Genomic DNA, 71822 nt, shown 5'->3' with positions numbered 1-71822 from the left:
GGCTACGGTGCCATGGTCCTGTGGGATTACAAACAGAACTAGAATTAGGAGCGGTGGTCAACGCTCAGCGCCAGAGAGGGTGTTTTGTTTTGGAGTCCTCCGCCTCCTCCTCCTCAACCACCTCCTCCTCCACCTCCTTCTCCTCCTCCACCTTCTACTCCTTCTCTTTTGTTTTTTGTTTTTTTTTGGCCTCCTCCTCCACCACCTCCTAGTCCTCCTCCACCTCCTCCTTTTTGTTTTTCTTTTTTGCTGCCACTTCCTTCTCTCACATTCTACTATTTCTCCTCCACCTTCTCTCCTCTTCCACCTCCATTGTGTCCCTCTGCCTAGCCCTTGCTCACCTCCTCTTTTGTCACCGCTTCCTACTCATCCGTCTCCTTTTCCAGAAATGCCGCCACCTCCTCAATCTTCTCCGCCACCTCCTCAATCTTCTCCGCCACCACCTCCTCCTCCGCCACCTCCTCCACTGCCCCCTTCCCCTCTTACCCCCCCCCTTTTCCACCTATGCCTCTTCCTCATCCTCCTCCTTTTCTGTTTCCATCTTCTCCCATCTCCCCTCTCCAGCACTCTGGCTCCCACTGCCCCCCTTTGGCCCTTTTATAGGGAGGAGCAGCCACACCCCTGACTGATGACAAGCCATTTGCATAATAGCTAACAATCGCTACCCAGGCAACAAGCAACGCATCACAGAGCGTCATCAAGATGATAGGAGCCGCCAGCTGCTACCTTACAGGGCCACGGTGCCACGGTCCTGTGGGGTGACAAATGGAACTAGAATTAGGAGCGGTGGGCAGCGCTCACAACCAGAGCCTCCCAGAGAAGCCGCCTTGGCACACCTGGTTCGTGGCAACTTTTCCTGACATCTCTGGGCTCACCATCATTGCTACCAGCATGCCTTAGCAAGGAGCATGCAGAGGAAGTTGGCCAGGAAGTTTCTGCCGAGGTGGAGGAGGCTGTGGAGGAGGAATAGTCCGTAGGGCTGGAGAAGGAGAAGGAGGAAGAGGCAGTGGAGGTGGAGGAGGTGTTGGAGGTGCAAGAGGCAGGGAAGGAGGAGAAGGAGGAGGAAAATGAGAAATAGGATTAGCAGGCGGGGGACGAGGAGGATGCGGTAGACAAGGAGGAGGCAGCGAATGAGGAGGAGGCAGTGGACAAGAAAAAGGCCGTGGATGATGAGGAGGAAGTGGTGGAGGAGGACGTGCTGGAGGTATCATAGAATCACAATTGTTAGAGGAGACCTTCACATTTGTCCGGTCTAGTCATCACTGTACTACCAATGTCACCCAATAAACCATGTTCCTAAGCACCAGCTCCAACCTGTCCTTGAACACCCTGCTCCTCTGGGGCGTCCTCCACAGGTCGCAGCCTCCTCTAGGGCAGATCCACCTGCTCCACCGGGGGCTCCTCCAGCCACAGGGGGGCTGCAGCGTGGAGATCTGCTCCACGGGGGACCCATGGGCTGCAGGGGGACAGCCTGCTCCACCAGGGGCCTCTCCCTGCACAGGCCGCAGGGGAACTGCTGCTGGGAGCCTGGAGCACCTCCTGCCTCCTGCTGCACGGACCTTGGGGGCTGCACAGAGCTTTCTCACTCCTCCCTGAGCCAGACGCTGCTGGGCAGCAGCTTTTGTTCCCTTTCTTAGATGGGCTCTCCCCCAGGCGCAAACATCATCCTTTTGCTCTGCGTTCTGGGCAGCAGCGGGTGGGTTCCTCCTGGAAGGAGCCTCCTGGAAGCGGCCCTGAGCTCCCATGGGGCAGCTGCTGCATTCTCCTCACAGAGGACACCCCTGCAGCCCCCCGCTCCCACAGCCTGGCCACGCAAACCCAAGCCAAGACACCGAGCGAGCCTCCCTGATTGCCAGCCAGCAGCTGGCTCAGCCTGGGACCCCAGGCCAGTGCCCACAAGACTCTCCTGGGCCTTGAAAAGCAAGCCTTGTGGGGACGGAGCACCCACAAAGAATGGACTCACACAACAGGACTCCTTGCCAACACCGCCTCACAGACACCTGGGCCTTGAGCGGGTAGCTCACCTTGAGCGAGCTCATTTCCTTCCCAGTAGCTGAAATGTGCCATTTCGAGGGCATTTGGGGGCTACAGCGTGCTGCTGAGAGGGATGTTGGAGCTCCTGCAGGGCAGTGCTTCCACTAAGGCAAGGCCTTTTCTGCATCTTCTACTGCCCTGCAAGCGAGGATGCTTGGGGCACACAAGAAGCTGGCAGGGGACACAGCTGCAGGGATTGCAGGGATTCCTAAAGTCATAGCCAAATACAAGAAAGACAGGAGGACGTGATGCTTCCGAGAGAAAGGAGCTTGCTTTGGGGTCCAAATCCGTCCCTTTTTCAGGGAAGGAAGAGATGTTGTGCATTTCTCTCGTCCCCCTGAGACAGCCACTGGGTGACGATGGTGCCAAGTGTCTGGAAAGAGACCTTGCTTTCTCAGGCCCAGGTGTCCAGCTGCACACCAAGGCCGTCCCTGGCTTCCAGGCGCAGTTGCCAGGCCCAAGGCTGAGCTCCCCTGTGAACCCCCAGCCCAGCAGACCTTGCTCCTGGCATTGTGGAGCAGCCATTTCACGGCAGCCTTTTCTCCTGGCAGTCAGCTTAGCGCCGAAAGCTCTGTCACCGGGACACCCGAGAGCCGTGGCAGCTCAGCAGAGAGTCACTGTCAGCCTTGGAGCTCACAAAGGTGGGTGGCCGCAAGTGCCCTGAGCGTCCAGCTCGCAATGAGGACTGCTGTGGCACTCAAATTGTCACCTGTTTGCTGCGATGCTGGGATACCTGCTCTGGTAGCCTGGCATCAGAGGCCAGGGAAGCCAAGCAGCTGGGATCCTTCTCTGAGGCAGGGGACACTGAGAGTGGAAATGGAAATGGGGCACAAGCCCTCCGCCTCTCAAAGGAACCCCTCAGATGTTTAGGTATAGTAAACTTATGTATATCTGTGTGACTCTAGACCACAACATGTTAGTGTTCTGGTTTGTCCACTGCTTTGTTGTGGGGGCTTTGAGTTGGCCTCTACTCTTTAGGTGAATGCTGACTTCATATCTATGGTGCACTTTATTCTTGAAATGGGAAGTTTCTACCAATTTCCTGTCCAAAGTTCCTCATAAGCCAACTGCAATCATCATTTCAGATGTATCTCCCAACTTACACATTTCCTAATTCTCCTTGATATTTACTCAAGAAATGCATTTTCACAGAGACATCATATTTTTCTCTCAACTGGCATCTGGCTGAGCAGAATGATGTCCTTTAATTCCCTTCCACACAATAGGCCACTTGTTCCTTCTGTCTTCTGAACACTTCCTCCTAAGTTCTATGTGAATACAAGTGGCAGAATTTTGCCTCATGTCTTAAATGTGTGGCAGGGCTGCCCTGTCAGGTGTATTTATACTGGAGAAAAAAAAAAAAAAAAAAAGAATAGCCATACACACCATATAACCACTTAACTTTTTCAGTTCTTCTGTTAACAGTGTATGAACATGGGGTTTTGTTGTTTTATTGTTTGTTTTAAACTCCTGACTGCCATATAGCAAACATGACAAAAAAAAAAAAAAAAAAGAAAAACAAAAAAAAACACCCTTGGTTGAGAATCTCTAAGCATGGCTCTACTTTGTATTATCAAATGTCACTTCACCTGAACCATTTCAATCACAAGGGATATCCTTCTCTCAGGCTCGGTAGGACTTCCCAACTTTATGTCACCTGGAAATCTCAAAGCTCATATGAAATTTTTAGTCTTCGGCCACCATGTCCATACTGAACATACCTAAATTTGAAGTCATCTCTGCTCTGAATAGGAGGTTGGGTTTTCAGAGCTCCCTTCCAGCCTACATTTCTCCATGAGTCTTTGCCTCCTTAGCAGCTGCAGTTTCAGAACTGTATCTGAGAATCACTACAGGGAACCTCTCCTTTGCCGGTAATTCCCTCTTCGAACAGTGTGAACAATTGCAAACTCCCTTGATTCACTTGCAGCCCCAAAGCCCAAATCCATAGATAATGTATCAGAAGCTCACAGAAAGTGAAATAGATGTAGTTCATCCCCTGTGTAGGGGAGCACTGGTCCTACAAAGGCAAGCTACTAAATTCTCTGGAAACAAATTAGCTTTAATAAATTATCTTGTAAATTCCACATTACCCGCTACTTCCCTAGTCTTATCTCTTCTTGCCACAAAACTTTGCCCAGCGTTGATGTCAAACTAACAGGCCTGCACTTGTCTGGATCACTCTTTACATTCTCCTGGACAGAAGTGTATTTGTTACTCTCCCATTCTGGGGACTATCCCTGATTTGCACAGTTGTGACGTATTTTTCCTACTTGAGTTGTTGTTCTGTGTGCCAATGCTGTTAATAGGCTAGGTAGATATCAGCTTGTCATTTTTCACTTGAATCACTGTAGATTTTTATTTCACCTCAGATGATGTTGTGCCTAGTGCCCTACCCTCATTTGCAATGGGAATCCTGTCACTGCCCTTAATATCACATTGTTGTTGCTGTTAGATGCAGGAAATAAGATTTGCAGCATTTGAGACATCATTAACTTTTGATCTATTTTTGCCTCGAGTATGCAACTGTCCTAATTTGTTCTCTTTGTTCCCCCTGGTTTCTGTGGCTTAAGTATCATTTACTATTATTGTTTAATTTCCTACGTGAAGGAGGTTTTGGGTCATTCGTACTTTATTTTTGCAGTTTTTAACCTCTGAAATGTACCTTTTCTCATTGCTTTTTTCCCATCTGAATTTTGAATTTTAACTCTGCCTTCTCTGCACTCCAGTCCCAGAGATGCTTAGTCAGACTCAATGATTCATTTCCTTAGATTTCAAAGTTTGCATTTGTAAGCCTCAAAACCTTCGTTCTAAGCCTGGTGTTGTCTGTCTTGAAATGTAAAATGAGAAAAGTCAGCTCATGATCAGACTTTATTCAAATCTTACTACATTTAAACCCGTACAGGAGCCAAGTCTAAAATGGTCTTATATTTTTTCACTTTTGTGAAGAAATCCATCACATAGTATATCTGTATGAGAATAAGTGGTAATCATCTTTCAGTCTTTTGCTGGGAAGTTGAAGTCTCCCGTAATTCCCATTATTGTTTATGTGTCTGATAACTGTAGACTGGAGCTAAGAGCAAAGAGCAGGCTAGCAAGGCTGTCTTTCTTTAGCAGCGATTTGCACAAAACCACTCTATTGCTGACCCATAACATTTCCCTAACCTCTGCTTCTTGCTAACACAAAGCACCATCTTATTCCATCCATTTGCCCTGGTTTCCAGACTTCCTGAGATTTATCAGTACTTGTATGGCATTCATGCCTTTATTTCACCCTTCCTGTGTTGACACTTGTCTTAAGAGTTTTAGATCCTGAACATGATCATCTCAAAGTTTGCCTGACAGTTTGGTCTTCCTCACATTGTCGTAGAGTATCAGGTCTCTACCACTTGAAATAGATTGTATTGGATTAGATTATTGGCACTGTCTCTTGTGCTGCTAGTCCATTATCTTCGCGGTCCATACAACTGGCCATCAGCGGACATGAAGTGGCCTTATCCTGCCCATTTACCTGTCTGGAAATCAGCCACTCTCTCTGCCTAGAACAGGGAATGGATTTTCCTCAGCTTTCTTCAAAAGCTCTGAAGTTTTCTGTGACCTTTCCACTTTTATGGTATGATAAGCTTTTGCTTCCACTGAAGGGTAGAAGTCATTACGAATAGTGCCAACAAAACAGAAACATAACAATGAAAATGATATTTGAATTCAGAATAGGTATTTAAAAAGTTCACCTTCTCCAGCACAAATGGGGAAAAGAAAAAATAAAATATATAAATAAATAAATAAAGCAGTCCTAAATCATCAAAACTGGCCAAAGAATTAGAAGAAGCACTATTTTTCCAAGGCTGCAATGTTTTCCATTCATCTCACTGGGCCAGCAGAGCACTAGAGAGCTGGATGCACTGAAGTCCTGGCTCATACCCTAAATGACCTGCAGGAAGATCTTCTTATCTCTGTCCCCCCGTTTCTCCTTTCAATCTCTGTTTTGTCTGTTTGTATCACTAGCTATCAAAGCGCTACTGAGATATGCACGTGCAGCACCCAGCACAACCTTGTTTCAGGCTCCAGTGGGACCTTTAGGCATTACCATCCTATAAACAAGTAACAGTGATAGTGAGTGTAATTACAGTCGTCAAACTATTCCAGCTCCACATCATTAGCCATGCCCTGAGCTAAATAACATTTTAATCAGTCAGATATGTCACCTGTGGCTTTCTTCACTGTCACTTGCAATCCAGCAAACTTCTTCCTTCATGTTTCTAGATTAGACAGAGGGTTCTTAACTGCAGACATCCACTTCCCTGTTCAGGAAGCAGTGAGACCTTTCATCTTCACCCAGAATTAAGATGATATCCAAGCATCATGAGACACAGCGCGTATGTCTCCTAAGCCCATCCCATAAGAGCAGGACATTTACCTCACATGAGAAGAAGACTTAATGCAGAGGCAAAGCAAGATACTCGGTGTCAAAGCCATGTCTGGATGAGCATTAAAGACAGACCAATATTACCCAGTACAGGAGGAAAATCTATCATTTGAAGAAGATTATTGTCTCTGATTATTAGTTTCAAAATTAGTTTTTTCTTTGGATTTCCTCTGAACTTAAACTTAGTTTGGAATGCCTTTGGTTTTGAATAGTTCTGAAATTGTATTACTTCTCCTAAGTAAGTTGATAGTCTGTTCTATTTACGTGAAATTCAAATAATATAGTGAAGGATCTGCCATCACTTTTACTGTGTGCCAGGCTGAGAGCCTTCCTGTACTTAAAGGCAACCTATAGGAAAGCTGGGGAGGGGGTCTTTATCAGGGCCTGGAGTGACAGGACATGGACTAATAGCTTTACACTGAAAAGTTAGATTTCTAATATATTTTAGAAAGAAATTCTTTACTGATAGTACTTCACATCCAGCCCCTCCAGCCCCTGGCATGTTCCCTGCAGCCCCTCCAGCCCCTGGCATGTTCCCTGCAGCCCCTCCAAGCCTGGCACAGGCCCTGAGAGCTGGCTCCGGGGACGACCCCATTGCTGTCTCAGGCGCCAATACACACAAGGGGAAGGAATGCATGCAGAAGTCATCTCGTTTCGGAAGGGCAGAAAGTCCTCCCAAGAAGGGGAAGGAGCAAGAGGAAGGCGAGGCAGCCTACCCCAAGGTAGGGCCATCCCAGGGCACAGGAAGCTGTTGGAAAGGAGAGCAGAGAGAAAAGCAGCAGGAAGCAGGTGATCCCCATCCCTGGGCGAGCTGCGAGCCATGGGACAAGATTGCAGCTGTCCTCCAGGTGAGCACATTGTCAGCTGGCTGCTGCGCTGCTGGGATAGCAGCTGTGGGAGCCTGGCAGCAGAGGGCAGGGAAGCCAAGCAGCTGGGATCCTTCTCTGGGGAAGGGGGCACTGAGAAAGCGCTTGCAAACGGGGCACAAGCCCTCAGCCTCTGGAGGCGTGAAGGAAAGGGATCCCTTCTGGGAAGATGCTGTGGGCTTGCTGAGGCTCGAAGAACAGACGGTGCTGGCTGCTACCAGCGTGCTGCAGCAGCGGCAAGACAGAGCCGTGGTGGTTTTCCTCAGCTGGGCAGCTGAGCTCCAGCACAAGCGCTCTCTCCCTGCCCCTCCTCCAACGCCAAGGGGAGAAAAGAGGCTGGCAAGGGCTCAAGGGCTGCCAGAAGGACAGGGAGATCACTCCACAAGGAGCGTCACGGGCAAAGCAGGCTCAGCACAGCCTGTTCCAGTCCAGCCCGGGGCCTGCTCCTGAGGGGGCTCTCCACAGGCCGCGGCCTCCTCCAGGCCACAGCCACCTGCTCCACCGGGGGCTCCTCCAGCCACAGGGGGGCTGCAGCGTGGAGATCTGCTCCACGGGGGACCCATGGGCTGCAGGGGGACAGCCTGCTCCACCAGGGGCCTCTCCCTGCACAGGCCGCAGGGGAACTGCTGCTGGGAGCCTGGAGCACCTCCTGCCTCCTGCTGCACGGACCTTGGGGGCTGCACAGAGCTTTCTCACTCCTCCCTGAGCCAGACGCTGCTGGGCAGCAGCTTTTGTTCCCTTTCTTAGATGCAAGATCTTCTTAAATTCAGTCCAGCCAAGTAGGAAAAGTAAATGTGGACAGCTGTATCTTGGCAAAGAAGATAGTAGGGAGCAAGGAGGTTCAGCAGTCAAGATGGAAGGTGATGCCATGAGGCTTACAGGCTAGTCATGTTCTAGTGAAACCCAGCCTGAAGAAGAAGAAACCTGCCTGACTACTTGATGTGAATAACAGACTCTGTTCAGCTCTTTCCTAACATAGAAACGGTGCTGACTGCTTCTTCAGAGTAACAGAAGTTCGTGATACTACTGAAATAGTTGTGGTTCAGATGTAGATCTGATTTCTCCTAAGCACACTGAATTCACAACTGTTGATCCTCCAGAGGAGGCTTTGCAATTGAACACCTGGAGAATAGGTAAATTTCCCGCTGTTGTTCTCCTCTCCTCTTGTTTTGTTTTGTTTTGTTTTGTTCCTAGTAGCATAGGCTTAAGACTCTGAAGAAACAGGCTGCTTTTTTTCATTTCCAGCACTGGCTGTTCCTCCTGAGCCCCGCCTTCTATTTTTGCAGTCATAGGATATGTGAATGTAAATTCGTGGAGAGAGGTAGAAAACTCTTTCAACTGGTGTTTTTTCGGCTATGTGGGGAGAACAAATCGAGTGGCTTTGAATATTCTGGCTCTTATTCAGAGCAGCATGTGGAGGGAGACAGATGCGTTTGCTTTTTTAGTGCAATGGCTTCAGAAGCAAGAGGGGCAAAAGCACTTTCTCTGGGAGCTGAAGAAGGTGTCCTAATCACAGGAGAGGTTTCTAAATGGCATATCTTTGCGAGCGTTCCTTTAGTCCGGAGGTTTTTGTTTGTTTGTTTGCCTTTGGAAGATTTTACTCGTAATATTCATGTCCTTCAGCAGAAGTGAGAAATGTGATTTTATTTTGTGCAGTGTCGCGGACCCTCCGAAATCTCCTGGGAATGATGAATACCTCGCCCAGTACCAATGTGATGACGGTAGAGACAAGGAGAAACCAAGAAGATCAAAAGAACGTGGCCTCATTTCAAAAGAAACCGTTTTGTACGGCAAAGAGTCTTGTGAGCCTGGTGAGAAATTGCGGCAAACTTCCTCTCTCAAGTCTGACACTGAATGTAGCTCTAAAAACCTTTCCTCCTCAGCTGTTACAGAGAGATGCCAAGATACAAAGGACGAGACTAAAACCACTGAGAAAAAGCATTACCGAAGCAAGAGGGAACATGCTCCTAGTGAAGAGAAGGAGACTCAAAAAGCATATCCTTCGAGCAAGAGAAGGGTAAAGTTGAATACAAAGAATACAAACTTGAGCTCCTGATTGGCTTCATGCTGAACTCTGTGCTGTTCTTGTCCTAATCTTGGTCTCTCCATAGATAATATGGTTTAAATCCAAATAGAATCATGCGATGAGGAAGATCTCACTGCAACAAATTCAACATCTAAAATCAAAGTTGACATTTTCCGTGATTTTCTTCCTGAGCAGAAGTGTGCGGTACTCCTTTTATATTAACGTAGAGATTATTTCAAACAGTCTTGAAGTGCTTGATGACTTAACAGTCTGCAGATTTATTATCAAATCAAAAAAAAACCCGACTTGGTAGACTATTTTTTTCCCAGTTTTGAATGACCACTAGGAAGAAGGTTATTCCGGCATCAAGAAAGTCATGTGGAATGTAACAAAATGTACTGAACCAGTAAGTAAAACTTATATTTTTCTATTATTTCCATTGTTTCAACTCTTCAGATGCTTATGGATGGCATAGATAACAGAGGGGAGATCGTGGTAATCGGAGCTACCAACAGACTGGATTCTGTAGATCCTGCTTTACAAAGACCAGGACGCTTTGGCAGAGAGTTCTTCTTCAACTTGCCAAATAAAGAGGTGAGAACTTAAATTCAACGTTAGTGCTACCATGGCAAAGTCCAACTTTATAGGAAAAAAATAATTGACAACTTGAACAAACGAGTGATATGTGGAGACACTGCATTGTTCCATGGAGGGCAAATCTGGTACTGGATATATATGGTCAGGATGATACCACTAAGTAGTTAGTTCTATAATCAAACCTTTCATTCCCCAAGTTGTACCTGTTTGCTTAATTATTTAGTCCACTTGGGTGTTTTCATCATGAAGTTGTGTTTTTGGTCTCAATCCTTCGCTTATGAATGAATAGGGGACGTGTTTGCATTTGATTGTGCCCCTGCTCAGTGGTAGTAGTTTGAGTCATAATTCTTTTCTTCTTTATAGTAATTGTAGCAATTGGAAGCATTGTGCCAGAAGTGCTTTCTGTGAATTTACTGACTGGAAAGCAAATGTGATGAAGTAATGAGACTGTCCCAATGAAAGCTTGCTAAGTTTTAGAGAAGTTTTTTGGACAGCAAAGAAATGTTTCTGGATAAATTTTTCATTACAGTATTTTCCTCTGGGTCCTTAGGTCTCGTAGTTTGGAAACTTGTTATTGAAGCTATAAATGCCTTTTCTTTCACTGTAGGTTCCTAGAAAAAGTTCAGTATAACAAATAAGAACTATTCAATTTCCTGGTTGACAATGCAGAGTGTATATTAAATAACTGTAAAATACTTGAAAGTTGAGCAAGTAAGAAAAGTGTATTATTAGATGAGGGGTTTTGAGGGAGGACTGTTTTGTTTTTTGTTTACTTGTTTGCCTTTTGGTTTGTTTGTTTCTTGTTGGTATTTTTAAGGAAAACTTGGGACAAGCTAAAATGCAATGATTTTGCTTCCAGGCTAGAAAAGAAATTGTCAAGATTCATACTCGTGACTGGACCCCTCAGCCACCGGACATGTTGCTTGATGAACTAGCTGAGAAATGCATTGGTAAGACTGAAACAGAAACGGATTCTTGCTTGTGACCAAGTTGTAAAGAACCTTAGCTTGTACCAGGCAGTACCCATGCTCTTGTGCCTTGCTGCACAAGTAGTCAACGAGGCAGCTGGCACATCTTCATAGCAATCAGAGTGAGATGCTTTCATCTATTTACTCTTTGTTGTCGTTCCTCTTGTTGTCTAAGAACGTTAAATGGTTCTGGGGCATCTTCCTCAAGAGTATAGTTTTTGATGAGGAGTCTGCTTCAGCTGCATAAGCGCAGGATATCAGGCAGTGAGCAACATGAAACTTCCCTGCAGAGCGGTAGCACTTTGAATTCCCTGTTAAGCTGTTTGGTTTTGGCCTTACAAATTCTTTAAATGTTGCATGTTGTAAACCTGGGCCTTGACTGATGTAACGTTTGATTTTTGTTTGTTAGGATACTGTGGTGCAGATATCAAATCTTTATGTACTGAAGCTGCGCTGTGCTCTCTACGCCGATGCTATCCTCAGATTTATGCAAGTAGGGAGAAGTTGCTACTAGACGTTAATTCTATTAAAATAAAAGCAAAGGACTTTTTCATGGCTATGAAGAAGGTTGTTCCAGCTTCAAACAGGATCAAGGCTTCACCCATACAAGCACTCTCACCCATTTTCAAGCCACTTTTTCAAAGATCAGTAGAGAATATTTTACAAGTTGTGCAGAAGATCTTCCCGCATGCACAGCTTGCACTAAAGGAGGACCGACAGCAAGGTATAACCACAGCATCCACTTCTTTATAATTCTGCTAAAGCAAAAACTTGTGGTTTGTGCAATCAACTTAAACCTTTCAGACATAATGGTGGTAGAATTTTATTATTTGCATGTGCGTGTCTTTTTTTGGGGCAAGTCTGGAATATAACACATAGGTTTTATTGTGGATTCAAAACTGAAATGCCAAATGGAAGCTCTGAATGACTCAATACACAGTAAAGGACGATGCGTTCTCTACTGAAGCATGCTGCTTCTGACGGCAGCTAAGATAATTAGCATTTGTAGAGGTTGACTTGAGGTTTGAAGTATAATGCACCTATTTTTCTTTAAAAAATCAAAACTCAGATCTTTGGAGGGGAAGCATTTCTAGGTCAATGTTTCTAATTCCTTTCTGAAGAATGTCAGAACCAGGATACAAGTATAACTGGTCTAAGCTAAATATTGTTTTAGCTATCGTCCTTTTTAACCAGTCTCCTAATTTAAATGTTTGTGGATCGTACTATACACGTGAGATCAATTAGCATTGATACTTACTAGATGAATGGAATTCTGTGGCCATCACATCCTTTATCCCTGTGCTTTCATTGTGGGAACCTCCTCCAGAAAGAAATGGTCTTGTTTGTTTCTTTTTTAGCTATTAAGCAACTGCAGAAAGTGTTTGTAATCTCCTTTATTCTAAGGGGGAGAAAAAAATCACCAAGAGTAGCGTACCTTACACGTACACATCAGTGGGACTTAGTAGAGCTTTGTAGGGCCTTGTGCCATCTCCTTAGATCTGTGGTGGGCTGAACTCTAGGAAATAGCTTTCAGTGTGTGCTCTCAAATGAAGAAAGGGTTTTGGCACTGATTTAGAAGCTGTATTAATGGAAGAGAAAGAGACAAAGGCTATTCAGGAAAGTTAACAAACCTCTTTTGCCTTTCAGAGCATTTCAATCCTATTTTACAAGATGATATGTTTGACAGTGATGACGATGCATGCTTGGTTTCTGGAGATGAATTAAAAGATGGAATGCCTGACGGACCAGAGAAAAAACGCCTCTGTTTCAGCAGGTAAAGAAAGATAGATCCCTGTTACGTTTAAATTCTCAGGTCTGCTGAGTCTTTGTGAACAGTTCCAGCTGTTAAAAGTGCGAGGGGTGGTAGAGGAAGGGGCAACATCAAGTTTGTGTGTTGAAGGGGTGCTTGGTATTCACAAGAAGAAAGGGTGGAGGGACTAAAGTTGTAACGAAGTTGCTCTGAATGACCAAATTGAAAAGCCCAGGCTTCTCTTTGTAAGCCAAAGTGATTAGTAGACTACCAGAACACGTTGACTTAATCCATGGCATTCTTTGAAAGACTCAAGACCACATAAATGTGCTGTCTGTCCTTTTAGCTAAAAATACCCCAACTTTATGGGTTTGTGTTGCCACCTTTTGCCCTTCTGTTTTCCAGGATTGTTAAACCAGTAGTGAATTATGTAGCAGAAAGAAAACTGAGAAATGGCTTGTTAAAACACCTTGAGAAAAAATTGAATGGTGTCTTTATTTGTTAAGCCACCAAGTTGTGTTAATCTTGTGATATTTTAGTATGGAAGTCATGCAAGCCCACAGTTGGAAAGTTAGATCATGTTGTCACAGCTGGATCAGTTATTTTTCTCCGTTTCTATTGCTGTGCTGTCCAGAAGATTTTCTGTGCTTTAGAGCAAGGCTAAGTCTCTAGCATCTTTGATTTAAGCCAGCAGAGGTACAGCCTGATTGTAGTGGGGAAACAAATGCTCCTCACCAATTAATTTTTAAATAAAAATAAATTTATAATAAAGTAAATAATAAATATATAATAAATAATAAATTTATAATAAAGTAAAGCAAGATTGCAGGGATATTAATTTGCAGTCTTGGTTTACTAAAGAATAGGAAACACAAGGGAAGAAGGTGAAACAATTGGAATGAGTGAATAACTTAACTGGAAATCTTACATGTATTTAATGTACCGCTGCCATTTGGATTATTTGGGGAGGGAAAAGAAAGTCTATAGGAAAATTACTTGGAACATCTGTGTGTCTATTCAGCACCTCATTTATAAGCTTGTTTTCTTAACTCTTGTTCTAGGAGTGCTTTCTGCGAACCAACATCACGCCAGCCCCGTCTGCTAATAGTAGGAAAAGAAGGGTACGGCCAGGTTTCTTACGTGGCACCCGTGGTGTTGCACGCTTTGGAGAAGTTTCCCGTTCACACCCTGGACCTTTCTGTTCTGCTTACAAACGTTGCATCGCCAGAAGAAATCTGCGGACAGGTACCTTTTTTTCTTTTTCTTCTCATCGGATTCACTGACTGTATGTAAAGGATCAATCGAGTTGCAAGTAAGGTGAGCAAAATTAATTGGTAATGGAGGTGGCCTTGTTTTAATGCGCTGGGATGTTTGCTTCTGTCTGAAAATCCCCTTTTCTTTTAGACAGCACCACAAACAATCTGGATGTTGTACATGTCCACATTTTCCATACCCAGTTTTACAGTGAGGCTGTTGCTAGCAGCTCAGGAAGCTGGGCGGTGTTGCTAATAAACATCTCTTTGTGGAAAGAAATGCTGTTCATGTCACTGGGATCCAGAAAGTAGTTCTCATTGCCTCCTAAGACTGTGTGCTCCCAGTAGATGGCTCTGTATCAGACTGCATGTCGGCTACTTTTTGTAGGCTTCTTCTAAATTATATTAGTAAGGCAACCGAGGTTTGGGGCTTCTGTTTATTTTGCTTTCGCACGGACATACACAACTTGTGCTGTTGCAGTATGTGCAATAAAAGCATTAACATTCAGAAAACACTTCATTTGCACAGTGATGTGGTTTTAACTAGAAAAAATGAACAGATTTGGTGTTTTTACTTTTAGGCAGGAAATCCATTTTCTTGTTTGGCATCACTACCTTAAAATATTTTTACCTTTAGTGGAAACGTTTGAGAGCCATACAAGTAAGGACAGACATGTTACACGACTGAATACTGATGTGTCCCTTAAGAGGGACATTTCCTTTCTTTGTTATGCGATGATTGTGGCTGTGGCCATATAGCTACGGTGTCTAGCCACTGCCTGAATATATCCTTCCCATCTTCTGACTAGAGTTCTCCGAATACTGATAATCTGAAAGGGTGCACAGAGAAATTCCTTATGTGAAAGGATGCTTGCCACTCTGTTCACGTAGTTTCATTTCATGGGGCAGTCAGATGGCTATGTAGCTATGTATTAAGAGGTTCTTGTACGTGTTTTAGTTTTCTTACGCAAGCTTTCCTTTTCACTAGCTGATCCGAAATGCTCAGAAGACAGCACCAAGCACAATTTATGTCCCAGATATCCATTTATGGTGGGACAACGCTGGACCTGCCTTGAAACTTACTTTTCTAACTCTACTACTTAACATTCCAGCATTTTTGCCAGTTTTGCTGCTTGCTCCGTCTGATGTACGTCACTCAGATCTCCCAGAAGAGGTATTTGTCAATACTTTCCTTACTATTTCTTCAGTGTCTTGTAATTTATGAATGCTTTCAGCATCAAAATGCTGTGCTTTCTTAAATGCATGCTGTTATTACTCAGGCACCCTAACAAATCACTTAAAATTTGCTTAGAGAAAAAGAATACTGTGAAAGCATCTGCTTAAGGTTTTTTCTGAGTCAAGCAAGTGACTTTCACCCCCTTCTCACACATGCAAATAATAAATTAATACAATAATTCTGATGGCTACAAAGTGGTTTAGTCAAGAATATGAAGTGCTTGAAATTACAAGAGGATGTTTTTACTGAAGAGATTTCTTCTGACAGTCTGCCATTCCATGCTACGTTGGGTAAACTGCTAATAATGCAATTTAGTAGAGAATTGAAACACTTTGATTAAAAAAAAATAAGTAAATCAGTTTCTTTCTTCATATAGGCCAAAGCTTTCCAAGCTGGAAAGCTGAGTTCCAATTTCTGCTAAAGTAACTTTGGAATCGAATTCTAGTTGTAATCCTAAATAAACTGTAGTAAAAGTAGGTGCAGAACTTCATTGACTTCTGAGAGTTTACATTAAGGGAAGGTGCCCAAAACAGGACCACACTGTTCTCATTCTGATGATTTGGTCTCAGTCACTGGGGGAAGAGAACGGGTCTTACCTAGACGTGTTTATTATCAACTGCTTTGAAAGTGCTTGAGTTCCCACAGAAGTTTTTGTACAGGCTGTAAATTCCTTCTAAAATAAGTAGTGAAATTCCTCACCTACCTTTTAATACTAGAACTTGAAAATGGAGGAAGACGTAGAGGTACTAGCTACTTCAGACACCTTTTGGTAGAGAAATAAAAACTCAGCAAAAAGCCCTCACTTGTCTGCTGAAGCCTGTCTCTTCCCTCGATAGCCATAAAGGTTCTAAGTAAAGGCTGCAGCAAGGCAAGTAAATACAAAGGAGGCGCTGTTGGATGTGGTGAAAGCCATTACTTTACCAGTGTAGCGTACAATCCCTTCAGCGAGCTTTAATTCTACAGGTGATTCTTAAAGGTGATATTTGAATTTGCCGTGCCAACCTGTGAAAATGTAGCCTTTTAAGGCCAGGAAGATAACTTTTTTCAGTTTGTGTTCTTCAGGTTATAATTAATTTGAAAAGGTACTCATCTTTTTGGAATAGAAGATGAGTTTTTTGTGGCCTTAAATCTGAAATGTCTCTCCTCCTTCTGCTTTAGATGCAAAAATGATTTAATACGGAATTTGGAGAAGTGTGCAATATTGAGTTGCCTGGTAGGGCAGAGAGAGCAGCCTTTTTCTGAGGACCTAATTCTAAATGAAGTGGCTAAGCCTCCTGTAAAGAAAAGAGGTGAGGAGGATATGAGAAGTACATCTAAAACTTTCCTATCGAAGTTACTAGCTCTTTGGGCTTTGCTTTGGTGGTCATTTTCTGTCAGTAATTTGTCATATGCTTGTATTTGAGTACTGTAAATTGGCCAATTTTTCCTGATGAATTGAAGTTGATTGGACATTGGAAGTCGTGCCTGTAGCACCACCAGCTGAGCCTCAGAAGCCACAAGAGTGATCCCCACAAAAGTAGGGATGCTGGAGGAGGAAGAGGAGGATACCTTGCGTGACCTTAGAATTTTCTTGAGGGACGTTACTCACAGACTTGCCACTGACAGACGTTTCAGGGAATTTGCAAAGCCCGTTGACCCACAGAAGGTAAAGTAGTGCTGATCCGTGTGTGTCTGTAACTTCTCAGTGTTTGTACTTCTCAGCGTTTTGGGGAAGGTTCAACTTTGTTTTTAGGGCTGCACTGTTAGGATTTTGCAAGAAGCAGAGGCAGTGCTTTTACTTCTGCTGACTCTCAAATGTCTCTTATGGGATTATTTGCTGAAAGCCCTGGTTTCATTCTAAAAAGCCAGTCCAAATGCCAACACAGTTTGCTCGTGAAAAGGCTTTGATACGTAGGCGTGTCACAGCACTGAAAAGCACAGAGATCTTTCCTTATAATTACAAACAGTATTTACAGGAGTACTTGAGTGAAGTCTGAAGCCCTTTCTTGGACTGTCAGTTCCTGTGGGAACAGGAATAGGAGCAGCAGTTTGTAAAAATAAGTTTTGAGATCCTGTTCTCTGTTTCATCTGGAACTCCTCAATAGGAATCAACCATAAGTGCAGTGTGTTTTCTTTTTCCTCCAATTGGCTGCTTAGATGCCTTTTTCTCCTTAATTTATGAGATAAGCCTAAACTAGGGGCGTATATTTCAAAGACAGGTGTAACTTGAATATACCTGGGGATCAGCAAAGTCGTCTTCATGTGGGCCTCCACTGGCTTTTCTTCCCCTTTTCTCCTAGGTTCTTGAGCTGTGAAAAATCTAGACAGATACATATGTCCTCATCTGAACTGGTCATTAGGCTCCTCTTCTGCTCTGAGGGAAGAAATGAGCACCTCAGGGCCCAGTTATCTCATTCTAAAGTAGATGCCTGCAATAGGTACTTCACAGGTGCAATTCATGCACCTTTTCCTCAATGTCGACAACAAAGAGAATGCCGGATGGCTTGCTCAGCTTTCACTGTTGTGATTTTCTGAAGCAAAGTGAAATGAATCTCCCACCCTCAGTGTTTCTTCTCTACCATGCACGTGCTTCTGACCTCCCTACTTCTTGTTGTCCTCTCGTGGCCGCTCTAATGAAAAATGAAAAAGCCCTTCCATTTTTGAGAAGCAAACTGGTTAATTTCAGCATCTTCTGATGCATCGCAAATGTTCAGAGTTTTTAGGAAGTCGTTTATTTAAAGTCTTCAGAATAATTTTGGTAGACAGTGTGCAAGGTTAAGAAAACCTCTGAATGCTTGTATTTGATCTGCAGGTACCTGACTATGCCACAAGGATTAAAGAGCCGATGGATCTTTCAACAGTTCTGACTCAAATTGACTCGCGCCAGTACCTCACTGCAGGAGACTAGCTGAAGGACATCGATCTAATCTGTAACAATGCCTTCGAGTACTACCTGGATCAAAGATCTACAGGTGAGGATGTGCTTTTTAGCCCTAGTTTAAAAAATCTGTCAAACATATAGATGGATAAATGCTGTGTGCGGACAATAGACTTCGGATGGATTAGATGATTTTGGACGTCCAGACTGTAAATATTTTATCATTTTGCTACTTGGGCATGGAATTGTGATATAAGTGTTCCCAAGGAACTAGTGCTTTTGTTTTAATTAACTTCGATGTTGTTATGCTGAAAATATTCACTGAGAGAACCTTTTGGAACAAACCTATGAAGAAAGCAATTTTTTTCTGTGATCAAAACAGTTTCATTGGTTGGTAGACAACATTCAGTTAAAGTGTGTAAAATTTCAGATAGTCACAGCGCCTATGTTTTGCAAGACACTGCATATTCAATGGTGAGGAACGAAATGGATACAGAGTTTAGACGACTTTGTGAACAAATTAAAGAATCTCGTGAGAAAAGAGGTACGTGCTTTAACGCTAAGGATTTGAAGACTTGTCTCTGCATTTGTAACTGAAAATGCACGACGAAGATCTTTGGTATCTATTCTTTCTTGCAAGGTCGCACCTCTGCAGCGTGTGCTCCATGCGACAACTCCAAGTCACCACAGCAGAACCCTGCTACTGAAGACGAGAAACCAGATGAGGAGATGCCAGCGGCACCTGTAGATGCCAGTACACCCATTTCTAATGGCAAGTTGCATTTTATTCAGCTGCTCTTGTCGTTCATACCTTCTCTGTTCTTGAGGCGCAACAGGTGTCTCTGATGCCTGGCTCTTTATGGCAGAGGTAGTTTGTTTTCAAATTGACTTCCAAATGGGAGAGAGAAATCCAGAGGTCATTCATTCAATATAGCGATGAATTAAAGTTCAAAGAAAGTTGGTTCATTTGATGTACTCTTACTGGAACTTCATTTTGTAAACAGAACGACCCCCCACTCAAGGATATCACAGCTTCCCTCCCGTACTAAAAATGATAGTGCTCACCCTTGTAGGAGCAGCAATGTGAAGAAGGTCAAGGGCAGTAAGAAGGGTTCGAAGCTTTGATATAACAAGCCTTACACTTTTTTTGACAGAGCTCCTAATAAGCATCTTTAGCAAGGTCTGGAGATGGGAGAAAAACTCAAACTAGATTTTAATTCTAGGATGTATAATGTCAAGCTTGACTGTTCCTCTGAACAGTCAATTGAATTATTTTTTTTTTTAATTTAAATTAATTAGTTTATTTTTTTTAATTTAAATTCATTTGAATATAAAGTTTTTTGTTTTTGTTGTAGTTTTTCACGAAACACTAAGTTTATGTGAAAGGTTTTGCTGCAATATCTTTTTGCCAAGGATATTAAGCTTAAGTTATCCACAAGAAAACGGTGGGGAAAGGGAAGCTTTAGTTTTGAAAGCTTTTTTTTTTTTTTTCTCTCCCGGTTTTTCTTGAGCACAGCAGCGTTTCAGTGTCTGCCTGCCATTAGTTGCCCCACTACCAAGTCAGGAGGGTCAATTAAACTTGCGTGAGGCAGAATTTCTTTATCTGAGTCTACGTGGTTCACATAAATATATTCTTGTTTCCTTCTTTCCCTAGGATTATTCTTCTCCCAGTATTGAATGTTTCAACAGACACCGTTTAAGATCAATGAGCAAAAGCATCCTGCGGTGTTCAGTCTCCAGCTTTGAAGAAAGTATGGCGGTACTGAGGGGAAATGTCAAGAGAAGATGCTTTTCAAGGTACTGTATTTCTATATGTTCAATCTCTGTTCGATTTGTAGATTGAAAAGCAAGAGAGAAAGCATGTGCAGTGAGTTGTGGCCTGATAAACCTCCGGCTAAAATCAGCAGAGGCCTATGAGCATGCTGATGGCGTACCAGTACCTTAAAACTAGAATCCCTCTTCTCAGTGAAAGTCTTCTGCTTTTCTAAAAAAACCTGTTTTTTTCCCCAACCCCTTTGAGGTGTTGTTGTGGTTTAACCCGGCCGGCAGCTAAACACCACACAGCCCTTCTGCAACCCTCCCACCTCCCTCTCTGGGATGGGGGAGAGAAACGGGACAGTGAAGCCCACGAGTTGAGATAAAGGCAGTTTATTAAGACAGGAAAATAATAATAATGATGGTGATGATGATAGTACTGCTACTAGTAATGTGTACAAAACAAGTGATGTACAATGCAGTTGCTCACTACCCGCTGACCAGTGCCCAGCGTAACCCCTAGCAGCCCGGCTGCCCCGCCCTATCCATGGTGCAGCGTGTTGCCATAAGGCATAGAATTCTTTGGCCAGTTGGGGTCGGCCATCCTGAGTCTGTCCCCTCGCAGCTGTTGCTGTGCGCCGATTCTGATCGCCAGTAGGACAGTGAGACACCGAAAGGTCCTTGGCTTGTTGTAAGTACTGCTCTGCAGCAATTGAAACATCGGGGTGGTATCAGCAATCTTCTAAACATCCTTTCACACATTCTAAGCCAAAACATAGCAACCTACCCGCTACTAGGAGGAGAACTAACGCTGTCCTAACTGAAACCAGGACATGTATCTTTTCCACTTGGGTGCTATTGCTCATAATTTTGAGAATTCAACATGAGCAAGCTAGGAAATGTGGGTACATACAGAACCGCGTGTATATGGCACGCAACAGACTTGGGATGTGGATCCTGCGTGAGGCCTACAGGCTTCTCTTTGTATACCATGGAGCACTGGCTTGTAAACATGGTGAAATTTCCCATCCTTGATGGGTCTAATACAACAAGTCTTTTCTCCCTTCTCTGCCCTGTCCTCTTTCTTAATGTAGGCAGTTGAGAAAGCCAAAATTGGAACGAAAAAAAGAATATAGCACAGGTAAGTGGCTGTAAGTCCCCGGGATACCTATTTGCGCAGGTTACTGAAGAGGATGGCACTTGGTCACTCCATGGCTTTCATTTGGCCCCAAAGCCTTCTGTAGTCAGCTGAATTCACTCCTCAGTGACTTTTCTGTGAAGAGAGGTAGGTGCAAATAGGAGATTTTATGAATTCCTTGGGGAGGGAGCAGTGTGAATTGCAGCTTGGTAGGCACAAAGCAAACTGTTCTAATTGTGCAAAGTAAATCGATACTTGGTAAGTTCAAACTCAGTTTTATAGCTGGCAAGCACAAAAGTAAACCTTAGCTGTGATCCTAGCAGCACAGCGGTGTAGCTCTTCCCTTCCCCTTGTCCTCTTGGCTCTTTTAATGACAGTGCAAGCAACCAACCTGTGCCAAAGGGTGCTGTATGGCAAACAATGGGCAGGCTTTTTTCTAAAAAGCACGAGTTTGAGTTATGTGGTGTTTGGGTGTTTCTCTTGAAACGATTCTTCCTTCCTTGAGCTGTTAGATCCTAATGCAGGAAATGGAAGTGCTGCATGCATAAACAGAGTAATCAAACATACACCTCTTAGGAAGAGGCTTGCAATGTCCTAGTGTTTGTTTTGAGCACTGTTAGATACAGTTTGACATGAATGGAGTGAAAACACCTTAGAGAAAGGTGTTGATTGTTCTCACTTTTCCAAGACAGAAATAAGTGGAGTAGATTTCCCTCCTGCATGGAACAAAAGTTGCACGTTTGTTTTTGTCTGGCTAGCTTTCAGTCTCTTTAAAAATTTCCCTACAGGTCCCAGTTTTAAGTAGACAGTTTAAACGTGCAGAGCGATAAATTAGTGGAATGCAGTGGTTGTGACACCAACTTCTGATCTGAAATGTAAAGAAAACTCAATCCACTTCAGGGTGCCTTTTTTGTCTGTCTGTTTCCATTTTACAAGAGCAACGGTGAAATAAGGAGAATCCCATCTTCACTGTTTCAAAATCCTTTGTTTCTGCATTTCAGTCACCAGAACATTGAGGAGTAGAGCTGGTGCAAAAACTGTGAGACGAGTCCACGGAGAAAACAGGGACTTGGAGCTGCGCCGCAGCTGTAGAGTCGGACACAGTCGGTACTCGACTACTAACTCGTCCATTCTATTTGACAAACTTATGACAAAGTAAGTCATCTTTTCTTGCAGACCTCGTAGAATGATCTTTCTTCGCAAGCCTTTGCACTATGGCATGATGTTGGCCTCGACTTGCTCTTTATTTTGACAGCAAAGAGGTATGGCTGCTCCTGGCATTTCCTTCCTGTTTACAGGGAGACACCGTTACCTGGCTAGATAAACAGATTTTCTTGAAGGTGCTATTTCAGCATATAAGAATTGATTTAAAAAACAACAACAGCAACAAAAGTGCTTCATGGCTTGCTAGTTTTGTAATCTCACATTTCTCCAGGAATACTTGATTTGCTGCATTTCACCATTACACTCGTCAGCGCCGCTGATTCTGGTTTATCACTATTTGCATTGCAAATCTCCTTGTCCAAAGCTTAAACTGATGTATGCACTTCTTGAAAACAAAACCTGAAGTTGCAGAGCAGAAGACTCAAGTCATTATGTTAGCAGCTGTGTAACCATACTGCTTTCCAAGCATAAGATGTCCAGCTTATTTTGTTTCTATGAAGAGTTTAAATGGCTCCCGTTAAGCAAAGATGTCCCCACACTGATACTTACTATTAAGCAAGGATTCCACCTCCTTTGGCTGAGGTCTGCTCCCTTACTCACATTGGAACATTCATCCAAGTAGCCTGCAATTCCACACTCTCGGGGGAAAGTCCATAGAATAGAAAAGGTTCCTCCAGTCTCTTCCTCAGCCTTTTTTTGAAGCATGCAATAAAGCAAAACATTCACAGGCTGCCCTTCCATGCAAAACAAGGCAAATTAGTAAGACAGGAGCCACAAAACTGATTGTCCTTTAAAGTTAAAATGAGATTTGAAATAGATCGAGTTAGCAAGTGTTGTAAGTCTGTAGCTAAGTCTGGTTTTGCCAATGCAGCACAATTCGCTATCACGTAGCCAGAGCTGCTTCTGTAGCTCCAAGAAGCAAAACTGCTTTGACAAAATACTGTGTCATCAAAGCATTCGTTGGCTCAGTAGGCACGGCTCAGGTTCAACAAGTTTGTGAAAAAATGAGTACTAACAGAAGCAGCAGGGTCCAAAGAAACACTTTATGTCCCCACTGCGAAATGAGGGGCTTTACCTTGAGTGTTATGCACACTGTCAATAGAAAAGCACTGTAACAGAATCTGCCACGGCAGTTTGCATGTTACTGAAAGACCATCAGAGTGGGACTGCAGCAAGATCATTGCGAAGTTACAAAAAAAACCATGTGGGGGTGGGAGTTTAGTTGCGTTAGATAACACAATCTTAGATAAAGATTTTGGTCTTAACGTAAAAGTAAGGATGTCTACTGATTTCTTCAACTCCAACAACTGAAGCCCAAGCCTGAAAAATCGCCTTTAAGAATGCAAAGAAAATATTTAACTCTTCTGTATGTTCATACTTTGCTATCAAGCAAAGGAATGAATGCTGATGCCTTAACTATGTAGGGCTGTAGCTTACAGAGAGACTACACCTTCCTGTTTTTTTCCCTTTAAAAACATTAAGTGTACGTGAAATTATTTGGGGGTGTTTTCACATGCAAAGCCTAATGCAGTGCATGCAAGCCCTGTCATCTTCTTCGTCTAGTAGTGTCGCGTTAAGGGGTGTAGCCGATTGACCGTCATGGGTCCCGTCGGATTCAGGGTGCTGAACTATCACGGTCACGGATTCACCAACAACGCAGTACGGCCTCGCTCTAGTCGCATTCAAGGAGAACTCTCACAGCTAGGAAGAATGCAATTAAGTGCAATTTCTTACGGCGACAGGTACACAGGTTCTTTGGATTGTCAGTGATAAATTCACTGTCTGCAAAAGCAAGCTAGCATGCATGAAATGCACAGGTACACAGCCTAGGTATTAAGACATTAAAAAGCATCAAAACTCTAGAGATTTCTAAGATTCCACAGAGACGCCTGGTATAAGCAAGCGTTCAGATCTTACCCCACGGCGTCCCAATGGAGTGGGGGTGGGGGAGTGAGAGGCTCAGCCTGTCGAGTGATGTCAGAAGGAATCCTTCCTGATAGTATCTTCCCTAACATCCCCTTTCTCTTAAAGCAATTGGTATTATTTTCTATCTTTAAGGTGGAGCTTGAGTGACTCTAGTCATGCATACCTTGGTTGTGCTTGGTAGAAATGATCTCACTTGCGTTTAAAGGTACAGACTGTGAGAAATTCCGAGGGCGTGCTCAGTGAGGGGTGGTTGCACCTTGGAGGCGGGTAGCTTTTGGGATGGAGGTGTGCTTATGATGCCTAGTCGCTTAAGGCGATTACTCCACAAGTAGTAACTTAGTGTTGATTTAACTACAGCATATCTAAAACATAAGAAGGATGTTAGTATGGAAGAAGCCGATGAAACCAGTCCTTAAATCTTACTACTTACTGTGCGTGAGCAGACTGGCGTGAGTTTTAGCTATACTGGCAAATATCAAACCACACCTGTGTCGTCCCAAAGCTGGGAAAAAAACAAAAACAAAACCAAGGAAATGTTGAAGCAAATAGGGAGGCGTGTAGCTTGTGCAGTCTTTTAGCTGAGAAAATAAAGAAGGAGAGAGACAGGTAGCCTTGAGCTAGCAGAAGCAAGGAAGAGAAGGGCTAAAAGGGAAAAAACAGGAAGGAGAACACCAGCTCCAGACTGACCTATAGTAACCTTTTTCTCATTAAGGGTCATTAGCACATTAAAAATCACACCTGTCAAAATGCTAATCTATGCTAATGTGGGATTCGGTGTGTGTCCCCCCTCTCCTGTTCCCCCTCCCCCCCGGTATTCCTCTGTAATGCACAAGCTCAGTGGAGATAAGTTAGGTGAGCTGTAATAACCAATCCAAAGGAGCCAAAGAGAGAGTTTTCACAAGTTTCCTGTGTATAAATGACGGTGATTCGAGTCAGAGGTGTGCTTGCTTTGCGAAAGATGGCCAAGTACCTGACTCTGCAGAGTTCTATAAGTAATTATCTAATTAAAAGACCTTCGTGTGCATTCCGACTCTGGGTGCTTATTGGCGCGGTGCACTCTGCACGAACCTGCAGACAACATCTGTACTCGGTGTCATGCCTACAGACAACCCTTTACTGTTGGGACCTGCATATTTTTCTGTGCATTCAACACAACCCCTTTGGCACAACTAGTTAACCACGTAGCTGCCAGTCCACCACTCAGTTGCACTTGTGAAGAGGAAAAGCTATTTCCGTCTACTGGAGGAGCACATCCTCTAAATGCAAGCTTCACTCAGCTGGTCATTTACTGCAGGACAAGATTTGAAAAGTGTTGTTGAGTTCTGGGTTTCCTGCTTACAGGAAAAATTAAGTGCTAGATCGCCCTCTACTCCGCTTTGTCTGCTGCATTTAATGGAGATTAAACTGATTTCATTTGCTCCTCCGTTTATGGACAATGAGCTGAAGGAACAGGTACAGCACATTAGCCTGGAATGCCTTCCCTCCCAACCAAAGTAAACTGGAGCTGTAACTAACACAAGCAGAAGCAAGGCTTCCATGTTTTCAGCTGAATAAAGTTCCAACAAAATCATCCTCTGGGATTTGAAGGTTACTTCACATGACATGCCAACGACTCTTTTCCCTCCATTGTAAAGTGGATCCCTGCTGTTAGTTGCTCTAGAAGCAAAGGAATCGTCGGTTTGGTTACCAAATAGCCGCTTCTGCAAACGAGAAGTGTTGTGCTCTCTCTTCCCTTTGAATGACTCCACACTTCTCATCAGCTACTGGATTGCTGACCTAGAATCAGAGAACATCCCAAGGTGGAAAGGACTCCCAATAATCACCAAGTCCAACTCGTGGCTCCACACAGGACCACCCCAAAGTGAGACCCGATGTCTGAGAGCATTGTTCAACACTTGTTGACCTCCGTCAGGCTCGGTGCCATGAGCAGTGCCCTGGGCAGCTGTCTCAGTAGCCAGCCACCCCCTCAGCGCAGCGCCTGAGGCGCACGGGGCTCGGCGGGGCGGCCCGGGAGGGGAGGACGGCGGGGCGAAGTGGCAGCTCCCTCAGAGCCGTCTCCCCGCCGCCTCGGCCGCATGTCGTGGCTTTTTCGTGTCGGGGCTTTTTCATGTCGTGCCCTCGGTCTCTCGCCGTGGGTGAGATGCTGCTCCCCAGCGCGGACCCCTTGCGCGCGGGGCCTGCCCGCGGCGGCGGCGGGAGGGAAACCCCAACCCCAAAGCCCTCCCGGCAGGGAGAGCTCGGGGTGAGGGCCGATCCGGCACCGACAGTAAACACACGCCGGAGGAAACGCTCTGGTTTTAGCCATGAGCAGCGCGGCCAGGTTCACAAGGCGTCACGCTGGAGCTCCGAGTTCGGCGGCGTTCCGAGGCCGTTGTGGCGGTTGTGGAGACGGCCCCGGCTGAGGTGGCTGCTGCTGTCGCTGCTGTCCCCTCTGTCCCTGCTGTTGCCGCTGTTGCCGCTGTTCCCGGACCTTGGAGACCCCCGGCGGCTCCCTGTGCCAGGCCCTGTGGCCCCGGGGAGCTGCCCGCCGCCTCGTCGGCCAGCCCGGCAGCAATCCTGCCAGCACAGAATAGCCCACTGCGTTTCAGGGTAAAGTGACGATTAATTTCTATTTCCTGGCCTGGGTGCTGCTTTCTTCTTTAAGGAAGCTTCAAGGTTAAAGGTTCAACTCAGTTATGTCAGGGTTCAACTCCGTTTCGTGAAGGGGCTCTTGTACGAAAGCTTAAGCTGGGATTGACTCTCTGCTAAGCGGAGGCCAAACGTGGACCTACTGAGAAGCAGGTCCTAAGTGATAACATTTTCTAAAGAGACTGCTAAACACATCTGAAGAGTGCTGCTGCAGAACTCTGAATGGGGGGATAGCAACTGTCTTAAGTGATCTGGAATCTTGAATTTACTTTTCAATGGACAAGAGGTGTGTCTCTCAAGGCAAACAAAGAGAGGAGTAACACCCTCTCTTGTCACTCATGTCAACATAAATTTATGCTCAGAGCGTAGGTGTAGGAACAGCATCGGTATGTATATGGAACATCGGGAGAGGAAGCTCTATCGGTATTTACAGTTTTTCTACTACCTTGCCAGAGAGACGTCATCTCCAAATGAGAAATGGATGTATTTTGAAACAGTGGTGGTGGATCGGATTTCTTCTTTCTAGTGTTAATATTTGCTCTTGAATCGTACTTAATAGCTGGTAACACCTCAATCAGTTGTCAAAAATAAACTTAAAAATGTGTAAGGCTTATCTCATTGGTCAGTATAAAGATCAAGGTCTTCCCTTCCCTTCCCTTCCCTTCCCTTCCCTTCCCTTCCCTTCCCTTCCCTTCCCTTCCCTTCCCTTCCCTTCCCTTCCCTTCCCTTCCCTTCCCTTCCCTTCCCTTCCCTTCCCTTCCCTTCCCTTCCCTTCCCTTCCCTTCCCTTCCCTTCCCTTCCCTTCCCTTCCCATTTTCCCCAGTATTGTTTTTCTGTTCTCCTTCTCACTGCAGTCTTGATTTTGTTTCTTGTCCCTTAAGTATGTTTCCAATGTGTTGCTGAAACATTTTCCCTTTCAATCCTAAAAAAGGAGCTGTCACTGGTGAAGATCGGAGCTTATCCCTGAGCCCAGGAGCTGTCACCTTAGTCTTCCAATCGGACAAGGACGACTTCATTTCTCATGTAAATGCATTTGTCAGGTTTGCGTATTGTTTTTTCAGGAATGGAAAGTGTGTATAGAATGGATTTAAAATCAATTTTAAATGTAAAACGTCAAGGCAAAAAAGTTCTAATTACAACCTCTGCACACAATTTGCCAGCTGTGGGACTAGGAGTTTTCTTATTTACTGTGTTTTGTTTAACGTGTCTGAAGTTTAATGGACAGCAATCAAGGCGTGCTAGAAATCTGAAAGCACTTTATGCTTTGTTCTCTCCGTCATTTTGGTATAACAAACTAGCTTATGTTTTAAACCCTCCATGAGGTTAGTGGTTTCCCTAAAGGTAACAAGTCCCTGTGTGCTACAGTAAGACAGTAACAAAACATGAAGTATAGAAGTTCATCCTGTCATTATTCAGCTTCTGCCTATGGACACACAACTACGCTTATTTAAAGCGGTATCACCTTGAAACCTAATCAGCATTTTAAAAAGGACTTTGTAGCAGTTACTGGCTTTTGTCCTGGAGGGCTGAGGTTTGTTTTGTTTTGTTTTACATTCAGCATTTCCGTTTCTAGCTTACATTCCCCTGTTATTTTGCATGAGGAAAGCATGCAACTTTTCAAAGTAGAACGGAAAGAGCTGCTTTTTAGTCTAACTTTTCAGTTTGTCGTAGGAGTTTTAAATGTGGTAGGAGTAAAACACCAGAAGTACTGCTGCCAAAGTTATATTCAAACTCGTCTTTCTTGGAGAAGCAGAAGAAGCCCAGGGAGAAATGAATTTGCAAACATGCTCTTCATGCTCTCCTTTCCCAAGATTTCTCTGAGATATAGCCCATCCTCTGTGGGTTTTGAGGTATATGGTTCCCAGGAGTGAAAAGGAGGGCCAAACATCTCTCCTCTTGGATCTCAGCATGCCAGGGCTTTGGTGTACTGCCACTTACAGCTCCGCTTTTTCACCTGGAAAAAGCGACCGCATGATGTATACTGAGGAGCCCACACAAATTAACTTGCTATCAACAAGTGACGCCCAGAAAAGGTGTATTTAAAAGCTAGGCTCATTATAGAATCACAACAAACCCCTCATGACTGGTGCAGTAGACAGTGAGGTAGAGGGCGAGCCCTGGAAAGACAGAAGAAAAGTAGCAGTGAGTTCTGGGTACCTTTGTGCAGACGAAACAGAAAAACGCAGGCAGTGAAGTAATAGTGTTCCGTTACTAATGCCAGCAATAGATAATTGCAACAATTATCTATTAGATCATAGGTACTAATTAACAGATAATTGCGCAACTCCGGAAATCAATAAATAACTGATTCCCCTCAGAGAATGTCTTCTACATTTTTATATTAAAAAGACTCCAGAGTTGTAATGGATTAAAATCCTACGGAAGGGAAAGAAATGGCATCAGCCACTAGTTCTGCAGAAGCGAAAAGTAATACTGATAGAGTTTAGATGGAAATTTTCACTTTGTGTGTTTAGTTTGGGGATTCTTTTTAAATCATTCATACCAGCGATTTAGTTCTTAAGGCTGTTTCTTTGAGATTAAGTGACAGGACTTCTGTTACTCTTTTCTTCTTGGAGTGCTTCTTGATAGTCTTACGTCAACCAGAACTTCTGTCTCTGTCGCAGATGTGAACAATGACCGTAGCTAAGAAGCCCAAATCTTCAAAGCCTAAAAAGCCCTCTTCAAGGCGGTCTGGCAAATCCAAGAAACCAAGTCCTAAAATACTGATGTCACGCACCGCCAACTGGGGCCGGATAGTGCCTGCAGAAGATTCAAGCCAAGTCTCTGTGGCCCAAGGACGTGGAGGTGCTATTTACTGTAGGTCATCTGAAAAATCTAAGGCTTTTGCCCCAAGAGATCTAAGTAAGTGTGCGTTCTATCCTGCCTCCATTGTCTTCAAAGCAAAAGTAGAAAATGCAGTTCTTACTTGTTGCACTGATAGAGAAGGGGACTACTGTGAAGAAAGACTTCAAAAGCGAATCCCCTAAGGCAACTGAAGTGACTGATGTTACAGAAATTAATTTTGATATATTTACAGTCAACAGAGAAATACGGGGAGCTTTTTGTAATGCACAGATTCCTCCATGTCTTTTCTGTTTTGCAGAGAAAAGTGTTTGATTGTTGCTATTCACAGCTTCCATTTTTCACAGGTTTTTTGAAGGATAACATTGCTCAGGAAAAGATCTGGTATCTGTAGGGGTACCGTCATTCCTAGTTCCTAGTTTTTACGTTTTTACCGTATAATTTCAAGTCTAAGTTTGTGGTTTAAGTTATAATAAGGAAAAAAACAGTAGTTGAGTTAATCAGGTTAAAGATTATAGATGGAGAGGAACTTGGCATTAGGTGCTACAAACAGAATGGCAGTTAGCCTTGCCTTAGAAAAATTAAAATGGTTGACTAAAGTTGTTTTTGTTTTTGTTTTTTTTTTCCCCAAAACATTGTGTTGACCAGCCAATTTGAATTTGGTGGTATTAAAGCTGTCTGCAATAAGTTTTTCTGGTTTGGATTGTAGCTAGCTCCTCTAGGTGCTCCTGCAGAATAGTATTTTTTTAAATACCTTTCTTCGAAACAAACAAACAAGATCTCTTTTTAAATTTAACTTTCTTGCAGTCGTTAATGATGGAATTGCTCCGCCACAGAGCATTCTTTTTCCACCTGAGAAGATTTGTATGGATTGGCGAGAAACACAAAGTGTTGGAGTTGGCCTGTACAATCTTGGCAACACATGTTTTCTTAATGCTACTCTACAGTGTTTGACCTACACACCCCCACTTGCCAATTACATGCTTTCTCTTGAGCACAGCCAGTCATGTGAGTACTTTCTAACAGTATTTTGAATCTGTTGGATAGCTCTGAAGGTGAAAGAACAGCAGTGATTCTGTGAGATAAGCTTATTTGCCTGATTTTACCTGTAGCAGCTGGCTTTGAGCACTGTATTAGCAGTGGGCTCCGAATAGCATATGGAGTGCAATTAATGCACCATGTTTTATTTATTTAGTTAGTTATTTGTTTGTTTGTTTGTTTGTTTGTTTATTAAAGGATTATTTATTGCTTCATGGGAATAATGAAGTGCATTGGACAGTAATGCATTTGGTAGTAATTTTAGAGAGTAATACATTTTGCAGCCTGTGGAGTTCACATTCCTGTCAGCCTTTACAACTGCGACTTTGCAGTAGTCTTTTAGATTTCTCATCACAACATGCATTTGAATACAGGCTTAGTGGATATTTTTCTTCTGTCAAGTTGTGTGAAATGAAATGTTACAAGACTGTTGGGACATTGGCATCTTGGGAGAATAGAATGTAGCAAGGAGAGTGGATATTGTATCTATAGTTTAAATTGTACTTAGATGTTTGTAGTTCTGGATATTTCGCTGGACTGGGATGCTTTGCTCTTTCACTCTTCAGGTCGTGAACAAGATTTTTGCATGATGTGCACGATGGAGACTCACATTAACCAGGCCCTGCGTTGCACTGTTGATGCCATCGAGCCTACACATGTTATCAGTAATCTCAGTCGTAAGTGGCTTCAGATGTGTTTCTTTTCGATAGCTTGTAATCTTCAAATAATTATTTGATGTGTCTAAGTGGTTTTAACACTCCAATGAAGAGAGATTTTAGAAATACAAGAATGATTTAATTTTTAAATGAGGTCAATACTATCATCTTCTTATTTAGGAATAGGACAACATTTCCGTTTTGGCAGTCAAGAAGACGCACACGAGTTCTTGCGCTATACTGTTGATGCTATGCAGGAAGCGTGCTTGAACGGAAGCACCGAGTAAGCACAAACAAGTTCACTTTCATACATTCTCTAGCACCTTCTAGTCCTTTATTTACTCTCAAAAATGATCTCTAGCACCTTTTAGTGCCTTATTTACTATCAGCAACGCAAGTCTACATCATCCTTGGTTTTCATCAAACTCTTTGAAGAGTTAATTCTGTGCCTTAAATCTTCTGAGGTCTGATTATAATTTATTTCCAGATTGGACAGATCTTCTCAAGCTACCACCATCATTCATCAAATATTTGGAGGATTTCTAAGATCGAGAGGTACTTGAAAAAATATTCCTGTCCTTAGAACTGATCTGTGTCTTTTGTCGGTAGTAAAGCAGTCTGTAGTTTGTCTAAAGTAGTATCTGTCAACAACTTGAATTTGGACAGTTAGTCTCCTTCACATAATGTTAAGCATTTATATTTTGTTTCCAGTGAAGTGCTTGAATTGCAAAGCAGTTTCGGATACGTATGAGGCATTTCTTGATATCACTTTGGATATAAAGGTAAGATGTTTTCTAAATATAATTCATGATGTTTAAGTACATGCATAACTTTCTAAATTAAACTTGTTTAACTTAAAAAACCAAACCACATATAATGTTAAAACGTAAGAGCTTGGTGGTGCTAAGGAAGTGGATTGGACTTTGTCCTTCCGTGGAACCCATGTAAATAGTCTCCACATTTGCATTGGGTTTAAGGGGAAAGAATTCTCTTTCTGCAAAAATTATAATGCTGTCCTACTTCTTTGTTGTTCTACCTCAATATACATCTAATTGTTAGACTGATGAATTTGTCCCCAGTATTGATGACAAAGCACACTGTAGATGCTGTCTAGGCTACTGGAAAAGTATTTGTTCCAAAGTCAAATGCCTTCCAGGTGAGGTCAATGCTGAGCATGCTCTTTCTGCCTCCTTCTTCACAGTGCTCCTAGTAGATCGCTTGAGTATGTTAGTAAGATTCTCTTATAAACTACTAGTATGTCTCTGGAATTCTGAATTACGGTGACTTTACACTCTTCTTTCTTGCTGCTCTAGGCGGTTTCGTCTGTTAGCAGAGCTCTGGAACTCTTTGTGAAACCTGAAGAGCTGGATGGAGAGAATTGCTATAAATGTAGCGAGTAAGATTTTGACGTCAGTTTTCTATGTTGCATGACTCTGTTGGACTACCTCTAAACTTTGGATCTACTTACAAGTTTTGTGGAAGTTTATAAAAGACTTGGATTTTTGTTTCCTTGGAGGGGGGAAGTCTTGTTCATAGGCATTCCCTATGGGTTTGCAATTCTCTGGCTTGTATTTTGCCATCAGAATTCAAAAAGAGCTACTTTTGTTCTTTCTATTTATTAGCTCTCGACAGTACTTTTCTTGATGTAAACTGCCCAGTTTCCGTTGTTCTCTGGGCTAGTGGCTAATTTTCACTGCTTACACCGTAGGTCCTACCTTGGAGCAGGCAATGTGTCAAACTGAACTATTTTGTTTCAAAGGATGGCAGATGGTTTCAGTGTCTTTCCAGACAAGCTCAGTACATGAAGACTTCCTACTGTTAAATGTCTCCCTCCTGTAGAATGACCATGTGCTTCTGTTGTATTTTTGATGTTGATAGTCGACCTATGTTGGAGATTATTTGCAATTTCTAGCCCTGGGGACCAAGGCTCTCTCGTTCCGCTTTCAGTATTTGTATTTCCCTTGAAAGCTGAAAGAATGTATCCAGGATTGGAGTTCAAATAGCCACTTTTGTAGACCAAGAAATGGTACCTTGCCATCCAACCTGGTCATACCCTTTTGTGAGAGATTCCTGTTCCCGCTATGCTCTGAGTTGTTGGGAAAATTGACCTTCTTCTGTGTATTAACAAACCTGACACGCAGTGCATGGGTTTATGAAAAGAAAAAAGACCAACCTATTATGCAAGTAAATATCATTCAAATAGCATAGGCATGCGTGAGACATTAAAAGGAGTTTGTTTTGGGGGCGAAAAAAGAAGATGCCTTCAAACACTTATCTCTGCTTGGTTTTAAGGTGTAAAAAGATGGTTCCTGCATCCAAGAGGTTTACCATACACCGTTCTTCCAAGGTTCTCACAATATCACTGAAAAGATTTGCAGATTTCACAGGTGGAAAGATCAACAAGGTATATTTACCACTGTAATGCAACTATATCATTGTGTAATGGGACATCCCCCAAAGCTGAAAGTTGTTAATATTTTCAGACAATAATTGTAGACTAACGACTATGGCTTATTCTTTCTCTTAATATCAATAAAGTTCCCGCTTGACAAGAAGCATATGCTTTCCTCTGAGAAGGCTGATTCATCAGGAAACAGTTCTCTGCAACTTCTAGTCTTAACCGTTGTTTATGGGAAGACTTATTTGTAGTGAATCAAGAAATATATTCTAGAAATATATTCTAGAAATCAACTCTAGTCTGTGTTTTTTGGAAGTGTTTTTCTCTGGCTAGTCCACGAAGTACTCTGGGATAATTTTTCTATCTTCTTGATGTCTCTTTAGGAGGTGAAATATCCGGAGTATTTGGACCTGAGAGCCTACATGTCGCAGTCAATGGGAGAACCACTGCTCTATGCCTTATATGCGGTGCTGGTACATCACGGTGTCAGCTGTCACTCAGGACACTATATATGCTATGTAAAGGTAGAAGTCAACAGCATTTCTAACAGGGTAAAGGTTGTGCTGGCAAACCAATTAAAGCATGACTAGCAGCTACTGTTTCTAGGGAAAAAGATTTCATTATATTTTTATTTGACATGTGTGTATTTTGTTCCTATCCGTGATTTCAATTGGAAAACGTGCAATTCACCTAAAGAAATCATTGTCTTTATTTGCAGGCTGGTAATGGACTTTGGTATCAGATGAATGATGCTAAAGTAGTGCGTACTGACATTAAAAGAGTTCTTGGTCAGCAAGCTTACATACTTTTTTATATCAGGTAATAACAAATCTTAAATTGTGTTCAGAAGAGATTTACTTTCCTGTTATTGATATTTTTCTGTTTTGCAAGTGTTTTTCTTGCTATCCCAGGAGAAGATTATTATTTGTCTAATTCAGTTCTGTCTAACCTGAAATTCTCTGTGTCGTTTATTATCTTTTGTTGCTTGGCCTTAAACTGCAGCACTTGTGTAAATTGCTATCTATGTGTTATCTGTAGCTGGCTACTTTAGAGAAGGAGAGAAATGAAGGTCATCTGTGGTGTAAGAATGAATTATTGCTGTGCAAGTGATAGTCTTAGTAGGAAGACTGTTCTCTACTTTTCAGTCTGTAGTCTTGGCGAAGCCTTCTGTAGAGAAGGCTTCCATATCGTATGAGCTGTTCCTCTAAAATGATAGGATGGGATTTAATCCAAGAGTAGGCTGAAAGAAAAACTAAACTACGATCACTGCTCTTTTCTGAAGGCGCTATGATTTGACACTTGGAGAACATGCGTTTTACTTGCCAGCACCATCTTATCCCTGTTCATTCCCTCCTGGTCAGCAGGGGGCTAATAGTAAGCAGGCTGGATTTCTGGGACCACGACTTCTTCCTCATATGATTAAGGTAATTCAGGGAAGCGGGAGGGCAGATAACGGCACCAAACTGCTAGTGGGTTTGGGGTTTGGTGTGGGGTTTTTTGTTTGGTTTTAAGCATCTTTTTAGGTGTTAAGACCATTTGTAGAAACACTCAGTAGGAGAGTTTTGTGTTTCAAAATGTTACATGCAGTGTTTGCGTTAATCCATCTTGCAATTTCTTCTTTTTAAATACAGAATTCAAGCCGTTTAAATGGAAATGGATCCATAAAAGAGGACACAAAGACCACTGGTGTCACCCTAAAAAGGCCATCTTCAGCACCACCAATGGCCTGTGTTCAAAACCAGGCAATTACCAGGCCTTCAATGACTGATACGTCAAGAAAACAGAAGATCACCATCAGTATTCACAATAAATTGCCTGCTCGTCAGACTGTGTCACAGCCTGACTGTCTTAGCAGTGCTGTGGAGGATGAAGATCTCTACCAGGCTGTTCCTTCATCCACAATTACAAATTCGGTAATGCAAATGAAGCAAATGCAAACAAACAAAAAAGTTTCTGATGAAATTTTTGTGGAGCCAACAGTGAATGAAAATCCTAAACTCAGCTCTGATAACACAGTCCCTTATGGTGCAGAATCTTCAGGAAAATCTGAGGAGGAGTCAAAGGGCTTATTTCAAAGGAATTTGAAATGCAATGCAATGTCCTCTAATGGAATTTTGGTTGGAAAGGTAGTCCGTACATTGCAGCATTCCAATTCTTCCTGTCAGAATGCTGACAAAGGAAGATCCCAGCATGAGCTGCCAAAAACAGATTCACTAAATGGTGCTATTAGGTTAGTTAATGAATCTAAAGAAAACGGACTGAAACTTGATGATTCCACTTGCCGAGTTGAACCTGTTAAACCTTCTGAGATGTTCTTTTCTAAAACAAATGGATCGCTTGAAACATAGATTTGCTCCATCGAGAATTTCTCACCTACGATGTATTCGGGAGTGTTTATTGTGTTCCTAATTCAGGTGAAATACTGAGAAAACACAGCACACATGTGATCGTAAGGCTTTGTGGTATTATCCCCTTAGAATTTGCAGACCTGAGCTTACATTAGAACTTGTCAACTTAAGCTCAGCTGAGATAAAAATTCCTAAGTTTCATAAAGTAGATTTTGGGGGGTGAGTTGGGGTTACCTTTGAAGTGTAGATAATGCATACAACTCACAGCGGTCTTGCTTACCATTTAATGGAGACATTCTGACAAGACTAGTCCTCAGTACTACTACAAATAGTATTTTTTTGTCTGCTGACTTGTGCGTTTTAATTGCAGATGCCTGGAGCTATGCCTTCAGTCAATCGAGAAGTCATCACGGAGTCCTTCAGAGCCAGCCAGCTGAACAGCTTGTCAGAGGAAATGAGGTAAAATGAGCACAGTCTGATTAAGACAAGACTTTATGGAACTTCGTTACAGTTTTATCTGTCTACTAATAGTATTTAATGGAAGGATTTAAATTAGTACAATTCCATACTGTGTGTCCAGTGTCACGAACAGAACTAATGATCAGCACTGAGCATATCACTCTGATGCAGGTTGGTGCCTCAAGGAGAACTTGTGTTCCTTTATAGAATGTTTTTCCATTTTTCTCCACTGTCTGGAGAAACACTGGCTGTTCCCCGCTCGCCCCTATGCCTTTTTTCTCAGAGCAGCAGGTGGAAGGAGACAGATGCGTTTGCTTTTTTAGTGCAATGGCTTCAGAAGCAAGAGGGGAAAAAGCACTTTCTCTGGGAGCTGAAGAAGGTGTCCTAATCACAGGAGAGGTTTCTAAATGGCATATCTTTGCGAGCGTTCCTGTAGTCCGGAGGTTTTTGTTTGTTTGTTTGCCTTTGGAAGGTTTTACTCTTAATATTCACGTCCTTCAGCAGAAGTGAGAAATGGGTTTTTATTTTATGCAGTGTTGTGGAACCTCCGAAATCTCCTGGGAATGATGAATACCTCGCCCAGTACCAATGTGATGACCGTGGAGACAAGGAGAAAGCAAGAAGATCAAAAGAACGTGACCTCATTTCAAAAGAAAATGTTTTGTCCGGCAAAGAGTCTTGTGAGCCTGGTGAGAAATTGCGGCAAACTTCCTCTCTCGAGTCTGACACTGAATGTAGCTCTAACAATCTTTCTTCCTTAGCTATTGCAGATAGACGCCAAGATACAAAGGACAAGACTAAAACCACTGAGAAAGAGCATTACCGAAGCAAGAGGGAACATGCTCCTAGTGAAGAGAAGGAGAGTCAAAAAGCAGGTCCTTCCAGCAAGAGGAGGTGTTCTCTGAGCGTGGAATTTGTTGAGCAAAAGAGTCACAAGCAGGAGTACTGGGAGGGAAGCAGGTACAGATCTTTCCCTCGTGAAAGAAACAGCCCTGAGAATGGCAGAAGAGCAGTCAAATATTCAAAGTACAGATCTGGCAGCGGAGGAAGATCAGAACAAGGTAGCAATAGGTACAACCGATCCAAAGGGGAAAGAAGTTGGAGCAGAGAAAGATACTATCGAGACGAAGCACGGAGATGGGAAAGATGTGGCTATTACAAGGATTACTATTCACCTCATGCGACAGGAGACAGTAGAGAGAGAAAGTTCTCTCACGGCGATTCAGCCTTTGACAGATCGACTGCAACTTACTACAGCAGGTCACATAAGCATTATCATTACAAAAGCGGATGGCCTCACGGTTCCCTCTTGAGAGAGGAAGATGTACGTCGCTTTGGCACACCCCGAGCAGACTTGCATCGTTGCTCGGTACCTCAGCAACATTCCAGAAGACATTCTCGTGAAAGACATGCGCTTCCACCTGTGTCAGCTCATTTGGAGAACTGTCGCCAGAAAACTGAAACAGAAGGAAACAGAAAAAGAAAATATACCCGTGCAGAAGGTAGTGAAAGTGAAATAGAAAGGAAAGACAGAAAGATAGAAAAGGAGCTTGTAGGTGGTGAAAAAAATGCAAAAATATCACAAGTTCTGGAAGAAAAAGAAGTCTAAGGATAAAGATGGAGAGAAGGATTCCAAGTAAGCAAGGATTCCAGCATACTCCGCATTTTTTATCCTAATTCTTTTCTGGGTGCTTCTCATGTCTTCCTTTTTTTTTTTTTTTTTTTTTTTTTTTTTTTTTCCTGGTGGTTTCTAAGTTATTTAGATAGCACCAGCTGGCTGGGGATCATGTTGTTAGGTTGATCAGTGAAGACAGGAAAGCTCTTGCTGAATTGTGTCAGAGCACTAGCTTTGGACCACATAGTTCGAATCACATCCGTACACCATTCCAGATTAGGTTAAAAGATTTTTTCTGCTTGCACGTATTCCAGAGCCAGCCGTTGTTAATGATCTGTGTACAAACCAGGACCTATGGTCCTTCAATCTGACGGCTTAAGTTTGCTGCATCTAAAGTAAGTTGCGTGTGCACAAAGCACCACAAAATAGCTGACATGCTGCAAATCATCACCTGTGGTAAAATAAATCAGGTTTCATATAGGCAACAAGTGCCACATCTTTTTTTCCCTTTTTAACTTGCATGTTTCTTTCAGACTTCATGATTTGTGTTTCTGTGCGCTCCGCTTTGACAATGCCAATCGCAAGCGTAAGAAAAAGAAGAAAAAGGAGAAGAAAAAGAAGAAAAAGGAGAAACACCAGGAAAGCAAAAGGCTCCTTGGAACACTTAGATCCTCGTTTCCAGAAGATAACGCGGGAGAAGAAGGAAGAATGCCATCCTCCAGATGGCTCTTCATGTCAGTAATGCAGAAGTGAGAGCAGTAAACAACCTTACAAGGAAGGGAAGACTTCCAGTGCAGGCGAAAGCAAGAAATACTGCTCCATCGCATCCAACGACTATACTAAAGGTAAGCGGCCGCAGCGTGTGTGAGGAATTCCTTTTATATTAATCTCGAGATTATTTCAAACAGTCTTGAAGTGCTTGATGACTTAACAGTCTGCAGATTTATTATCAAATCAAAAAAAAACCCCACTTGGTAGACTATTTTTTTCCCAGTTTTGAATGGCCACTAGGAAAGAAGGCCTGAAATAAAGAGGTTAAAGGCAAATGGTTTTGCATTCATGCAATCTGTCCCATTATCAAGAACAAAATTAGGGACTGAACGGAGGTCTTTCAAATTCCAGTGTTGCAAAAATGGACTTTTTACGATACTAATGTCAAAAGAATCCTGATTGTACTAGACTGGAAGTATCTCTTCTAGCTGAAAAATCAGGAAGAGCACAGAAGAAAATGCCTCTGCTCTACTGCTCTTCGGGCTTCAGTGAATTCTCTGGCCAGCAGATGGCGAACTCGTTCTCTCTAAACCAGTCCAAAGTAGAGGAAGAAAGTCAACGTCTTGCATGCATTACACAAGTGCGGGGCATGGGGATCCCTGGGCTATATACGTGAAAGAGATGTTCGTTGATAAATACAGCAGTACCCGCCCCACTTGGATACACTGCTTGCAAGGTAAGCAGGATAGGAGGGCTGTGCAAAGCAATTCTGTTAAATTGAGGAATTCAAGTATTTCGTCAAGCCTGAAGATACTAATTAGTTTCCTTTTGGGGAAGGTCAGTCTTTCAAAGCAAAGAAAAAATGTCTCTTAAGCAGGATTTTCTGAATGGTGGAATCTAATCTGAAAAAAGACCACTTCCACACGTTAATTATTTGCTGGTTTATTATTTTTAATTTTCTACTGTATTGAACCTCTTAAAGAAGCTAGGGACAGACTAGGAGCAACGGAGGACTTGTTAGAGTGCCTTTTAAACCGGAATCATGTTCCTTTGAATAAATGAACAAGGATAGCTAGTGACAATTTGTGATTTAAGGAAATTGCAGATACGTGAGAGAAAGAGCAGCATTAAAGCAGTTAAATTCCTGCATTCCTAAGTGCTCTCTCTAGCAAGTTAGTGAACGCTTCTGTTCTGTGGCTAGGATTTGGTCAGCTTTGATCACTAGTAAACCAAGGATGCCGTCCAGTCAAACCTTCATATGACTGTAACTTACCTAAGGTCAACCGTTTGCTATCAAAGCAGGTAGCTTGGTCCTACTATTCTGTACAGCTCACCAATTTTAGCATAGAATTCAAATGTAGTCCGTTTAATGGGAGGACTTTGGAAGCCGCCTTCTCCAGTCAGTTCAGATGTCGGCGAGGGGCTGGTGAGCCGCTGGGACGGAACCCCCGTTGCCCGGGTTCCCCAAGCAACCGCCCCACTCTCCAGCCACCATGGCAGGTCCAGCAGCCGGCTCCCGCTCCTCCCGGGGCTGCGGCCCTGCTGGCGAGCCCAGCGCCCCAGAGCTCAGCCCAGCGCCCTTTTTCCCACAGAGGGTTTCCCCAGACGGCTTCCGCGGCTTGCGCAGACGCAAAACTCCCCCTTCGTCGTCCCAGCCGTGCCGCCAACGGTGGCTGCCTGGCTGCTGCCCTCCCTCCCCGGAGCGACGGCGCTGCCCTTGCAGCCCCCGCAGGTACCCACCCTCCCCTCCGCGCTGCCCCAGGCCACCGTCTGGCACGTGGTGCCGGGGGTCCAGGGGCAGGTGCTGCAGCTCCCCGCCGGGGTGCAGCTGCCACCTGGGGGGCACCTCCCAGCCCAGGGGCACCACCTGCAGCTTGGGCAGCTCCCCGCCGGGGGGCAGCTCCCTGCTGTGGGGCAGCTCCCCGCCGTGGGGCACCAGCTGCAGCTGGTGCAGCTCCCCGCTGTGGGGCAAAACCTGCAGCTGGTGCAGCTCCCAACCATGGGGCACCAGCTGCAGCTGGTGCAGCTCCCCGCCGGGGGGCAGCTCCCCCACACCGCTCCTCCCTGTGCCCCCGTCCATCAGTGGGGACAGCCCATGGTGACGGGGACACTGGTACCCCACCATGCGCTGGGGCTGGGGCCCAGGGCCGTGCTCCATGGGGAGCTCCTGCACCCCGCAGGCACCTGCCTGTTGCAGGCCCCCGCCCAGCGCAACCCCCCGCCACCCCTCGTCCCGGGGCCTCCGCTGCGGGGGCAGGCGCTCCCCACGCCCTGCACCCTGAGCAGCAGCCGGGGGCAGCTGCCGGAGCCCTGCTTGCACGCCGTGGGGCTCAGCGAGGACCAGGGGCCCCCGCTGCCCGGCCCCACTGCCCCCAAGCCTGCCCAGGCTCCAAGGACCGCCAGCACCCAGACGGCGACGCCTGACGGTGAGTTTGGGGCTGGCACAGCCGGCCGCTGGGCGCCCCACACCCAGGGGCCATGGGAAAGCTGACATCGCCCGTCTTGGGGGATTTTCTTGCTTCGTCCTCAGCGGCGACAGCCCCGCAGGTGCCTGAGGAGCCCCCGCAGCTGCCCAAGCTGGGCCCTGATGCCTTTGCCGAGGCCTTTCCAGAGCTGGCAGGGGACAGCCAGCAGCTGCAGCACATGCAGGACGAGCTCCTGGCCGACCTGGACATCCCCATCCCCGGCATGGAGGAGCTGCTCAGCTGGCTCGATGCCGTGGAGCCCCAGGACGCCTTCCCCGATTTGCCCAGCAGTCCTGCCCTCAGCCGCTTCCTCTCGCAGCTGCCCGACCTCTGCGAGGACATCGAGGAGCCGAGCACGCAGGGACTGGAAGCCACAGGAGCCCTCGGTGAGGTCCCCTCAACCCCTGGGCTGCGCCCCGAGAAGCTTGAGGGTGGGCTGTCGCTGCAGTCCCCCGTCGTGCCAGCAGTGAGCCCCCCGCTCAGCCCTGCAGCCAGTCCCCTGCCCAGTGCGCTTAGGAGCCCCCTACCCAGTCCACCCCTGAGTCCCCCCAGGAGCCTCCCTGACACCCAGTTCCTCAGTGCCCTTAGTAGACCCCTGCCCCAACCCCCCCAGCGTTCCCTCAAGACCCGCCCCAACCCCAAGGTCCCCAGTGCCCTTAGTAAACCCCAGCCCAAATCCCCCCCGAGTTCTCCCAAGAAACGCCCCAACCCCAAGGGTCGCAGTGCCCTTAGTAGACCCCAGCCCAAATCCCCCCCGAGTTCTCCCAAGAAACGCCCCAACCCCAAGGTCCCCAGTGCCCTTAGTAGACCCCAGCCCAAATCCCCCCCGAGTTCCCCCAAGAAACGCCCCAACCCCAAGGGCCGCACTGACCATAGGAGACCCCTGCCCAAACGCCCCCTGGGTCCCCTCAAGAGCCCCCCGCCTGCCCCTGCGTCCACCGGCACCAAGCGGGGGGCCAAGCGCCCTGCGCCCAGCAGCACCCCCGGGACAGCGCAGAGCTGCCAGCACAGGAGGCCGACGACAGAGAACCCCCCCGGCAAGGAGAGGAAGACGCTGCTGGGCCAGGCTGGCCAAGGCCGCAAGAGACCGTGCCAGGGGAAGACGGGTGGCAGCAGCACGGTGGCTGGCAGCAGCAGGGAAGCAGGCAGCAGCGGGCAGCAGCTGGCGATCAACAGCACCACGGCACCCAGCAAGAGAGCGCGAAGCCCGGGGGCTGCAGGGGGGCAAGGAGCAGCGGCGCCACCTCCCCGCAGAGCGCGGCTGCTGCCGGAGACTCCGAGTGGGGAGCCCCGTGCCGTGCGGCCCCAGGACAGGCTCTGTCCCCAGGCCAGCGGGGCCAGGACGCTGCAGCGCCAGCAGCCGGGGACAAAGACCCCCAGCGAGACTTTGCAGCCGCTGGGGGCCAGGGCCAAGGCGCTGGGGCCAGCGTGCCAGCTGGCCTGTGTGCAGCCGCAGCCCACCTCCAGCAGCCCCAGCAGCATGCCCAGCGCCCCGCCGACAGTGCCAGGCTCCAGCTACCCGTGACCGACCTCGGGCTTCTCCTCGACGGCCCCCGCAGCACCCAGGCAGGCACAGAGACCTCTGCAGGCACCTGCTCCAGCTTCAGCCACGCTCCTCAGCCCTTGCCCCTCTCGCTTGCCCTCTCCCCTCTCTCGTGCTGGAGCTAGGGGATGGGCTTGCCACTCACAGGGATGGCAACAGCGCCAATGGCAAATGCGCGCGCGCCTCACCCAGGAAGGTGGCAATGGCAAGCTGGGGAGATGCTGGCAGCAGCTGGGCTGGGAAAGCTTGGCCATGGCAACTGCTGCTTGGGACACCAAAGGGCTGAGAGACAAGACTTGCTTCTTCTTTCGGGGCATTGCTCTTCTTTCCTGCCTTCTGGATTAAATTCCTCTCCTTAGGTGGTCACTCAGCAAGGCCTCTGCCTGCAGAGCACTTCTTCTTGCACTGGCATGCCAAGGGGATAAGAACTGGGAGGTCTTTGGGATAGCAAATGATCAGTGGGATGGGAAGTGATGATGGGGATAGCAATTCATTGGAATGGGACAAATGGGTTTTATTTGTATTAAATTTAAATTTTTAAATTTTCATTTAATTTATTGGTTTTCTTATTTATTTAATTAAATCCACTTTATTGACTGTGTTGTACGGTATGGCATTGTTTTATTATTATAAAATTATAAGTATTTAATAGTATTAAATATTTTTATATATTAATATCTTATAAACTGTAAGTATCATTATTTATTATTTTGTTGGTTTTTATTCCTTTTCTACCCTATTAAACTCTCTTTATCACAACGCACTGGTTTGGACTTTATTTTTCCTTCCGAGTCGTTCTGGATTCACTCCGGATGGGGGGACACTAGCGAACGCCTGTGTGCTTCAGATCCAAGGTCACCTTTGCCCTCATTCAGGATACATATTTGCATCTGTTGTTGTGAAACAAAATTAACAACAGGAACAATAAAGTTACCTACTTGCTAGCAGCAGCTCTACATTTGCTGGGGTCTGCTCTGTGCATTTTGAAGACCATTCCATGCTCTTCAGCCCCTTCAGGAGGAAATGTATGGTTCTAGGAAAATGCGTCTTGACCTGATGCAAAGCTGTGACGCAGCCTGCAGCTGCTGCAAGCCCTGGCATTTTACCTGCAGCCCCTCCAACAACTCTGATGTTCCCTGCATCGACTTCAACCACTGCGGCAGGACCTGAGGCCCCTCAAAGACTTGTCACACACCCTGCAGCCCCTCCAGCCCCTGGCATGTTCCCTGCAGCCCCTCCAAGCCTGGCACAGGCCCTACAGCTGGCTCCGGGGACGACCCCGTTGCTGTCTCAGGCACCAATACACACAAGGGGAAGGAATGCATGCAGAAGTCATCTCGTTTCGGAAGGGCAGAAAGTCCTCCCAAGAAGAGGAAGGAGCAAGAGGAAGGCGAGGCAGCCTACCCCAAGGTAGGGCCATCCCAGGGCACAGGAGGCTGTTGGAAAGGAGATTAGATAGAAAAGCAGCAGGAAGCAGGTGATCCCCATCCCTGGGCGAGCTGCGAGCCATGGGACAAGATTGCAGCTGTCCTCCAGGCGAGCACATTGTCAGCTGGCTGCTGCGCTGCTGGGATAGCAGCTGCGGGAGCCTGGCAGCAGAGGGCAGGGAAGCCAAGCAGCTGGGATCCTTCTCTGGGGAAGGGGGCGCTGAGAAAGCGCTTGCAAACGGGGCACAAGCCCTCAGCCTCTGGAGGCGGCGCCTGTGAGGCGTGAAGGAAAGGGATCCCTTCTGGGAAGATGCTGTGGGCTTGCTGAGGCTCGAAGAACAGACGGTGCTGGCTGCTACCAGCGTGCTGCAGCAGCGGCAAGACAGAGCCGTGGTGGTTTTCCTCAGCTGGGCAGCTGAGCTCCAGCACAAGCGCTCTCTCCCTGCCCCTCCTCCAACGCCAAGGGGAGAAAAGAGGCTGGCAAGGGCTCAAGGGCTGCCAGAAGGACAGGGAGATCACTCCACAAGGAGCGTCACGGGCAAAGCAGGCTCAGCACAGCCTGTTCCAGTCCAGCCCGGGGCCTGCTCCACCGGGGGCTCTCCACAGGCCGCGGCCTCCTCCAGGCCACAGCCACCTGCTCCACCGGGGGCTCCTCCAGCCACAGGGGGGCTGCAGCGTGGAGATCTGCTCCACGGGGGACCCATGGGCTGCAGGGGGACAGCCTGCTCCACCAGGGGCACAGCCTGCTCCACCAGGGGCCTCTCCCTGCACAGGCCGCAGGGGAACTGCTGCTGTGAGCCTGGAGCACCTCCTGCCTCCTGCTGCACGGACCTTGGGGGCTGCACAGAGCTTTCTCACTCCTCCCTGAGCCAGACGCTGCTGGGCAGCAGCTTTTGTTCCCTTTCTTAGATGGGCTCTCCCCCAGGCGCAAACATCATCCTTTTGCTCTGCGTTCTGGGCAGCAGCGGGTGGGTCCCTCCTGGAAGGAGCCTCCTGGAAGCGGCCCTGAGCTCCCATGGGGCAGCTGCTGCATTCTCCTCACAGAGGACACCCCTGCAGCCCCCAGCTCCCACAGCCTGGCCACGCAAACCCAAGCCAAGACACCGAGCGAGCCTCCCTGATTGCCAGCCAGCAGCTGGCTCAGCCTGGGACCCCAGGCCAGTGCCCACAAGACTCTCCTGGGCCTTGAAAAGCAAGCCTTGTGGGGACGGAGCACCCACAAAGAACGGACTCACACAACAGGACTCCTTGCCAACACCGCCTCACAGACACCTGGGCCTTGAGCAGGTAGCTCACCTTGAGCGAGCTCATTTCCTTCCCAGTAGCTGAAATGTGCCGTTTCTTGGGAGTCTGGGGGCTACAGCGTGCTGCTGAGAGGGATGTTGGAGCTCCTGCAGGGCAGTGCTTCCACTAAGGCAAGGCCTTTTCTGCATCTTCTACTGCCCTGCAAGCGAGGATGCTTGGGGCACACAAGAAGCTGGCAGGGGACACAGCTGCAGGGATTGCAGGGATTCCTAAAGTCATAGCCAAATACAAGAAAGACAGGAGGACGTGATCCTTTTGATATAAAGGAGCTGGGTTTTGGGTCAAAATCCATCCCTTTTTCTATCCCGCAGACCCCCAAGGGCGTAGGATAGCAGCACTGCAGGGCAGCAAGAGATGCTGTGCATTTCTCTCGTCCCCCTGAGACAGCCACTGGGTGACGATGGTGCCAAGTGTCTGGAAAGAGACCTTGCTTTCTCAGGCCCAGGTGTCCAGCTGCACACCAAGGCCGTCCCTGGCTTCCAGGCGCGGTTGCCAGGCCCAAGGCCGAGCTCCCCTGCGAACCCCCAGCCCAGCAGACCTTGCTCCTGCCATTGTGGAGCAGCCATTTCACGGCAGCCTTTTCTCCTGGCAGTCAGCTTAGCGCCGAATGCTCTGTCACTGGGACGCCTGAGAGCCATGGGAGCTCAGCAGAGAGTCACTGTCAGCTTGGAGCTCACAAAGGTGGGTGGCCGCAAGTGCCCTGAGCGTCCAGCTCGCATTGAGGACTGGTGCTGGCACTCGAGGCGTGGAGATCGGCATGGTGCAATGGGAGACGCCACTGTCCTGCTGGTGGGACAAGAGACACTGATGTGCTGCTGCTGCAGGAGGAGACTTGAAGGTGCTGCTGCTTAGAGGTGCTGAGGAGCGGGCAGCCTCCTTCGTGGTGGCTGAGCTGAGCATGCTCCTGTTCATTAGTACTCTCCCCTTCCTATGTTTTTCCTAAGGTGGAGAGAGAGAAACGCACAGATCTCTTTCTTTCCCGGTAAGAAATGGAAGAGCCTCGTATCTACATATTTGCCAGATTCATCCTAGCACCCTTGGGACTGGGGATCTGTGTTGATCTGTAATAAAGAGCAATCATCAGCACAGCAAATCCCCGTGACCTTGTGTCTATCAGCATCGTCCAAATCCCTCTCTAGAGCTGTAGGCTGGCCAAGCTGTGTGTTGGATGGTGAAGCTGGGAAACGCTTGGGATGGGGAAGGCTGAGTGGGCCGAGAAATCCTTGCTGGGATGGGAAGGTTTCCTTGGCGTGGAAAGGCATTGGGCTAGGAAATGAGAGAGGTGGGAAATGTTCCCGGGCTTTGAAAGCACTGGGAAGCAAAAGCATTGGGATGAGCAATCGCTCCTGGAATGGGAAAACATTGGGATGGGAAGTCTTGAAAGGGGTGGGTAACATTCGCTGAGGAAGGAAATACTTGGAAAAGTCATCCAAGAGAGGGAAATTCTTTGGGACGAGATCTCTTTGGATGAAGAAACGCTTCGTGTTGATGGGAAATCTTTTGTCTGGGAATCTGTTCTCATGTGAACTTGTCAGGATGGGAAATGACCATGAGGATGAAAGCTGGTCCTGGCATGGGAAATGCCAGGGAAAAGAGGCGGTGTGGAAGCGTGGTGGGCATGGCAAGTGCTGCGTGGGAGGGCAAGCCTGCTGGGGATGGCCAAGTCTTGCGCTGGGCAGCCTGCTTGGGTCCAAAGCCTGCAGTCCTCCCCAAGATGTCGGCGAGGGGCTGGTGAGCCGTTGGGACGGAACCCCCGTTGCCCGGGTTCCCCAAGCAACCGCCCCACTCTCCAGCCACCATGGCAGGTCCAGCAGCCGGCTCCCGCTCCTCCCGGGGCTGCGGCCCTGCTGGCGAGCCCAGCGCCCCAGAGCTCAGCCCAGCGGCCTTTTTCCCACAGAGGGTTTCCCCAGACGGCTTCCGCGGCTTGCGCAGACGCAAAACTCCCCCTTCGTCGTCCCAGCCGTGCCGCCAACGGTGGCTGCCTGGCTGCTGCCCTCCCTCCCCGGAGCGACGGCGCTGCCCTTGCAGCCCCCGCAGGTACCCACCCTCCCCTCCGCGCTGCCCCAGGCCACCGTCTGGCACGTGGTGCCGGGGGTCCAGGGGCAGGTGCTGCAGCTCCCCGCCGGGGTGCAGCTGCCACCTGGGGGGCACCTCCCAGCCCAGGGGCACCACCTGCAGCTTGGGCAGCTCCCCGCCGGGGGGCAGCTCCCTGCTGTGGGGCAGCTCCTCCACACCGCTCCTCCCTGTGCCCCCAGTGTCTCCCAGTGGGGACAGCCCCTGCTGATGGAGACGCTGGTGCCCCAGGATCCCCTCTGCTTGGGGCCCAGGGCCGTGCTCCAAGGGGAGCTCCTGCACCCCGCAGGCACCTGCCTGCTGCAGGCTCCTGCCCACCCCGGCCCCCCCCCACTCCTCGTGCCGGGGCCTCCGCTGTGGGCGCAGGCGCTCCCCGCGCCCCGCACCCTGAGCAGCAGCCGGGGGCAGCTGCCGGAGCCCTGCTTGCACGCCGTGGGGCTCAGCGAGGACCAGGGGCCCCCGCTGCTTGGCCCCACTGCCCCCGAGTCTGCCCAGGCTCCAAGGACCGCCAGCACCCAGACGGCGACGCCCGACGGTGAGTTTGGGGCTGGCCCAGCCGGCCGCTGGGCGCCCCACACCCAGGAGCCATGGCAAAGCTGGCATCGGGGGATGCCTGGGGGATTGCATTGGCTTGCTTTTTCCTCAGCGGCGACACTTGCAGAGGTGCCTGAGGAGCCCCTGGAGCTGCTGGAGCTGGGACCCGATGCCTTCACTGAGGCCTTTCCCCAGCTGGCAGGGGACAGCCAGCAGCTGCAGCACGTGCAGGACCAGCTCCCGGCCGATCTGGACAGCTCCGGCTTGGAGGCGCAGCTCAGCTGCCTGGATGCCGTGGAGCCCCAGGACGCCTTCCCCGATTTGCCCAGCAGTCCTGCCCTCAGCCGCTTCCTCTCGCAGCTGCCCGACCTCTGCGAGGACATCGAGGAGCCGAGCACACAGGGACTGGAAGCCACCAGAGCGCTGGGTGAGGTCCCCTCAACCCCTGGGCTGCGCCCCGACAAGGTGCAGGCTGGGCGGGCGCTGCAGCCCCCTGCAGCTGCTGTGCCGCCACTCAGCTCCCCCCTCAAGCCTGCAGCCCGGCCCCAGCTCAGGAGAGCCCTGCCCAAAAGGCCCCCCCAGCAGGAATTCATCCCTGCCCGCAGGAGAACCCTGCCCCAGCCTCCCTCGGCTCCCGTCCAGAGCCCCCCCGACCCTGACTTCCTCACTGCCCTCAGGAGAGCCTTGCCCAAGCCTCGCCTGAGTCCCCTCCAGAGCCCCCCCGACCCTGCCCGCAGGAGACCCCTGCCCAAGCCTCCCTCGGCTCCTGTCCAGAGCCCCCCTGACCCTGACTTCCTCACTGCCCTCAGGAGAGCCCTGCCCAAGCCTCACCTGAGTCCCCTCCAGAGCCCCCCCGACCCTGCCCGCAGGAGACCCCTGCCCAAGCCTCTCCCCAAAAGGCCCCCCGAGCAGGAATTCATCCCTGCCCGCAAGAGAACCCTGCCCCAGCCTCCCTTGGCTCCCCTCAAGAGGCCTCAACTTCTCCCAGCCCTGAGGAGAGCCCTGCCCAGTCCCCCTCGCAGTCCCCTCCAGAGCCCCCCGCCTGCCCCTGCGCCCACCGGCACCAAGTGGGGGGCCAAGCGCCCCGCGCCCACCAGCACCCCCAGCACAGCGCAGAGCTCCCAGCACAGGAGGCCCACGACGGACAAGACCCCCGGCAAGGAGAAGACACTGCTGCTGGGCCAGGCTGGCCAAGGCCCCAAGACGCTGCGCCAGGGCAAGACGGCTGGCCACAGCGCGCTGCCTGGCAGCAGCAGCCAAGCGGGCAGCGGCAGGCAGCAGCCAGCGAGCGACAGCACCAGGGCGCCCAGCAAGAGAGCGCGAAGCCCGGGGGCTGCTGGGGGGCAAGAAGCAGCGGCGCCGCCTCTCTGCAGAGCGCGGCTGCTGCCGGAGCCCCTCCCCATGAAGCCCCGTGCCCATGCCCGTGCCCGTGCCCGTGCCCGTGCCGTGCGGCCCCAGGACAGGCTCCGGCCCCAGGCCAGCGGGGCCAAGACGCTGCAGCGCCAGCAGCCGGGGACAAAGACCCCCAGCGAGACTTTGCAGCCGCTGGGGGCCAGGGCCAAGGCGCTGGGGCCAGTGCGCCAGCCGCCCTGTGTGCAGCCGCAGCCCACCTCCAGCGGCATGCCCAGGGCCCGGCCGACGCTGCCAGGCTCCAGCGCTGTGCCCGCTGCCCCCCGGCCCCCAGCTGGCCACAAGGCCCAGGCGCTGCTGGCACCACCAGGCAGCACAGGAGCACAGAGAGCTCCCCCAGAGCAGGCGCCCAGAGTGTGGGGCCTGCCAGCCGCAGGGGGCCAAGCGCAGCGTCCGGCTCTGCCCACGCAGCCGCGCACGCTGCAGCGTCCGGCGCAGCCCCGCGTGGACTACGTGCCCTGCGTGGGGCCCTGGGCGGGCCGCGACGCAGCGCCCACGCCGCTGGAGGAGCAGGAGGAGTCGGTGCCCATCACGCCGCAGCAGCGTCCCGAGCGGGAGCGCCTGAAGAAGCTGGCCCAGGAGGAGCGGCAGCGGGCGGCCCACCAGACCAAGATCGGCCCCGTGCAATTCTTCGTGCAGCGGCAGAAGGACCACGCCATAGCCTACTATTACAGCCACCCGTGACCGACCTCGGGCTTCTCCTCGACGGCCCCCGCAGCACCCAGGCAGGCACAGAGACCTCTGCAGGCACCTGCTCCAGCTTCAGCCACGCTCCTCAGCCCTTGCCCCTCTCGCTTGCCCTCTCCCCTCTCTCGTGCTGGAGCTAGGGGATGGGCTTGCCACTCACAGGGATGGCAACAGCGCCAATGGCAAATGCGCGCGCGCCTCACCCAGGAAGGTGGCAATGGCAAGCTGGGGAGATGCTGGCAGCAGCTGGGCTGGGAAAGCTTGGCCATGGCAACTGCTGCTTGGGACACCAAAGGGCTGAGAGACAAGACTTGCTTCTTCTTTCGGGGCATTGCTCTTCTTTCCTGCCTTCTGGATTAAATTCCTCTCCTTAGGTGGTCACTCAGCAAGGCCTCTGCCTGCAGAGCACTTCTTCTTGCACTGGCATGCCAAGGGGATAAGAACTGGGAGGTCTTTGGGATAGCAAATGATCAGTGGGATGGGAAGTGATGATGGGGATAGCAATTCATTGGAATGGGACAAATGGGTTTTATTTGTATTAAATTTAAATTTTTAAATTTTCATTTAATTTATTGGTTTTCTTATTTATTTAATTAAATCCACTTTATTGACTGTGTTGTACAGTACGGCATTGTTTTATTATTATAAAATTATAAGTATTTAATAGCATTAAATATTTTTATATATTAATATCTTATAAACTGTAAGTATCATTATTTATTATTTTGTTGGTTTTTATTCCTTTTCTACCCTATTAAACTCTCTTTATCACAACGCACTGGTTTGGATTTTATTTTTCCTTCCGAGTCGTTCTGGATTCACTCCGGATGGGGGGACACTAGCGAACGCCTGTGTGCTTCAGATCCAAGGTCACCTTTGCCCTCATTCAAGATACATATTTGCATCTGTTGTTGTGAAACAAAATTAACAACAGGAACAATAAAGTTACCTACTTGCTAGCAGCAGCTCTACATTTGCTGGGGTCTGCTCTGTGCATTTTGAAGACCATTCCATGCTCTTCAGCCCCTTCAGGAGGAAATGTATGGTTCTAGGAAAATGCGTCTTGACCTGATGCAAAGCTGTGACGCAGCCTGCAGCTGCTGCAAGCCCTGGCATTTTACCTGCAGCCCCTCCAACAACTCTGATGTTCCCTGCATCGACTTCAACCACTGCGGCAGGACCTGAGGCCCCTCAAACCCTTGTCACACACCCTGCGGCCCCTCGAGCCCCTGGCATGTTCCCTGCAGCCCCTCCAAGCCTGGCACAGGCCCTGAGAGCTGGCTCCGGGGACGACACCGCTGCTGTCTCAGGCACCAATACACACAAGGGGAAGGAATGCATGCAGAAGTCATCTCGTTTCGGAAGGGCAGAAAGTCCTCCCAAGAAGAGGAAGGAGCAAGAGGAAGGCGAGGCAGCCTACCCCAAGGTAGGGCCATCCCAGGGCACAGGAGGCTGTTGGAAAGGAGATTAGATAGAAAAGCAGCAGGAAGCAGGTGATCCCCATCCCTGGGCGAGCTGCGAGCCATGGGACAAGATTGCAGCTGTCCTCCAGGCGAGCACATTGTCAGCTGGCTGCTGCGCTGCTGGGATAGCAGCTGCGGGAGCCTGGCAGCAGAGGGCAGGGAAGCCAAGCAGCTGGGATCCTTCTCTGGGGAAGGGGGCACTGAGAAAGCGCTTGCAAACGGGGCACAAGCCCTCAGCCTCTGGAGGCGTGAAGGAAAGGGATCCCTTCTGGGAAGATGCTGTGGGCTTGCTGAGGCTCGAAGAACAGACGGTGCTGGCTGCTACCAGCGTGCTGCAGCAGCGGCAAGACAGAGCCGTGGTGGTTTTCCTCAGCCGGCCAGCTGAGCTCCAGCACAAGCGCTCTCTCCCTGCCCCTCCTCCAACGCCAAGGGGAGAAAAGAGGCTGGCAAGGGCTCAAGGGCTGCCAGAAGGACAGGGAGATCACTCCACAAGGAGCGTCACGGGCAAAGCAGGCTCAGCACAGCCTGTTCCAGTCCAGCCCGGGGCCTGCTCCTGCGGGGGCTCTCCACAGGCCGCGGCCTCCTCCAGGCCACAGCCACCTGCTCCACCGGGGGCTCCTCCAGCCACAGGGGGGCTGCAGCGTGGAGATCTGCTCCACGGGGGACCCATGGGCTGCAGGGGGACAGCCTGCTCCACCAGGGGCCTCTCCCTGCACAGGCCGCAGGGGAACTGCTGCTGTGAGCCTGGAGCACCTCCTGCCTCCTGCTGCACGGACCTTGGGGACTGCACAGAGCTTTCTCACTCCTCCCTGAGCCACACGCTGCTGGGCAGCAGCTTTTGTTCCCTTTCTTAGATGGGCTCTCCCCCAGGCGCAAACATCATCCTTTTGCTCTGCGTTCTGGGCAGCAGCGGGTGGGTCCCTCCTGGAAGGAGCCTCCTGGCAGCGGCCCTGAGCTCCCATGGGGCAGCTGCTGCATTCTCCTCACAGAGGACACCCCTGCAGCCCCCCGCTCCCACAGCCTGGCCATGCAAACCCAAGCCAAGACACCGAGCGAGCCTCCCTGATTGCCAGCCAGCAGCTGGCTCAGCCTGAGACCCCAGGCCAGTGCCCACAAGACTCTCCAGGGCCCTGAAAAGCAAGCCTTGTGGGGACGGAGCACCCACAAAGAACAGACTCACACAACAGGACTCCTTGCCAACACCGCCTCACAGACACCTGGGCCTTGAGCGGGTAGCTCACCTTGAGCGAGCTCGTTTCCTTCCCAGTAGCTGAAATGTGCCATTTCGGGGGCATTTGGGGGCTACAGCGTGCTGCTGAGAGGGTTGTTGGAGCTCCTGCAGGGCAGTGCTTCCACTAAGGCAAGGCCTTTTCTGCATCTTCTACTGCCCTGCAAGCGAGGATGCTTGGGGCACACAAGAAGCTGGCAGGGGACACAGCTGCAGGGATTGCAGGGATTCCTAAAGTCATAGCCAAATACAAGAAAGACAGGAGGACGTGATGCTTCCGAGAGAAAGGAGCTCGCTTTGGGGTCAAAATCCATCCCTTTTTCAGGAAAGCAAGAGATGCTGTGCATTTCTCTCGTCCCCCTCAGACAGCCACTGGGTGACGATGGTGCCAAGTGTCTGGAAAGAGACCTTGCTTTCTCAGGCCCAGGTGTCCAGCTGCACACCAAGGCCGTCCCTGGCTTCCAGGCGCAGTTGCCAGGCCCAAGGCTGAGCTCCCCTGCGAACCCCCAGCCCAGCAGACCTTGCTCCTGGCATTGTGGAGCAGCCATTTCACGGCAGCCTTTTCTCCTGGCAGTCAGCTTAGCGCCGAAAGCTCTGTCACCGGGACGCCTGAGAGCTGTGGCAGCTCAGCAGAGAGTCACTGTCAGCCTTGGAGCTCACAAAGGTGGGTGGCCACAAATGCCCTGAGTGTCCAGCTAGCATTGAGGACTGCTGTGGCACTCAAATTGTCACCTGTTTGCTGCGATGCTGGGATACCTGCTCTGGTAGCCTGGCATCAGAGGCCAGGGAAGCCAAGCAGCTGGGATCCTTCTCTGAGGCAGGGGACACTGAGAGTGGAAATGGAAATGGGGCACAAGCCCTCCGCCTCTCAAAGGAACCCCTCAGATGTTTAGGTATAGTAAACTTATGTATATCTGTGTGACTCTAGACCACAACATGTTAGTGTTCTGGTTTGTCCACTGCTTTGTTGTGGGGGCTTTGAGTTGGCCTCTACTCTTTAGGTGAATGCTGACTTCATATCTATGGTGCACTTTATTCTTGAAATGGGAAGTTTCTACCAATTTCCTGTCCAAAGTTCCTCATAAGCCAACTGCAATCATCATTTCAGATGTATCTCCCAACTTACACATTTCCTAATTCTCCTTGATATTTACTCAAGAAATGCATTTTCACAGAGACGTCATATTTTTCTCTCAACTGGCATCTGGCTGAGCAGAATGATGTCCTTTAATTCCCTTCCACACAATAGGCAACTTGTTCCTTCTGTCTTCTGAACACTTCCTCCTAAGTTCAATGTGAATACAAGTGGCAGAATTTTGCCTCATGTCTTAAATGTGTGGCAGGGCTGCCCTGTCAGGTGTATTTATACTGGAGAAAAAAAAAAAAAAAAGAATAGCCATACACACCATATAACCACTTAACTTTTTCAGTTCTTCTGTTAACAGTGCATGAACATGGGGTTTTGTTGTTTTATTGTTTGTTTTAAACTCCTGACTGCCATATAGCAAACATGACAAAAAAAAAAAAAAAAAAAAGAAAAAAAAAAAAAACCACCCTTGGTTGAGAATCTCTTAGCATGGCTCTGCTTTGTATTATCAAATGTCACTTCACCTGAACCATTTCAATCACAAGGGATATCCTTCTGTCAGGCTCGGTAGTACTTCCCAACTTTATGTCACCTGGAAATCTCAAAGCTCATATGTAATTTTTAGTCTTCGGCCACCATGTCCATACTGAACATACCTAAATTTGAAGTCATCTCTGCTCTGAATAGGAGGTTGGGTTTTCAGAGGTCCCTTCCAGCCTACATTTCTCCATGAGTCTTTCCCTCCTTAGCAGCTGCAGTTTCAGAACTGTCTCTGAGAATCACTACAGGGAACCTCTCCTTTGCTGGTAATTCCCTCTTCGAACAGTGTGAACAATTGCAAACTCCCTTGATTCACTTGCAGCCCCAAAGCCCAAATCCATAGATAATGTATCAGAAGCTCACAGAAAGTGAAATAGATGTAGTTCATCCCCTGTGTAGGGGAGCACTGGTCCTACAAAGGCAAGCTACTAAATTCTCTGGAAACAAATTAGCTTTAATAAATTATCTTGTAAATTCCACATTACCCGCTACTTTCCTAGTCTTATCTCTTCTTGCTACAAAACTTTGCTCAGCGTTGATGTCAAACTAACAGGCCTGCACTTGTCTGGATCACTCTTTACATTCTCCTGGACAGAAGTATATTTGTTACTCTCCCATTCTGGGGACTATCCCTGATTTGCACAGTTGTGATGTATTTTTCCTACATGACTTGTTGTTCTGTGTGCCAATGCTGTTAATAGGCTAGGTAGATATCAGCTTGTCATTTTTCACTTGAATCACTGTAGATTTTTATTTCACCTCAGATGATGTTGTGCCTAGTGCCCTACCCTCATTTGCAATGGGAATCCTGTCACTGCCCTTAATATCACATTGTTGTTGCTGTTAGATGCAGGAAATAAGATTTGCAGCATTTGAGACATCATTAACTTTTGATCTATTTTTGCCTCGAGTATGCAACTGTCCTAATTTGTTCTCTTTGTTCCCCCTGGTTTCTGTGGCTTAAGTATCATTTACTATTATTGTTTAATTTCCTACGTGAAGGAGGTTTTGGGTCATTCGTACTTTATTTTTGCAGTTTTTAACCTCTGAAATGTACCTTTTCTCATTGCTTTTTTCCCATCTGAATTTTGAATTTTAACTCTGCCTTCTCTGCACTCCAGTCCCAGAGATGCTTAGTCAGACTCAATGATTCATTTCCTTAGATTTCAAAGTTTGCATTTGTAAGCCTCAAAACCTTCGTTCTAAGCCTGGTGTTGTCTGTCTTGAAATGTAAAATGAGAAAAGTCAGCTCATGATCAGACTTTATTCAAATCTTACTACATTTAAACCCGTACAGGAGCCAAGTCTAAAATGGTCTTATATTTTTTCACTTTTGTGAAGAAATCCATCACATAGTATATCTGTATGAGAATAAGTGGTAATCATCTTTCAGTCTTTTGCTGGGAAGTTGAAGTCTCCCGTAATTCCCATTATTGTTTATGTGTCTGATAACTGTAGACTGGAGCTAAGAGCAAAGAGCAGGCTAGCAAGGCTGTCTTTCTTTAGCAGCGATTTGCACAAAACCACTCTATTGCTGACCCATAACATTTCCCTAACCTCTGCTTCTTGCTAACACAAAGCACCATCTTATTCCATCCATCTGCCCTGGTTTCCAGACTTCCTGAGATTTATCAGTACTTGTATGGCATTCATGCCTTTATTTCACCCTTCCTGTGTTGACACTTGTCTTAAGAGTTTTAGATCCTGAACATGATCATCTCAAAGTTTGCCTGACAGTTTGGTCTTCCTCACATTGTCGTAGAGTATCAGGTCTCTACCACTTGAAATAGATTGTATTGGATTAGATTATTGGCACTGTCTCTTGTGCTGCTAGTCCATTATCTTCGCGGTCCATACAACTGGCCATCAGCGGACATGAAGTGGCCTTATCCTGCCCATTTACCTGTCTGGAAATCAGCCACTCCCTCTGCCTAGAACAGGGAATGGATTTTCCTCAGCTTTCTTCAAAAGCTCTGAAGTTTTCTGTGACCTTTCCACTTTTATGGTATGATAAGCTTTTGCTTCCACTGAAGGGTAGAAGTCATTACGAATAGTGCCAACAAAACAGAAACATAACAATGAAAATGATATTTGAATTCAGAATAGGTATTTAAAAAGTTCACCTTCTCCAGCACAAATGGGGAAAGTAAAATAAATAAATAAATAAATAGAGCAGTCCTAAATCATCAAAACTGGCCAAAGAATTAGAAGAAGCACTATTTTTCCAAGGCTGCAATGTTTTCCATTCATCTCACTGGGCCAGCAGAGCACTAGAGAGCTGGATGCACTGAAGTCCTGGCTCATACCCTAAATGACCTGCAGGAAGATCTTCTTATCTCTGTCCCCCCGTTTCTCCTTTCAATCTCTGTTTTGTCTGTTTGTATCACTAGCTATCAAAGCGCTACTGAGATATGCACGTGCAGCACCCAGCACAACCTTGTTTCAGGCTCCAGTGGGACCTTTAGGCATTACCATCCTATAAACAAGTCACAGTGATAGTGAGTGTAATTACAGTCATCAAACTATTCCAGCTCCACATCATTAGCCATGCCCTGAGCTAAATAACATTTTAATCAGTTTGATATGTCACCTGTGGCTTTCTTCACTGTCACTTGCAATCCAGCAAACTCCTTCCTTCATGTTTCTAGATTAGACAGAGGGTTCTTAACTGCAGACATCCACTTCCCTGTTCAGGAAGCAGTGAGACCTTTCATCTTCACCCAGAATTAAGATGATATCCAAGCATCATGAGACACAGCGCGTATGTCTCCTAGGCCCATCCCATAAGAGCAGGACATTTACCTCACATGAGAAGAAGACTTAATGCAGAGGCAAAGCAAGATACTCGGTGTCAAAGCCATGTCTGGATGATCATTAAAGACAGATCAAAATTACCCAGTACAGGAGGAAAATCTATCATTTGAAGAAGATTATGGTCTCTGATTATTAGTTTCAAAATTAGTTTTTTTCTTTGGATTTCCTCTGAACTTAAACTTAGTTTGGAATGCCTTTGGTTTTGAATAGTTCTGAAATTGTATTACTTCTCCTAAGGAAGTTGATAGTCTGTTCTATTTACGTGAAATTCAAATAATATTGTGAAGGATCTGCCATCACTCAGCCAGGCTGAGAGCCTTCCTGTACTTAAAGGCAACCTATAGGAAAGCTGGGGAGGGGGTCTTTATCAGGGCCTGGAGTGACAGGACATGGACTAATAGCTTTACACTGAAAAGTTAGATTTCTGATATATGTTAGGAAGAAATTCTTTACTGATAGTACTTCACATCCAGCCCCTCCAGCCCCTGGCATGTTCCCTGCAGCCCCTCGAGCCCCTGGCATGTTCCCTGCAGCCCCTCCAAGCCTGGCACAGGCCCTGAGAGCTGGCTCCGGGGACGACCCCATTGCTGTCTCAGGCGCCAATACACACAAGGGGAAGGAATGCATGCAGAAGTCATCTCGTTTTGGAAGGGCAGAAAGTCCTCCCAAGAAGGGGAAGGAGCAAGAGGAAGGCGAGGCAGCCTACCCCAAGGTAGGGCCATCCCAGGGCACAGGAAGCTGTTGGAAAGGAGAGCAGAGAGAAAAGCAGCAGGAAGCAGGTGATCCCCATCCCTGGGCGAGCTGCGAGCCATGGGACAAGATTGCAGCTGTCCTCCAGGTGAGCACATTGTCAGCTGGCTGCTGCGCTGCTGGGATAGCAGCTGCGGGAGCCTGGCAGCAGAGGGCAGGGAAGCCAAGCAGCTGGGATCCTTCTCTGGGGAAGGGGGCACTGAGAAAGCGCTTGCAAACGGGGCACAAGCCCTCAGCCTCTGGAGGCGTGAAGGAAAGGGATCCCTTCTGGGAAGATGCTGTGGGCTTGCTGAGGCTCGAAGAACAGACGGTGCTGGCTGCTACCAGCGTGCTGCAGCAGCGGCAAGACAGAGCCGTGGTGGTTTTCCTCAGCCGGCCAGCTGAGCTCCAGCACAAGCGCTCTCTCCCTGCCCCTCCTCCAACGCCAAGGGGAGAAAAGAGGCTGGCAAGGGCTCAAGGGCTGCCAGAAGGACAGGGAGATCACTCCACAAGGAGCGTCACGGGCAAAGCAGGCTCAGCACAGCCTGTTCCAGTCCAGCCCGGGGCCTGCTCCTGTGGGGGCTCTCCACAGGCCGCGGCCTCCTCCAGGCCACAGCCACCTGCTCCACTGGGGGCTCCTCCACCCGCAGGGGGGCTGCAGCGTGGAGATCTGCTCCACGGGGGACCCATGGGCTGCAGGGGGACAGCCTGCTCCACCAGGGGCCTCTCCCTGCACAGGCCGCAGGGGAACTGCTGCTGTGAGCCTGGAGCACCTCCTGCCTCCTGCTGCACGGACCTTGGGGGCTGCACAGAGCTTTCTCACTCCTCCCTGAGCCACACGCTGCTGGGCAGCAGCTTTTGTTCCCTTTCTTAGATGCAAGATCTTCTTAAATTCAGTCCAGCCAAGTAGGAAAAGTAAATGTGGACAGCTGTATCTTGGCAAAGAAGATAGTAGGGAGCAAGGAGGTTCAGCAGTCAAGATGGAAGGTGATGCCATGAGGCTTACAGGCTAGTCATGTTCTAGTGAAACCCAGCCTGAAGAAGAAGAAACCTGCCTGACTACTTGATGTGAATAACAGACTCTGTTCAGCTCTTTCCTAACACAGAAACGGTGCTGACTGCTTCTTCAGAGTAACAGAAGTTCGTGATACTACTGAAATAGTTGCGGTTCAGATGTAGATCTGATTTCTCCTAAGCACACTGAATTCACAACTGTTGATCCTCCAGAGGAGGCTTTGCAATTGAACACGTGGAGAATAGGTAAATTTCCCGCTGTTGTTCTCCTCTCCTCTTGTTTTGTTTTGTTTTGTTTTGTTCCTAGTAGCATAGGCTTAAGACTCTGAAGAAACAGGCTGCTTTTTTTTAATTCCAGCACTGGCTGTTCCTCCTGAGCTCCGCCTTCTATTTTTGCAGTCATAGGATATGTGAATGTAAATTCGTGGAGAGAGGTAGAAAACTGTTTCAACTGGTGTTTTTTCGGCTATGTGGGGAGAACAAATCGAGTGGCTTTGAATATTCTGGCTCTTAATCAGAGCAGCATGTGGAGGGAGACAGATGCGTTTGCTTTTTTAGTGCAATGGCTTCAGAAGCAAGAGGGGAAAAAGCACTTTCTCTGGGAGCTGAAGAAGGTGTCCTAATCACCGGAGAGGTTTCTAAATGGCATATCTTTGCGAGGGTTCCTGTAGTCCGGAGGTTTTTGTTTGTTTGTTTGCCTTTGGAAGGTTTTACTCTTAATATTCACGTTCTTCAGCAGAAGTGAGAAATGTGATTTTATTTTGTGCAGTGTCGTGGACCCTCCGAACTCTCCTGGGAACGATGAATACCTCGCATAGTACCAATGTGATGACGGTGGAGACAAGGAGAAAGCAAGATGATCAAAAGAACGTGACCTCATTTCAAAAGAAACCGTTTTGTACGGCAAAGAGTCTTGTGAGCCTGGTGAGAAATTGCAGCATACTTCCTCTCTCGAGTCTGACACTGAATGTAGCTCTAAAAACCTTTCCTCCTCAGCTGTTACAGAGAGATGCCAAGATACAGAGGACAAGACTAAAACCACTGAGAAAGAGCATTACCAAAGCAAGAGGGAGCATGCTCCTAGTGAAGAGAAGGAGAGTCAAAAAGCAGGTCCTTCCAGCAAGAGAAGGATAAAGTGGAATACAAAGAATACAAACTTGAGCTCCTGATTGGCTTCATGCTGAACTCTGTGCTGTTCTTGTCCTAATCTTGGTCTCTCCATAGATAATATGGTTTAAATCCAAATAGAATCGTGCGATGAGGAAGATCTCACTGCAACAAATTCAACATCTAAAATCAAAGTTGACATTTTCCGTGATTTTCTTCCTGAGCAGAAGTGTGCGGTACTCCTTTTATATTAACGTAGAGATTATTTCAAACAGTCTTGAAGTGCTTGATGACTTAACAGTCTGCAGATTTATTATCAAATCAAAAAAAACCCAACTTGGTAGACTATTTTTTTCTCAGTTTTGAATGACCACTAGGAAGAAGGTTATTCCGGCATCAAGAAAGTCATGTGGAATGTAACAAAATGTACTGAACCAGTAAGTAAAACTTATATTTTTCTATTATTTCCATTGTTTCAACTCTTCAGACGCTTATGGATGGCATAGATAACAGAGGGGAGATCGTGGTAATCGGAGCTACTAACAGACTGGATTCTATAGATCCTGCTTTACGAAGACCAGGACGCTTTGGCAGACACTTCCTCTTCAACTTGCCAGATAAAGAGGTGAGAACTTAAATTCAACGTTAGTGCTACCATGGCAAAGTCCAACTTTATAGGAAAAAAAAAAAATGACAACTTGAACAAAAGAGTGATACGTGGAGACACTGCGTTGTTCCATGGAGGACAAATCTGGTACTGGATATATATGGTCAGGATGATACCACCAAGTAGTTAGTTCTATAATCAAACCTTTCATTCCCAAAGTTGTACCTGTTTGCTTAATTATTTAGTCCACTTGGGTGTTTTCATCATGAAGTTGTGTTTTTGGTCTCAATCCTTCACTTATGAATGAATAGGGGACGTGTTTGCATTTGATTGTGCCCCTGCTCAGTGGTAGTAGTTTGAGTCATAATTCTTTTCTTCTTTATAGTAATTGTAGCAATTGGAAGCATTGTGCCAGAAGTGCTTTCTGTGAATTTACTGACTGGAAAGCAAATGTGATGAAGTAATGAGACTGTCCCAATGAAAGCTTGCTAAGTTTTAGAGAAGTTTTTTGGACAGCAAAGAAATGTTTCTGGATAAATTTTTCATTACAGTATTTTCCTCTGGGTCCTTAGGTCTCGTAGTTTGGAAACTTGTTATTGAAGCTATAAATGCCTTTTCTTTCACTGTAGGTTCCTAGAAAAAGTTCAGTATAACAAATAAGAACTATTCAATTTCCTGGTTGACAATGCAGAGTGTATATTAAATAACTGTAAAATACTTGAAAGTTGAGCAAGTAAGAAAAGTGTATTATTAGATGAGGGGTTTTGAGGGAGGACTGTTTTGTTTTTTGTTTACTTGTTTGCCTTTTGGTTTGTTTGTTTCTTGTTGGTATTTTTAAGGAAAACTTGGGACAAGCTAAAATGCAATGATTTTGCTTCCAGGCTAGAAAAGAAATTGTCAAGATTCATACTCGTGACTGGACCCCTCAGCCACTGGACATGTTGCTTGATGAACTAGCTGAGAAATGCATTGGTAAGACTGAAATTAAAATGGATTCTTGCTTGTGACCAAGTTGTAAAGAACCTAGCTTGTACCAGGCAGTACCCATGCTCTTGTGCCTTGTTGCACAAGTAGTCAACGAAGCAGCTGGCACACCTTCATAGCAATCTGAGTGAGATGCTTTCATCTATTTACTCTTTATTGTCGTTCCTCTTGTTGTCTGAGAACATTAAATGGTTCTGGGGCATCTTCCTCAAGAGTATAGTTTTTGATGAGGAGTCTGCTTCAGCTGCATAAGCGCAGGATATCAGGCAGTGAGCAACATGAAACTTCCCTGCAGAGAGTGGTATAAATGGCTCAGGATTCAAATTAGGATTAAATAAAAAAATAGGATTTATTAGAAGAATATAAAAGAATAGAGGTAAGCAAACAGTGCTGGGTGCACTGAGAGTCTCCGCTCCACCAGGGCACACACCAGTTACATCAAGCAGCTGATTTTTATGCTCCTAGACTAATACATATTCATTACTACTTCCAAAAGAATTAGATTATTATAATTAGCCTCCGGGGTCCAGTCCCTCCTACTGGAGCATGCGCATCAGTCTCCTCTGGGGGTCTCTAGGGGTCTTTCATGCTGAAGGCTCGTAGTCTTCTTCTCCAAGTCCTTCCTGTTTGTACTCCTTTGGCACTGTACCAAGTTTATAGAACATTTTCTGCAGGTCTTGTCTGCCAGCCGTCCTTCAGCTTCTTTTTTCTTCCTCTTAATCTCTTGGCCCCCTGGCCAGATACCAAAGGTCTGCATAGTATCCCATAACAGTCACTAGTTGTTATCAGTTGTTATGAAACTCCCAGACATCAAACACAAACAGCTTTCTTATTGACACTTCACGAGTAATTAAAACATTCTTCCCCAGCCATTCACAGGGACAGTCACATCTATAGCAGTGTTAAGTTAATCTCGAAGAAGACAGGAAAAAAAAGGCTGTAACTGTTAGAAATAGAAGTCCGGAATAACAAAAGCAAACAGGTTCATAAATTTAAGGAGTATTTTCTGAAGACTTGATAAATTGACTAGAATGAGGGGGAGACTGGGACACACTGCATCTGTGGTTCAAGAATTAAATTGCCAGTGCAGGGCCCAGAGGCAGACAGGATTCAAACAGAATTGTTCTTTATGGACACGAAATGTTAAAACATTCCTCACAAGCGGTAGCACTTTGAATTCCCTGTTAAGCTGTTTGGTTTTGGCATTACAAATTCTTTAAATGTTGCATGTTGTAAACCTGGGCCTTGACTGATGTAACGTTTGATTTTTGTTTGTTAGGAGACTGTGGTGCAGATATCAAATCCCTCTGTACTGAAGCTGCGCTGTGCTCTCTACGCCGATGCTATCCTCAGATTTATGCAAGTAGGGAGAAGTTGCTACTAGACGTTAATTCTATTAAAATAAAAGCAAAGGACTTTTTCATGGCTATGAAGAAGGTTGTTCCAGCTTCAAACAGGATCGAGACTTCGCCCGTACAAGCACTCTCACCCATTTTCAAGCCACTTTTTCAAAGATCAGTAGAGAATATTTTACAAGTTGTGCAGAAGATCTTCCCGCATGCACAGCTTGCACTAAAGGAGGACCGACAGCAAGGTATAACCACAGCATCCACTTCTTTATAATTCTGCTAAAGCAAAAACTTGTGGTTTGTGCAATCAACTTACAGCTTTCAGACATAATGGTGGTAGAATTTTATTATTTGCATGTGCATGTCTTTCTTTTGGGCAAGTCTGGAATATAACGCATAGGTTTTATTGTGGATTCGAAACTGAAATGCCAAATGGAAGCTCTGAATGACTCAATACACAGTAAAGGACGATGCGTTCTCTACTGAAGCATGCTGCTTCTGAGGGCAGCTAAGATAATTAGCATTTGTAGAGGTTGACTTGAGGTTTGAAGTATAAGGCACCTATTTTTCTTTAAAAAATCAAAACTCAGATCTTTGGAGGGGAAGCATTTCTAGGTCAATGTTTCTAATTCCTTTCTGAAGAATGTCAGGACCAGGATACAAGTATAACTGGTCTAAGCTAAATATTGTTTTAGCTATCATCATTTTTAACCAGTCTCCTAATTTAAATGTTTGTGGATCGTACTATACACGTGCACGTGAGATCAATTAGCATTGATACTTACTAGATGAATGGAATTCTGTGGCCATCACATCCTTTATCCCTGTGCTTTCATTGTGGGAACCTCCTCCAGAAAGAAATGGTCTTGTTTGTTGTTGTTGTTGTTTTTTTTTTAAGCTATTTAGCAACTGCAGAAATTGTTCGTAATCTCCTTTATTCTAAGGGGGAGAAAAAAATCACCAAGAGTAGCGTACCTTACACGTACACATCAGTGGGATTTAGTAGAGCTTTGTAGGGCCTTGTGCCATCTCCTTAGATCTGTGGTGGGATGAACTCTAGGAAATAACTTTCAGTGTGTGCTCTCAAATGAAGAAAGGGTTTTGGCACTGATTTAGAAGCTGTATTAATGGAAGAGAAAGAGACAAAGGCTATTCAGGAAAGTTAACAAACCTCTTTTGCCTTTCAGAGCATTTCAATCCTATTTTACAAGATGATATGTTTGACAGTGATGACGATGCATCCTTGGTTTCTGGAGATGAATTAAAAGATGGAATGCCTGACGGACCAGAGAAAAAATGCCTCTGTTTCAGCAGGTAAAGAAAGGTAGATCCCTGTTACATTTAAATTCTCAGGTCTGCTGAGTCTTTGTAAACAGTTCCAGCTGTTAAAAGTGCGAGGGGTGGTAGAGGAAGGGGCAACATCAAGTTTGTGTGTTGAAGGGGTGCTTGGTATTCACAAGAAGAAAGGGTGGAGGGACTAAAGTTATAATGAAGTTGCTCTGAATGACCAAATTGAAAAGCCCAGGCTTCTCTTCGTAAGCCAAAGTGATCCGTAGACTACCAGAACACGTTGACTTAATCCATGGCATTCTTTGAAAGACTCAAGACCACATAAATGTGCAGTCTGTCCTTTTAGCTAAAAATATCCCAACTTTATGGGTTTGTGTTGCCACCTTTTGCCCTTCTGTTTTCCAGGATTGTTAAACCAGTAGTGAATTATGTAGCAGAAAGAAAACTGAGAAATGGCTTGTTAAAACACCTTGAGAAAAAATTGAATGGTGTCTTTATTTGTTAAGCCACCAAGTTGTGTTAATCTTGTGATATTTTAGTGTGGAAGTCATGCAAGCCCACAGTTGGAAAGTTAGATCATGTTGTCACAGCTGGATCAGTTATTTTTCTCCGTTTCTATTGCTGTGCTGTCCAGAAGATTTTCTGTGCTTTAGAGCAAGGCTAAGTCTCTAGCATCTTTGATTTAAGCCAGCAGAGGTACAGCCTGATTGTAGTGGGGAAACAAATGCTCCTCACCAATTAATTTTTAAATAAAAATAAATTTATAATAAAGTAAATAATAAATATATAATAAATAATAAATTTATAATAAAGTAAAGCAAGATTGCAGGGATATTAATTTGCAGTCTTGGTTTACTAAAGAATAGGAAACACAAGGGAAGAAGGTGAAACAATTGGAATGAGTGAATAACTTAACTGGAAATCTTTCATGTATTTAATGTACCGCTGCCATCTGGATTATTTGGGGAGGGAAAAGAAAGTCTATAGGAAAATTACTTGGAACATCTGTGTGTCTATTCAGCACCTCATTTATAAGCTTGTTTTCTTAACTCTTGTTCTAGGAGTGCTTTCTGCGAACCAACATCATGCCAGCCCCGTCTGCTAATAGCAGGAAAAGAAGGGTACGGCCAGGTTTCTTACGTGGCACCCGTGGTGTTGCACGCTTTGGAGAAGTTTCCCGTTCACACCCTGGACCTTTCTGTTCTGCTTACAAACGTTGCATCGCCAGAAGAAATCTGCGGACAGGTACCTTTTTTTCTTTTTCTTCTCATCGGATTCACTGACTGTATGTAAAGGATCAATCGAGTTGCAAGTAAGGTGAGCAAAATTAATTGGTAATGGAGGTGGCCTTGTTTTAATGCGCTGGGATGTTTGCTTCTGTCTGAAAATCCCCTTTTCTTTTAGACAGCACCACAAACAATCTGGATGTTGTACATGTCCACATTTTCCATACCCAGTTTTACAGTGAGGCTGTTGCTAGCAGCTCAGGAAGCTGGGCGGTGTTGCTAATAAACATCTCTTTGTGGAAAGAAATGCTGTTCATGTCACTGGGATCCAGAAAGTAGTTCTCATTGCCTCCTAAGACTGTGTGCTCCCAGTAGATGGCTCTGTATCAGACTGCATGTCGGCTACTTTTTGTAGGCTTCTTCTAAATTATATTAGTAAGGCAACCGAGGTTTGGGGCTTCTGTTTATTTTGCTTTCGCACGGACATACACAACTTGTGCTGTTGCAGTATGTGCAATAAAAGCATTAACATTCAGAAAACACTTCATTTGCACAGTGATGTGGTTTTAACTAGAAAAAATGAACAGATTTGGTGTTTTTACTTTTAGGCAGGAAATCCATTTTCTTGTTTGGCATCACTACCTTAAAATATTTTTACCTTTAGTGGAAACGTTTGAGAGCCATACAAGTAAGGACAGACATGTTACACGACTGAATACTGATGTGTCCCTTAAGAGGGACATTTCCTTTCTTTGTTATGCGATGATTGTGGCTGTGGCCATATAGCTACGGTGTCTAGCCACTGCCTGAATATATCCTTCCCATCTTCTGACTAGAGTTCTCCGAATACTGACAATCTGAAAGGGTGCACAGAGAAATTCCTTATGTGAAAGGATGCTTGCCACTCTGTTCACGCAGTTTCATTTCATGGGGCAGTCAGATGGCTATGTAGCTATGTATTAAGAGGTTCTTGTACGTGTTTTAGTTTTCTTACCCAAGCTTTCCTTTTCACTAGCTGATCCGAAATGCTCAGAAGACAGCACCAAGCACAATTTATGTCCCAGATATCCATTTGTGGTGGGACAACGCTGGACCTGTCTTGAAACTTACTTTTCTAACTCTACTACGTAACATTCCAGCATTTTTGCCAGTTTTGCTGCTTGCTCCGTCTGATGTACGTCACTCAGATCTCCCAGAAGAGGTATTTGTCAATACTTTCCTTACTATTTCTTCAGTGTCTTGTAATTTATGAATGCTTTCAGCATCAAAATGCTGTGCTTTCTTAAATGCATGCTGTTATTACTCAGGCACCCTAACAAATCACTTAAAATTTGCTTAGAGAAAAAGAATACTGTGAAAGCATCTGCTTAAGGTTTTTTCTGAGTCAAGCAAGTGACTTTCACCCCCTTCTCACACATGCAAAGAATAAATTAATACAATAATTCTGGTGGCTACAAAGTGGTTCAGTCAAGAATATGAAGTGCTTGAAATGACAAGAGGATGTTTTTACTGAAGAGATTTCTTCTGACAGTCTGCCATTCCATGCTATGTTGGGTAAACTGCTAATAATGCAATTTAGTAGAGAATTGAAACACTTTGATTAAAAAAAAATAAGTAAATCAGTTTCTTTCTTCATATAGGCCAAAGCTTTCCAAGCTGGAAAGCTGAGTTCCAATTTCTGCTAAAGTAACTTTGGAATCGAATTCTAGTTGTAATCCTAAATAAACTGTAGTAAAAGTAGGTGCAGAACTTCATTGACTTCTGAGAGTTTACATTAAGGGAAGGTGCCCAAAACAGGACCACGCTGTTGTCATTCTGATGATTTGGTCTCAGTCACTGGGGGAAGAGAACGGGTCTTACCTAGACGTGTTTATTATCAACTGCTTTGAAAGTGCTTGAGTTCCCACAGAAGTTTTTGTACAGGCTGTAAATTCCTTCTAAAATAAGTAGTGAAATTCCTCACCTACCTTTTATTACTAGAACTTGAAAATGGAGGAAGACGTAGACGTACTAGCTACTTCAGACACCTTTTGGTAGAGAAATAAAAACTCAGCAAAAAGCCCTCACTTGTCTGCTGAAGCCTGTCTCTTCCCTCGATAGCCATAAAGGTTCTAAGTAAAGGCTGCAGCAAGGCAAGTAAATACAAAGGAGGCGCTGTTGGATGTGGTGAAAGCCATTACTTTACCAGTGTAGCGTACAATCCCTTCAGCGAGCTTTAATTCTACAGGTGATTCTTAAAGGTGATATTTGAATTTGCTGTGCCAGCCTGTGAAAATGTAGCGTTTTAAGGCCAGGATGATAACTTTTTTCAGTTTGTGTTCTTCAGGTTATTCTTAATTTGAAAAGGTACTCGTCTTTTTGGAATCGAAGATGAGTTTTTTGTGGCCTTAAATCTGAAATGTCTCTCCTCCTTCTGCTTTAGATGCAAAAATGATTTAATACGGAATTTGGAGAAGTGTGCAATATTGAGTTGCCTGGTAGGGCAGAGAGAGCAGCCTTTTTTTGAGGACCTAATTCTAAATGAAGTGGCTAAGCCTCCTGTAAAGAAAAGAGGTGAGGAGGATATGAGAAGTACATCTAAAACTTTCCTATCGAAGTTACTAGCTCTTTGGGCTTTGCTTTGGTGGTCATTTTCTGTCAGTAATTTGTCATATGCTTGTATTTGAGTACTGATTAATTGAAGTTGATTGGACATTGGAAGTCGTGCCTGTAGCACCACCAGCTGAGCCTCAGAAGCCACAAGAGGAAGAAGTAGGGATGCTGGAGGAGGAAGTGGAGGATACCTTGCGTGACCTTTGAATTTTCTTGAGGGACGTTACTCGCAGACTTGCCACTGACAGACGTTTCAGGGAATTTGCAAAGCCCGTTGACCCACAGAAGGTAAAGTAGTGCTGATCCGTGTGTGTCTGTAACTTGTCAGTGTTCGTATTTCTCAGCGTTTTGGGGAAGGTTCAACTTTGTTTTTAGGGCTGCACTGTAAGGATTTTGCAAGAAGCAGAGGCAGTGCTTTTACTTCTGCTGACTCTCAAATGTCTCTTATGGGATTATTCGCTGAAAGCCCTGGTTTCATTCTAAAAAGCCAGTCCAAATGCCAACACAGTTTGCTCGTGAAAAGGCTTTGATACGTAGGCGTGTCACAGCACTGAAAAGCACAGAGATCTTTCCTTATAATTACAAACAGTATTTACAGGAGTACTTGAGTGAAGTCTGAAGCCCTTTCTTGGACTGTCAGTTCCTGTGGGAACAGGAATAGGAGCAGCAGTTTGTAAAAATAAGTTTTGAGATCCTGTTCTCTGTTTCATCTGGAACTCCTCAATAGGAATCAACCATAAGTGCAGTGTGTTTTCTTTTTCCTCCAATTGGCTGCTTAGATGCCTTTTTCTCCTTAATTTATGAGATAAGCCTAAACTAGGGGCGTATATTTCAAAGACAGGTGTAACTTGAATATACCTGGGGATCAGCAAAGTCGTCTTCATGTGGGCCTCCACTGGCTTTTCTTCCCCTTTTCTCCTAGGTTCTTGAGCTGTGAAAAATCTAGACAGATACATATGTCCTCATCTGAACTGGTCATTAGGCTCCTCTTCTGCTCTGAGGGAAGAAATGAGCACCTCAGGGCCCAGTTATCTCATTCTAAAGTAGATGCCTGCAATAGGTACTTCACAGGTGCAATTCATGCACCTTTTCCTCAATGTCGACAACAAAGAGAATGCCGGATGGCTTGCTCAGCTTTCACTGTTGTGATTTTCTGAAGCAAAGTGAAATGAATCTCCCACCCTCAGTGTTTCTTCTCTACCATGCACGTGCTTCTGACCTCCCTACTTCTTGTTGTCCTCTTGTGGCCGCTCTAATGAAAAATGAAAAAGCCCTTCCATTTTTGAGAAGCAAACTGGTTAATTTCAGCATCTTCTGATGCATCGCAAATGTTCAGAGTTTTTAGGAAGTCGTTTATTTAAAGTCTTCAGAATAATTTTGGTAGACAGTGTGCAAGGTTAAGAAAACCTCTGAATGCTTGTATTTGATCTGCAGGTACCTGACTATGCCACAAGGATTAAAGAGCCGATGGATCTTTCAACAGTTCTGACTCAAATTGACTCGCGCCAGTACCTCGCTGCAGGAGACTAGCTGAAGGACATCGATCTAATCTGTAACAATGCCTTAGAGTACTACCCGGATCAAAGATCTACAGGTGAGGATGTGCTTTTTAGCCCTAGTTTAAAAAATCTGTCGAACGTATAGATGGATAAATGCTGTGTGCGCACAATAGACTTCGGATGGATTAGATGATTTTGGACATCCACAGAGAACATCTCTTACCAAATTGTAAATATTTTATCATTTTGCTACTTGGGCATGGAATTGTGATATAAGTGTTCCCAAGGAACTTGTGCTTTTGTTTTAATTAACTTCGATGTTGTTATGCTGAAAATATTCACTGAGAGAACCTTTCGGAACCAACCTATGAAGAAAGCAATTTTCTTCTGTGATCAAAACAGTTTCATTGGTTGGTAGACAACATTCAGGTAAAGTCTGTAAAATTTCAGATCGTCACAGCGCCTATGTTTTGGAAGGCACTGCATATTCAATGGTGAGGAACGAAATGGATACAGAGTTTGGACGACTTTGTGAACAAATTAAAGAATCTCGTGAGAAAAGAGGTACGTGCTTTAACGCTAAGGATTTGAAGACTTGTCTCTGCATTTGTAACTGAAAATGCACGACGAAGATCTTTGGTATCTATTCTTTCTTGCAAGGTCGCATCTCTGCAGCGTGTGCTCCATGCGACAACTCCAAGTCACCACAGCAGAACCCTGCTACTGAAGACGAGAAACCAGATGAGGAGATGCCAGCGGCACCTGTAGATGCCAGTACACCCATTTCTAATGGCAAGTTGCATTTTATTCAGCTGCTCTTGTCGTTCATACCTTCTCTGTTCTTGAGGCGCAACAGGTGTCTCTGATGCCTGGCTCTTTATGGCAGAGGTAGTTTGTTTTCAAATTGACTTCCAAATGGGAGAGAGAAATCCAGAGGTCATTCATTCAATATAGTGATGAATTAAAGTTCAAAGAAAGTTGGTTCATTTGATGTACTCTTACTGGAACTTCATTTTGTAAACAGAACGACCCCTCACTCAAGGATATCACAGCTTCCCTCCCGTACTAAAAATGATAGTACTCACCCTTGTAGGAGCAGCAATGTGAAGAAGGTCAAGGGCAGTAAGAAGGGTTCGAAGCTTTGATATAACAAGCCTTACACTTTTTTTGACAGAGCTCCTAATAAGCATCTTTAGCAAGGTCTGGAGATGGGAGAAAAACTCAAACTAGATTTTAATTCTAGGATGTATAATGTCAAGCTTGACTGTTCCTCTGAACAGTCAATTGAATTTAATTTTTTTTAATTTAAATTAATTAGTTTATTTTTTTAATTTAAATTCAACTGAATTTAAAGTTTTGAATTTAAATTCCAATTGAATTTATTGAAAAAAATTCCAATTGAATTTAAAGGTTTTTTTGTTGTTGTTGTTTTTCACGAAACACTAATTTTATGTGAAAGGTTTTGCTGCAATATCTTTTTGCCAAGGATATTAAGCTTAAGTTATCCACAAGAAAACGGTGGGGAAAGGGAAGCTTTAGTTTTGAAAGCTTTTTTTTTTTTTTCTTTTTTTTTTTTCTCTCCCGGTTTTTCTTGAGCACAGCAGCGTTTCAGTGTCTGCCTGCCATTAGTTGCCCCACTACCAAGTCAGGAGGGTCAATTAAACTTGCGTGAGGCAGAATTTCTTCATCTGAGTCTACGTGGTTCACATAAATATATTCTTGTTTCCTTCTTTCCCTAGGATTATTCTTCTCCCAGTATTGAATGTTTCAACAGACACCGTTTAAGATCAATGAGCAAAAGCATCCTGCGGTGTTCAGTCTCCAGCTTTGAAGAAAGTATGGCGGTACTGAGGGGAAATGTCAAGAGAAGATGCTTTTCAAGGTACTGTATTTCTATATGTTCAATCTCTGTTCGATTTGTAGATTGAAAAGCAAGAGAGAAAGCATGTGCAGTGAGTTGTGGCCTGATAAACCTCCGGCTAAAATCAGCAGAGGCCTATGAGCATGCTGATGGCGTACCAGTACCTTAAAACTAGCATCCCTCTTCTCAGTGAAAGTCTTCTGCTTTTCTAAAAAAACCTGTTTTTTTCCCCAACCCCTTTGAGGTGTTGTTGTGGTTTAACCCGGCCGGCAGCTAAACACCACACAGCCCTTCTGCAACCCTCCCACCTCCCTCTCTGGGATGGGGGAGAGAAACGGG

This window comes from Aythya marila (assembly GCF_965140915.1).
Source record: "Aythya marila genome assembly, contig: HAP1_HAP1_SCAFFOLD_176, whole genome shotgun sequence".
Classification (NCBI taxonomy): domain Eukaryota; kingdom Metazoa; phylum Chordata; class Aves; order Anseriformes; family Anatidae; genus Aythya; species Aythya marila.
This window is presented reverse-complemented; position numbering follows the sequence as displayed.